The sequence below is a fragment of the Platalea leucorodia genome (genome assembly GCF_965183815.1).
Source record: "Platalea leucorodia genome assembly, chromosome: 6".
NCBI classification, from domain to species: domain Eukaryota; kingdom Metazoa; phylum Chordata; class Aves; order Pelecaniformes; family Threskiornithidae; genus Platalea; species Platalea leucorodia.
This window is the reverse complement of record NC_138828.1, coordinates 14,282,002-14,346,606: the sequence shown is the minus strand read 5'-3', so window position 1 is coordinate 14,346,606 and position 64,605 is coordinate 14,282,002. Positions and strand designations below refer to the sequence as shown.

The window sequence follows — 64,605 nt, the reverse complement described above, 5'->3', positions numbered from 1 at the left end:
AAAGACCACTTCAGTGACACCTGCCTGGCTCCTGACTTCCTCTGCTTGAGACTGGTACGCTCAAATCAAAGTGAGAAGTCCATCCCAAGCCGAGCTGGCACATCAGGCAAATGTGGTTAAACGTGATGGTTTCTGCTCCGACAGAAGGCAGAGCCCGTTTGCCTTTCCCTGGGTTCAGCGGCCTCTGGCTGCACCAAACCCAGCGGAGAGAAAGCCCTGTCCCAGCTGCGGCCACCCAGGGAAGATCTCCAGCGTGACCCTGCCTGGAGCTGTATTCCTGACCAGTGGACTTGGCAGCTTTGCTGGTGCGCTCCAAAGACAGCGTGTGCAGGTCCCAGAACAGATTGGTAGAGTCTCTTTTTAAAAATTGAAAGCTGTTTTTAGAAGTTCAAAAATATATATGTACTTCTAAGGCTGGATCTACAGCATATATAGCTTAGCTCTGAAAACTAACCTTTACCACCAACCTATTATATCCTTGTTAGATTAAGAAAATAAAAACCTGTATTGCATAAGTCTTCATTTACAACAGTGTAAAGTAGCAGTAATGAAAAAAATCTGCAAGATAATGTAACTGAATGTTTAAGTCTTACTGAGAACACTGTCACTTTATATAAAATGAATAGTATCCTGTATCAACTTACTGAATAATATGTTAAAATGAAAACTGGAGCACCTGCACTTTGAATCCTTGCTTCTTTTATACAGATATTCAGGATTTTTTTTTAGATTTTGTTAGCTGTTTTTTAATTCGTATTTGTTCAGTTCAGGATCATGCCTACATGCCTAATCTTTATTTGCTGTTTTGAGAATATTTTCTGTACAAATACTGTTGATTTTTTTATACTCCTGTATATTGCATCCATGTAACTTGCAGATTTTTTAGCAGAAGCTGTTTAATTCTTTCGTTTTAAAAGAATGCTTTTAAACTGTCAGATGAGGTGGTTTTTAACCACAAATAGGTAATGTGAACAAATAAAGTACACTCTGCACAGATTTGATTTTTAACTATTAAAGTCATGCCAGAGGGAAAAGTAGGTGATTCTGTTTTATTACACCAACAAATGACTTTGGATCTTCAATAGCAGGTTTCAGAACAAAACCACTTCTTGTTTCCCCACCTGGTTTTGCTTAACACTTGAGTGTGTTTAATTCCATCTGCAGGGAGCAAGCCATGCAAGCTTCACACCACCCACTTCCAGTAAACAGGTTTCCCTGCTATGCTCACATTTGGTGATGACAGTTGTTACTACTTTTTAAGACCCCCAGATATTTTAGGACCCAGCTACGCTTTGCTATAGCTCACTAGGCACGCTTTTAAGGCTTTGAATATTAGAATGTTTTTTACAGGGTACTGTCAGCCTCCGAGCCATGGCAGTGACAAAACAGGCATGGATGTGCTCTATTCAGTGAATTACATTTTTGAAACTTAACCATCTATTTGTGTGTGCATAAAGTTAATTTGCAAAACATGGCTGTTAATTTCTGAGCACTGCTCATATATCCCTTGTCTCAGTCAGTTTACTGTTGATTTTTTTCTTTTGTTGGGAATAGAGTTCTCTCCTTTATAATTTAGCCATGTATAGACTACATATAACAGTATGGAAAAGTAATAGAGCCTTTCTGCATATGAGACTATGCGGACTGATTTACGTGTGTATCAAATAATGATATTCATTTGAAGCCATAATCACCACTTTGAAGAACAAGTTATCACAGAACTCTTCAGCACTAAGGATTAGCATCCTTAAGCGGACTGTTGACCTTTTTAAGTTTGTAGATCCCTAAAATATTTCTCTTTTAGGTGTCTGTCATGGTAAAGTCAATTTAAGCCTATCGGCAATCTTCCACCCACCCCTAGAGATGCACAGACCACAGATAAAAACCATTTATTTCTCTTCCAAGGGCTTGCCAGCTTTGCTCCACACCCCCCCCACGGGCTGGGGATACATCATGAAAATTATTTTGCTGTTACACCTCCTGTAACAAGAAGAGGCATCCGCAAGTGGATCTCTGGTGTAACAGGAGCCGTTTTACAAGGCAACTTCTTTTTATTTTGCTCCAGTAGTCTTCCTTACCTTCCAGATCACGTCAACAAAGCTCCTAAGTGTAAGCTGGGTCATCTTTAAGAATGGCTTTGCTACAGGTAGCAGCCAGGTGAGCCGATTTTCTCCAGATTGTTTGGGGTGAGGCTGCTGACCTGATTGGGGCCACGCCAAATGGCCACCTGGCAGTCGCCTATTTGATGACAAGATCTGCTGTGACTTGTTCTTTAGTAGCTAGGTGGGAGCTGGTGAGAGGAAAGCTACGGAAGAGTTCAGCCGACCAGCGTGCAGTGATGTGAAACCTTCAAGAAAACGTGAGTGAGTATTTTTAAAGTCTTACCTGTATGTGTAGGCATGCTACATAAGCGAGTCTCGGTATGGCTTTAGAAGTGCTTATGTCTTGTGCTTTGTATGCTTTGAGATAGAGTCTCTTCAATCTGTGAAGTGTAGAGTTTAGTTAGGGCTGTTAGTCTCACAGCTGGGAGCGGGGAAAAGGAAGATCTTTTTCCTCTTCAGAACTGAAATCTGTGACTGGATGCTGCTATGTGCTGCTTTTCTGGCTCGGTAGGAGCCTGGTGGCACCAGGGTGCTGCCTGCCTGCCAGGAGACAGACAGCAGGTGATGGAGTAGTGGGAGGTTATTTTATAGAGCTTTCTCTATTAAAAAAAAAAAAAAAAAAGCCACAAAGAAACATTGTTCTCTTAAGTTTTCTTCCAATCTGTCTTCCAATGTATTCAAATGCTGATAGCGTATGAAAGTTCAATGGTGTTTATTTCCTTCATTGTAGCATCTCACAGCTCCTGAATTCTAGGCGTTGGAGCTGAGGGTTGTGTTTGAGACTTGTAAAAGTTTGTGTTACGTGAGTTTTGGGCAAGCAGACAGAAAGCTCATTATGCGTTGTATTAAACCTAGTGAAAATTTGGCATCAAAGCTTTTCTAAAAAGAAAAGCACCTTTGGGATTCTCACACAGTGATGCTGGAGCTTCTGATATTGTAGATGTCGTAGATCGGGTGTTGTGTCACATATTAGGATGACGGAGGCTGGTATGTAATGTATGGTGTGGTGTGTAAGGGGGCTGTAGGAGAGGATGGGAATAGCCTTAACGTCGTTGGTCAAGCAAAGAGACGGTGCTTTTGCTTGGAGGGCTGTGCAGCTGGCTCTGGTTCCTCAGCTGGGTGCTCTCCAAGCTTCTGGGTCCCTCCTGTCCCAGGGTCTTCATTATTAATCTTGCAGCAGCGTTTTGAAACTGCGGTAACTGGGTCTCTCGACAGTAGCTGCGATACAGAAACCAACAGGAAACTATTGTTTGAATTCCATCAGGATACTTACAGTAAGAAAAGGAAGCTGGTGCATAAGCACCATAAGCCTACAACCTGCCTAAATGGGAAAGAAATAGATCGGAGAAGGCACCTGTGGCTGTACGGTGTAGTACAGGTAGGGAGCACGGCTTGCCGAGTCCCCACCGATTCGGGTTGTATGCACGTTGATCAGGCCCAGTGCTGTTACTCTCCAAGCTGCGGGCATCCCTGCGAGTGACTTACCCATAATCTCTGTCTGCTCCGGTTCTTGGTAATTCAGTAATAACGAGGTACGCTGTAGCTAGAAGATGTCTTTTATCAGAAATGAAATGTTAACTGTAAAACACACTTGATGCTGTTGTATCCTTTTTTTTTTTTTTTGAGAAAAATGACCAGTTGGGCCTAGACTGAAACATGTGGAAAAAATTAGAAAATACTGAGGAATAGCATCCAGGTTGGTAGGTTAGCTCAGCCTATGGTGGAGTATCCTTAGTATCCTTAGTATCCTTAGTATCCTTAGTATCCTTAGTATCCTTAGTATCCTTAGTATCCTTAGTATCCTTGCCTTTTGCTTCGCTAGAGCCCGAGGTTGCATCATCCAGGGCCTTGCTTTGGGCCCTGGCATCGACACCTGATGCTGTGGGCGACGGCTGGCCCGTGACTAGAGCTCAGCAGTTTGGATACGGGCTGGGGCATAACGTTATAGCAAGAATGGAAGTGGAGCAGTCGCATCTGTTACTGAGCCTTATCCTCTGGTTGGAAGAAAACACTTCTTTTATGCAATTTCTATTTCTTTCCACTAGAAGATAGTCTTGAGTCAAATGTTACCTACTTCAAGCAGCAATGGTGACTTTTAATGCTTATTTAAAATGTTGATTTATTCAATAGTGAAAACAGAAATTAGCCCAACAGCAAATAATTAGAACAAAAGTGTGGCAGTGAACATTACATTGGAATATGGCTAATAATAGAAACGTGTGACACATGCTGGTATCGGCAGCGTCGTTGTACAGGAGTGTTTCGGTGCTGGGAGTACAAGGGATGAAATACCCTCAGTTAGTCTTAACCGCAGTGCGAGATGCTCTCAAGAAGCGGTGGCAGATAACGTCTCAAAGCATGTCACATCAGAAGGGAATTTAACTCTGGTTCTTCTCTTTTCCGTGGTACTGAACATCTCCATTTAAAATGTCCTGAATAGCTGCTTCCTCAGCCCGTTTTCTAAAATAACTGGTATTTGCGTAACTGGACCAACTTGACATTTGGGGCCTGGAGGCGTGGGATATTTCTGTAGTGCAGGGCCCGTTCTATGCTTCTGAAGAAATAAAATTGCTACAGGTGAGATCTCGTGGTTCTCAGGTAGTGGCACTTTGGTACATTAATAGGAGTGTTTGGTCTCCAGAATTCAGGAGCAGAAACAAAGGCTACCTGAGAAATACAAATGGAACTGAAAAACCCGAGTAAATTATTTACCATAGCTTGTATGGAGATGAAGGCATGGTGGAAGATACAGAGGTAAAAATATTTTCTTGGCTTAAAAAAAAAGACATGAAAACAAATCAGGGCTTCTCTCTCTTTCTCCAGAAAAGTTCTCTGGAGTTCTTCTCCAACTCGCAATTTTGTTCCTGGAGTTTTTCCCTCCTGGACAAAAATGCTTGCACTTCGAGCTAACTCCAAGAGTTAACTTCCAGGTCCTTCAAACAAAATCCTTGTGGTTTTTTGCGTTTTGGTTGGATTGGGTTCGATTTGGGTTTTGTTGGTTTTTAAAGCTTAAACAGAGCTTCTTTGAAAGCAGGGATTTCAAGAGCAACTGAAACAAAGCAGTAGTAAATCTCTACCACTTGCAGCAGAGTATGGCAGCCTACTTGTGTAATATTCTCTTGCATTCCGTAATCAAAATTCTCATCCATCGCTAAAGAAAGCAACGTAGTGCTCTAGCTAAAAAACTCAGCAAAACTGCTCTCTGCCTCCTTCCAACCCAACACGCTTTTTGTATAGCCTCTACATCAAGGAAGTGAGGTCTCCTTTCTATGGTACGGACCAAAAGAGTTTGAGAAAAGGGATGCTGGCACCTTTCAGGTCAGGTGTAGAACAACGCGAGACGATGGCGGGAGAAGCCCCTCGGCTGGCAAAGCAGGAGCCTTTCCTCTCGCCTCGTGCTGATGCCGTTGGTCTGCGCAACGCGCTGCAGCTGTGGCTTCGGTTAGGAGTAACAGGTTGAGGGAGGTCGGGGGCGTGAGGGAGTGCTAAAGGCCATGATACACACAAATTCATGACGTGTGTTGAACTCGGACTTTCCCACTGTACGATATCCTGCTCCAACAGATGGGTGACGACTTCAGGTGGACTTGCACGTAAGCGTGTTTGTCTATGGTATCAGACTAATCTTGAGAGTTAAAAGCAAACGCTTCTGTATGGCTCTCACACTCGATTTCAATCTTATTCCTTTCTTCTGGTGTTTGATTTAAGGTATGTATCTTGGATGGTGATTTAAAAACAAGAAAATGTGCGTGAGCCAGCTAGCCTTTGTTCCAGCTGGTGCCGTTTTCCAGTTCAGCTTCCGTACGCGCAGCCTACCATTTCAACAGTTTGTGCTATAGCATTATTTCCTAATACTGCCTTTCCTAGGCGCAGACGCAGGCCCGGTGCTGGAACCACAGACACCTCTGAACAAGCTCTTGGAGCTGGAGGAAAAAAACAAAACCACCACCACCAAAAAAAAAAAAAAATAAAAGATGATAGGATAAAGCTTTCTCTCGTACCACAGTGCACGTGCATGAACGGAGAGCCTGGCTAACTGGAAACCGTTATGTTTTCTAGCAGGCCATAACACACTGACGTTGATGCCATTTTGGAATAACTCGTTCTTTATTTGCTACCACTGTAAACATCTCTTTCCATTACACAGACAGCACAGTTTACATTATTGCTTTTAATTGTGGTAAACAGAAACTTCTATTAGTATGCAGCTATCTAAGCACAGTGTGGTAAGAAGAAACTGCCCACAAGCTGTCTTGGGCTGGTTTCTTTTGTTTTTCTTCCCTAGCGAAAGACAATATAGAGACTGGCACAAGGAACATCAGTCCAAAGATTGATCACCACTGTACTACAGCAACACAAAACAAGTATGACAGAAAGAAACAACAGGTTACATCTTTACCACGCGTCCACTAGCAGTATTTTCAAGAATACTGACTGCTGAACTCCCACCTAACTAAATACAAACTTTTTCATCACGATAATTCTTAAAACAAGGCTAACCAATTTTTTTTTTTTTGTAAAATGTTTGTTATTTAAATTAGGATGGAAAATCTGGAAAGTGAATGCTTGGGGCTTTGTGTGTGTGTGTGCACACGCATTTAATTTTTTGTTTGCATTTGTTTTGTTTTGTTTTTCAAAGAGTGAGAATCCAAAACTATTTATCTGAGGTGCTTAAATTGGCCCCTTTTCCTGTTGTCCTTTAGGACGAAATGCCCTGTTCTTGACACTGCTGTATCAGATGACAGAAGCGCAACCAGTTTAAAAACATCCTCAGTTTCTTTCTTCCTAAGCAGCGCTGCCTTCAAATCGCTTTCCAGTCAAGTTGGTTACTTACCAAGCAATGTGTTTACTTATTAAAAGACTAGATTTTTACTGTTGCTTGTCATAAACTTCTACTTATCTTCAGATTAATTTGTTCAAGGAGTGGCACCATGTTTCAAGCATACACTGAGCAACAAAAGTGGAGGTAGTTTGTTAAACAGTTGCTACAGGAACAACAACAAATTTAGAGAACCACCTTGTCTTCAGTTTTAGATTTTTTCCTAAAATTACTATTGCATATAAGCTTTCACACAGTGAATGCTTTAAAGAGGCAGCAAGTTAGAAAACTAACAGTACTTGCAAATTCTAGATAATACATACTTTAAAACATGACAGTTAATAAATAACAAGAGAGTTTACCAAGGTTTTAAGACTCCTAGAATAAACCATGAGCAACAAATTCTGATGTTAAACAAATTGATTATATCAACCTGCAGAAAGGTGGCCTACCTCCATTTTGAATCTTTCATAAGCTTAGGATTGTCGCCCTACAACAGAGTTACATAAAATACCACTGACTATACTACTTCCCTTCCCTAGACACAGTTTTACCTTTTCCCATATATTTTCTAGCTACCACCGTAATACGCTTAGCCTACCACTGCTGCAAAACAGGGACTCCCAGTACTAGTCTACGTATAGTGAGTGACTCCTAGACAGAAGGATTGGGCTACTTGATCGTACAAAACTACATGCAAATTCTAACTCTTTACTGGGAAGGTGTACTGGAGCCTAACACAAACATTCACCTTAATTACGACATGCAAACTAACGTGTTCCTGTATATCTCACTCATCTGATGATGGTTGGGTTTAATTTTTTTTCCTTGTGTACTGCCACTGTTTACTCCCAGCTCACACTTTGATTTAAAAAAAAAAAAAAAAGCTAATGAAAGATGCATCTCACATTGGGCTCGGTCTACATTCTACACTGAAACGTCTTAGGGGTGTGACAGGACATCTGAAACACGATGGTTGGGCTTTAAAAGCCTCGGCAGTAAATGTCAGTCTCCTAGTGAACAAGGAGCCCAGTGACAATTTTAAGGGTGTAGATTATTTTTGCAACTGTTGCAAAAAAAATAAAAATAATAAAAAAAAAAGGGTTACAGACAGCAGCACAGGGGGGAATGTTTTAGAGAGATGGCTCAAGCAATTTTGTTATTTGCTAGCAAGCAGCAGATGAACAGAATAGGATCTCCTTTCCTGCTGCTGCTAAACAGAAGGTCACTTCTGAAATTCAAAAAGTCAGTCTCACGTTGCTTGCAAAGGAGATCTATGAGCACCAGCAAAAATTATCAGTGAAGGAAGACAAACGTGACAGAAGCTGGGGCTAGAAAGTAACAGACACCTAACCTCTCAGCCACTGGGGAAGAGTCCACTTTCCCCTTCCTTCCTCAGATTTTAGGAATGTCCAGTATCTACAAGGGTCAGAGAAACGGAGCTCCACAGCAGGACCTGAATCCCAGAACACTCCCCACAGGATCTCAGCTTTTTCAGTGGTGAGAATTACAGGACCCAAGTACCTGGGAGTAGCAAAAGAACTAGGCTTCCTGCGGAGTCCGTTCTGTATCTAATGTAGTCAGTTCAGCCGTTCAGTTTACAAGCCATGGCATAACCAGAAATACTCTCCCTACAAGCATCTTCACATTACTTTTTTTTTAGTAGAATAGCATCAGCCCAGCAGAGATGAGATGACCCCTTCTCCACCCTGCACGTTAAACTTAACAATTGTTTAACTCTCAACTATACCTAAGTTATCATAAAAAGAAAACGGAACTGCGTTAACCTCCTATGTATATACTGTCTACCCCGAGCAGGAGCTTTCCCACAAATGAGAGATCACCAACACTTACGGGATCAAGAGCAACGGGGTGGATGCGGTGCAGGAAGTCACTAGTTACACAATAGAGACTCGCAGAGTTACTGCGGTGGGAAGGCAGCTCTGGAGATCACCTAGTCCAACCCCCTGCCCAAAGCAGGGCCACCTAAAGCAGGCGGCTTAGGGCCATGTCCAGTCGGGTTTTGGTTATCGCCAAGGAGATGTAGTATTACGTATTATAACAACACATTTAACACTTATGTAGTTTAACATCACTCGTTACAAAACGGGGTTCATCTTTTTTTCTTCTCGTGTTCGGTGTTGTATTCTTCGGGAATCTTTTCATGATTAGGCATTGACTAGAAGTTAACTAATTTACCTGAGATGATTTAAAAGAAAGAAAAAAAGGCATAAAAGCTTCTATTAGCATACAAATTTTGTGCCACTGTGTGCTATTTAGGTATACACCAAAAGAGTCTTTCCCAAATAACTCGAGCTTCTAAGGCTATGATCTGGTTACAGAATCAAAATAAAACACTGATTGAATAAAGCAGAAGGCACTTATTTAATAGTAGGTTTTAGAAAACGACGTGATGGTCATACCAAACCTGTTTGAAGTTGCTTTAAGCAATAATTAGCCGCAATATAGATATGAAGTCCTATTGACTAGATTGTCTGAGGACGCCAAGATTAAGGAACGTGGCACAGTTGCATCCCTTCCATGGAAAACACATCTTTGTTAGAGACTTGTACTCCAGTGTGAATTTACTTTCACAAAATAGAGACTGCAGCTGCAATAAAGGTTTTTAATGAGTGAACTTTATAAAAAGGCTAAACTAACTCTCTTGTACTTCCCACTGAGAATACCCCATTCGCTGCTAAAAGAAAGGGCTGACAACAGATACAAAGTCAAGCAGCCTGAGCGGCTAAAGTCAGATTAGAAAGAACTGAACATTTTTACAGTAGGAATATTTTTAGGAGTAGCTTTAGTCTGAGGATCTGATCCTCACACTGATGACTTGTGGTTCTTTTTGTTTGCTTGGAAAAAACTTAGTTTGCAAACATAGGAATTTGTTGGTACAAATCCATAGATTAAAAAAAAACTTCCTTAGCCAGAAGTTATTTCTAGTAAGTTCGTCAGCATGTTGATGGATTAAGCCTCTTCTCCAAACTCATAAGCGACTAATACATCCCCTTCGTGGACCTCTTCATTACATAGAAATTTAACATTGATGAGTGAACGATCGACAACATGTACAGAACAAGAACACAAAAAGTTTAAAACCAGAGTAATTTGAACTAAAAGAAGTTTTTAAAAGACAATTAACAGTCAAACCTATTCATGGAAAACATGATGCGGCATAAATACCCGCTTCATGTTCCTGCACCAAAAATTATAAAAGAAATTGTGAAAGCAAGTGATCCAGAGGCTCTTGAGAATTGGAGGTTGTTTTTTGTTTTGTTTTGTTTTTTTAAAAAGCTGTCCTTTGGAGAATAGCATATAAAGACCTGTAAACAGAGGCTGATTGTCCAAGCTTTCTTAACTGAATTTTGATTTTTTTTTTTAAATGTAAAAAAAAAAGTTCTACTGTTAAACAGTTTTTGGTGAAACATGCAAAACTTCCATCCAAATGCATAATTCCATTTCTGATGCAGAACCTCATAGACTGCAGAGGAGTTAAGGTTTCTTTGTATTTTGTAAGGTTAGTATCACATTACAATCCAGTAGAAGTCCCTTAATTTTTTCATGGAATTTCTCTCTGTACTGGTTGAAGTGCATAATGCTTTCTGGTTCTTCTTCAAACCAGAACTTGTCAAACTCATAAACCAGATAACCTGTGAAGAAAATAAAATACAGACCTGCAAAAATGATCTCCACATTTTCTGCCTTGATCTAGCTAGACCTAGAATGATCCTTTAGACTCTATTTGATCCCTTTAAATAGGGAGTGTCCCATCCTGGTCAACAGCTGGTCAACAACAAACCAAAGTTTTTGGACACTGTAATAATGAATAAAAAAAGAGAATACTGAGTTTTCAGACTACAGTCTCTAATATATAGAAAGACACGCAAATTTATGCCTTAAATGTAAATTCCTGTTGCACAATGTTTAAGCATCAGGTGCGTTTCCAATACCTGATCCAGAAGATAAAACAGCTTGCTCTGGCTAATGAGAGTGGAAATGCACTCCAAAAAACCTAATCTCTACGTTGTAGGCCCCCCCCCGCCCCCCAGTAGTCTGTACTGAAGAAGCTACAGATACTCACAGTAAAACTGATGGAAGTGCTCCATCTGCGGCAATCCAGAGACCGTGTTGTACAGATGAGTCTTTAAAGCACCATTCTTAAGCAAGCTGTATGCCATTTCTGTCAGATTGATTCCGACTATTGCATAAGAATATCTGCAACACCAATCATAGGTCACGTTTTACCTTACGGATCACAGGACTTAAAAGCTTCCCCGAAGCAGTCTGCATTAGCATAACTGTAAGAGTCAATTTTTCCTATGATACTTGTTAGCAAGCTGACTCCGGCCTACAGACCACTCTTTCCATTCCCTGGTGCATCCAACCATGTAAAAGTTATTTAAAAACGCTAGGTTCCTACACAATAGTATGGCAAATAATGAGATGCTAATAGATTAGGCAATAATGAGATGGTAAGGCTAACCAACATTGAGCTCAATTTGCTCATTTGAAATCATTAAATCTGCTGCAACGTTAAGAATTGGACATCAAAAACTTTGTTACAGTATAAATGGAACGGCCATCTCAACCTGTCCTTCAAACCGAAGAAAATTTGTTTTTCTGTTGCATGGTATAGAAAGCACCACAATGGAAATTCTTAAAGGACTGTTAAACCAAGTGTTTCTGGGGGAAGGAAAAAAAAGAAAAAGATTAATTTGTGTCAATGATATGGGTATTTAATTGATCTAAATGTCTCGGATATCCTATTCATGACCTGGTTGCACAAGGTAATATTATTTACAATGGAAGTCATAAAAGCCTCCCATTCTTGGTAGGTGATTGAGTTAACTGGGGACTAGATGGATGAGGTGATACACGCAGGTTTACTAGCCTTCCTCTATCTCACTGGTTCTCGAGTATATTTCCCTGTGAAATGAGCTAAATGTTTTAATATGCAAAGTTTTCAAAAATGAAGTTAAAGTTGAACAACAGTATATACTTATTACAGAACAGAAACCTAGCAAAAAAAGGGACCTTAAGAGATAATCTGTACCATCCCAACACAAGATGAGTAAGAAGGTGAAAAGTAAGTGTTCATTTTTAAATCTAATCTAAGCCTATTACAAATAAAGCTAACTAGGGTGTTAAAGGTGTTCACTGTGTTAACCAAAGCCAGTATTTTGCAACATTTTTGTCCCAACAAGTCTATTCTGAAAAAAGCAGCTGCACATATTTCCTAGCCTGAAACCGATTTCTGCAGTTGGTTTCTCACACTTTTCTACTTTGGTCCTTTTCTTCATCCTTTAATGGAAAAATCCACAAATATTTTCCTCTTTATTTTCAGGACATACTTGGCAATCTTCACATGAGCTCTTACACAGAACAAGACAGAAAAAGTCCTATAGTGACTTACCCCAGCTTTGGGTGATTCGAATGAGATAGGATCTGACGAGCTTCGTCAGTGTAATGCTTACTAAAATACCTGCCAGTGTAAAATAGGATCTTCCATTATTTTCTTCAAGTATCATATGAAAAAAACATTCATGTGTTCAACATCAAAATGTGTAGCTTGAAGCTAAAGCTAAATACTACTCTGTACTGAACAATGGAACGAAATGAAAACCAAGGAAAAGGTGGCAAATTAAATTATATTCAGCATAAATTTTTACTAACACAGTAAAAAAAAAAAAATCACTGTGATCTGAACATCAAATATGAAGTTCACCCAAGTCCACATATTAGCTTAGCAAAGTTGTGCAAACCTGTTATTTTTCATTACAGTAATTAATTCAGGAATTTTTAAAGCTTTTGACAAGCTACTTTCTAAGTTATAGCCTACCAAATCTATCATATGACAACAAAAAAAATAAGGTGTCTTGGGCAACTTTCTGTTCCTCCCTTCACTTGTTGGCCTCTACCCGCCCATACGTTTACAGATATGCAGCTGCTAGAAATGTTGACTTATTTAGAAAATACTGTTTTTCACTGTACAGAAGCCACCATTTCTATTTGCTTCTGTTCAGCCTTTATTAGAAATAGCACTAACTAGAGAAAATACATAGATACCGAAAATTAATTACAACAGAAATTAAATACTTCTTTTCACTTACACCAGATTCACTAACCCCAGCAGGCCCATTCCTCTGAAGTCTGTTTTGGGATCATCACCTTGGAAGCCAATGTCACACCACTGCTTGGTGATTCTGGCCTTCAGATTCTCATGAGGCATCAGCAAATTCCAAAGCTGCACAAATATGCTTCCATGTTACGCACAGCTGCTAAAGTATGCCAAGTCCCATCATTCAGAACACTTGCTGCTGCACATTAGAAACCGTTCACCAAGGAATAGGATACAATCTGCATGCTGTTCTTTTCTGTTAGTGGCAATCTCGAGTCATATTACAGTGGCTCATTTCAGCAATTATCAAAATTATTCCACTTAACATTAAATGTGATATTTTCCCTTCATGGAAGTTATCATTGTATCAATATTATTATATATTAATTATCATTTTATCAATACTAAAGAAACACAGACTTGTTTCACTTCAGAAATTAATTTATGCATCACTTTCTGATAGGACAGCTCTGAACTGAAATACAAATTCTCAACGAATGCTTACTTAACACGTCAACGTTGGGACTCACACAGCAAGTTGAGATAATTATGAAATGCTAAGAAAATGACATGCTAATATATTTGCACAGTAGAAGCTATTTTAAAAAGCCTCAAGCAATATTAGATTACTTGTTTGCTGTTATTTACCGTTACCTAAAATACATTACTGATAGTTGTTATCTTCGAGCATTAAACCATCCTCTTTGACTGGGATGCAGTAATAAGAAAACACTAGTGTCTTTTTTATTTATTAATTATTTGTTTACAAAGTTAGACAAGTGCATAAGGTTAAATACCTTTTTAGTTACAATCCTTCAGTGACCTGTTACAAAATTATTTTGCTACTTATGTGTTGTTGTTATGTCTGATTTCACACAAAATAATTCCAGTGCAAGTAACTCTAGTTTACTAATTTGTTTTGATGTTGGATTTTAATGTGTCACTTCTACAATGGCTTAGCAGTTCACAAGTAGAAAAGAGCTTTAAATAGGCCAGCTGGTAAGAATACTACCAATAAATTAAGTTCACTCAATCTGTTGGACTTGGAGGGGGAAAACAACAAACAAACAGCTTTTGTATTTAAAAGATCATCTTCACCTCGATTAACTGTTCCTCATGTTCTTCGTTATCCGAATCGTACGGGACCTTCCTCAGATTTTCCACATTCAAATAAAGTTTTTTATAACCTGATATCTGCAGTAAGGATATATGCAGATTTGTCTTAAACCTGAAATAATAACAAAACACCACACAGAAGCTATTAAGAGGCATAGTTAGCCATAAATTCTTGCTTCAACTACCAGATAAGACCTTTCTTATGTTAACGCAACATGAACACTAGAATTGGGAAGTGCTTTATGTTTATCTTTCAAACTACGGCATATTGGTTAAGTATACTGCTATATAGATCTTTTTTCTACTTAAAAGGAACTCTAGCCGATTCCAGTGCTGCACAGTCAGGCCCTATTCACTTAAATTATGGAAGAAAAAAAAATAACTTAGCTAAAATCTGTGATGACACAAGAAAACTCCATATTTCAAATCTGTGATGACACAAGAAAACTCCGTATTTCATCCTGACCCCTGTACCTTCACCTACCCCAAACTTTTTGTAAGTCTTAAAGTGAAACTTTGTCAGAAATACTTACAGCTTCAAAGAAGCATTTCACTAAACTTTAAATTTTTGACTATTCACAATTTTTTGTCTCAATCGCTCATAATTACTTATGCAGATGAATGCAAACATTAACCAGGCATCACTATACTCTCTCAAATATATCTAAGCAACTACATAGTTCATGTAATCAACCTATGCAATAATTGTATTACTTAGAAATAAGGAGTAACAGAAGGGACTTGCAAGATAGAGATGCAGTTATCCCAAATCCATGTCAATTAAAACTTTGCAATTTATTTTCTAGAACTGAAGAGGACATAACCATACCTTATTTTCTGATTTCATTCTAAAGATTTGTGCTGAATGGCCTAAATATTGTATCAGATTAAGCAACTGCAAGAACATGCCAAGAAGTCAGAATTATTTGCCATGAAGAAGTTATGTTCGGGTTCCAAACATACCCTGTATCCTTCTGTTCAATTTTCTTTTCTTTCATTACATCTCTGACACACTTCTCCACTTCAGCTTCCTCAACATGCACAGCATTTCTTAAAACCTAGAAAGTTAACACAGTAAAAAACTTCATGAGGAATGCAGAAATCTGTTATATACTTTATCCTTATTTCTCAGCTTCTGTATACCTGCCATGTATGTATTCTTTATCATAAAAGAACAGTCAATTTATTGCCAGTTTCCAATAAATGGGCTCAAATTGTGCATAAAAGACCTGCAATAATTACAGAAAGCATAATTTGTAACTTTGTCCGACTGTAAACAACGTTTACACAAGAGTCCCATAAAGACTAAATAAAAATCTCCAGAGTTCCTTAGTCTAGGTTCTTGTTTGTTTTCAAATACTGAATTGAAACATGTTCTTCCTAATCCAATTGAAACAGAGCCATAGAGGAGCAAAAGCGATAAAACTTCAATAAGGAAATAATACTTTGGAATTAGGAGACAGTGAACTAACAAAGCTGACGTTTCAATGCTGGGGTAAAACAAAAGAACTCAATGTAAGATATTGCTACTCTGCAGTCTTGTAGAGTAAAGGGCAAATACTAGTCATAATTACACACTGCCCACCTAAAATCAGAACAATTTAACTTCATCTTCTAAACTTCTTATGGTCACAATGCATACTTTAATACAATTCACGCTAACACCAAAGCAGCTTCATTTCAGTAAAGCAAAAGGTTAACTCTTTTAAAACTGAATGTTAATATATTTGATATAATCATTTAATTAAGAGATGCTAAAAGACCCACCCATACTGTGCTCTACCGCAACAAAGATGCTTGTGGCAGTTACTAATTCTCTCTCAACATCACACTGCAGTGATTAGCAAGAAAAAGGGAGAATGCAGTCACCTCACTGTCTAAAGAGGAAAAGTTTTGTTCAAGATATACAAACTTGAGGGTTTAAGGTGTTAGTTATGTCTAACTGCTACAGAAGAACTGGAATGAGCTCATCAGCTAAATGTCTACCTGCAAACTTGCATGACATTTTCTTCAACAATTCAAAACGCTAATGTATACACTGCATTTAGTTGCTTTATCTCTATTATTTATCTATATCACGCTTCTGGTTTCTAGAAAAACAGCAAAAGAGATTGTTGTGACAGGCAGAACTGACCCTCTCCAAGAAAAGCAGCTCTGTATAATGACTGGTCTGACCGGCTGCTAAAGAGCCGGTAATCTTTCAGAGAGGTGGACACAAACATGCGAGGGGACATGGGGTTATTTTTAAGAGACCCCAGCATAGAGAACCCAAAATGCTGTTCTGCCTTTTATTCCTCTACTTTCTTCCACCCTCAAAAAGTAAATGCACGTGTTCTTTTCTGGGATCTGTCTCTCAAAGAAGGTTTTATTACAGTTTAATCTCTAGTATCTTTTACCTTATTCTTTGATGATTCCAGTGAATGTTCTGCAATACAAAAAAAGTAAATGTCACAGTTAACTGAATTCTTTTAAATAATTGACAATAGGTGTTCTTGTGGCATGTAAGTATTAAAAAATTTTGCCTCCCTTTTATACAAGGAATTAATAAAAAAATTACTCGATCTTAAAATCAACAGGTATCAGGTAACTGAAAGCCTTCATTTACGTAGATTTTTTTTTTATAATCCTCGAGTACAATACTGAAAATAGACTCGGATTTTTTTAAAACAGCGATCAATTACATGTACAAAGACAAATTTGAAAAGGCGTCAAGACAAAAATGTGTCTCTTGATATTTTTCCATTCTTGGACACGTTTTTGTGTTTATTACTGAAGAATGAGGAAGCAAAGCCACTTTCTCAAGCTATTGTGAAAATGGCAAAAACTATAAGTAGCTTCTTAAATTACTATTCTGCATCAAGCAGAATTGTGCATTTAATCACTCCTCCTCCTTCCCCCCAAAAATGCATTTGTGTCTGCTCTGTGTGGCTTTTTTTAATAGCAGGAAGGTAAAAACCTACACAAAGCGACGGGAAGGCTCTGCGGAAAAATATAAGATTCCTGATTCACTTTTTGAAGCTCACTGGATTTACCTTAGCGAGCAGGTAAGGAAACTAGAGCTGGCACTCTGATTTACAACTCTCATAGAATAGGCAGGAAGAAGGGAAAGGTGCAAACATGGTCCAGGGGCTGCAGACTGCACTGGGGACAGGCACTGGTTTCCAACGACCGCTGTTCACGACGTTTCTAAAGATCTAAACGACTGGTTTAGGCGATGATGCTAAGCCCCCGGTTTAGCATCCTTCGTTACCTATGCTCAGCGTCCGCTGCGCCCCGGCCGCGTAGCCATCGAAGACACGCTGCAATTCGCACTTCCGAGTCAGCAGCCTCAAGATCCACTTCAGCCAAAACCGCAAGTAGTTGCTGTACAGGAACCCCCAGAAGCACACCAACATCTTCTGCCTGAGGAAAGACCCGCCTCAGCAGGGGGGCGCCGGCGGGCCCCTGCCTGACCCAGCCTCCCCGCCCCGATGCCGCCACCGCCGCCCGAAAAGGGCGGGGGGCAGCGCCCCGCCCCAGCACCCCCCGCCCCAGGCCGGGTCCCCTCAGCCTCGCGCCGCCCTCATGAGCCGTTAACGGTCAGCGCCCCCCCCCCCGCGCGGCCGGGCAGCCGTTGGGCGGCAGCCGTTGGGCTGCAGCCGGTAGGGTCCGTCCCCTCCCTGGGGCGAGGGGAGCGAGCACCTGCCCCGGCAGCGCCGAGCGCGGCCGCTCCGCGCCCACCGAGGCGGCGACCTAGCGGCGCCCGGCCGCCCCCCGCATCCTCCCGCCGGAAGCCGCCTCCCGCCTTCCCCGACCTGGAAGTGATCGGGACGGAAGTGCCGGCGGCCGTTACCGGCTCCGTTCCCTCAGCCGGGCGGCGCTCGCCCCGCCGCCTGCTGCCCCGCCTCGGCGGCTGAGGCTCCGGCCCCGCCGGCGCAGCCCGCTGCCCCTTCCCGGGGCTGTCGCGGCGCGGCTGCCTTGGGCTGGCTTGCCCCGTGTGGGAGCGGGCGGCCTAGCTCGGTAAAGCCGCCTCCTGCCCCAGGAGCCCCGGGCTTTGGCTGCTAGTCCGGGGTCGGAGGCGCAGGCCGAGGTGGCGGGCCTGCCTCCCTGGGTCGCGGCGCAGAGGCCCTCGCCCCACACGTTAGGCCCTCGGTTATGCCCTGCGCAGGCCTGGCAGCCGGGACGCTCCGCTCTCCCTGCAGGGCTGACCCCGCTGCTAACCGGGGAATTGGCACAGGCAGCCCAGCTCGTACCCGGGCCAAAAATCTGTGTACCTTCTCGCTAATTAATGCCTTCAGCTCGTTTGCGATGCCTTACAAAATACACTTGGGGATTGCTTGTGCTTGTTGCACTTGTTCAAGTGTTTACGAAACTGTGCTTGAAGACTTGTTCCTTGCCTCTGCTATAGCTGAAGGCAATGCTAATCAGGAAGACGTTATGAATTTAGTTGGGCTAGATGCTTTTAAGGAGGAGTTCTTTGCCGCTGCTGAACAGAGGTTCAGCCTGAGTGTTTCATTTAGTTCCGGTCAGTGCTTCCATTGTATTATAATTAACAATTATTTCAGTAAACATGGGTTGAGCAGTTCCTTTGAGGACAGCGGCAGGAATTCCTGTTCCTCTAAATTGTGTGAAAAATTTGGAGGGTTGAAAGGGAGCTGACAGACTTGCTTGACCACATTCTGATACGTTTTTTTAATGTGAGGAAATTGAAGTACCTTTTACACAGAATCAAAAGCCACACAGCAGGTCAGGTGGCCTGCGTCCCACAGAGGATTTCAGAGGGTGGACCAACACATTTGGCATCCTCCCTTTTGTTTTTTTACACTTGTAGAGGTGCAGAGTTTCATGTGGGGGAATCATTGATATGTCAACTTCAGTTGTTTGCAGATCTGATTCCTACTCTCAAAAACTGAGGAGAGATGATGCATGCTAAGAGGCAGCAGGTGGTAATTTTTTTCCGTGTAACTTCTTAGGTGAGTAATCTGACTTCTAAAGCATTGGAGTGCTACTGGACAAAAATAAACTAAAAAATATTTCTCTCTTAAAAAGTATTCTTACTTGGTGACGGGGTGGCACAATGGTTCTATCACATTACCTACATATAAGCCGGTCCAAGATAGCCAAAAACCAGAAAATACCTTCAAAAAATACCAAAGATCCAGTGCCTAAGAACTGATAAAAGAGATTGGAAGAAAGAAATTTGTCTGCGTTGCAGGACCTGCGTAAGCTACAGCTCCCACCTAGCTTGTATGGGAAACAACTCTGAGCAAATAATCCAGATAAGGAAAAAAAAGGTTGCGCTACACCTCCCATCTGATGATTTGGCAGAGCACTGCTGCTGCGGTATTTAAACACACCTAGGCTGAAAGGTTGTTGTCAGGAGAATCCTGGCTTCAGCAGCAGCGGGGCGTTACAGTTTGATGTTGGGAAGGCGGAGGAGTTGCAACAACATGAAGAAATGGAAGGGTGGTCAGGTCCCTACTGTCGGTCTTTATGCCCACGCATGGATTGCTCTGAGATCGCTCATTAGGAGCATCAGCTACCGGAATTAGAAGGTCCAGCAGGTGCATCCTTAAAGTGTGGGTCTATGCAAACAACACCGGGAAATTTCTAGCTGATGAGATTTTTGTTGATGTACACCAAAATAAAACCTTCCTACTGCTTCAAGAGTTTCACTTTCCGTTGTGTCTTTTAATTGATTAAATAGCTTCATATCAATATGATTAATTTCTTTCTGCTATTTATACTTAAATAGAAAAAACTTTTTGTGTGGGTTGTTTGTTAAAAACCAAAGTAACTACTTCTTCTACTACAGGTTTTGGAATTTGTTCCACTTCCTATCTTGTTTTATAACAGTCTTAAAGTTTACTGTAACAATGAATACACACGGTACACGATTGTTGTTTTCTCAGTCAGTTCTCTTTGCTTCCAGTCTCCAGGATTGATGTGTAGAGTACTTGGTGTTGACAATACATTGCAAAATACTTCTCTGGGTTATAATTAGACTTGTTGAGGTAAGCTTGACAATTTTTAAGGTCTCGTTCTAAAGCGCTTCTGAAATGTGAGAGTATAAAAGATGCAAGTTTTAGCTTATACTTTTTTTTGCTCATACAATGTTTTCTTTACTTAAATCTGTATTTTAAAGTAAAATCTGTAACCAATTACATTTATTTATTTAAAAATATTAAAGCATGCGGTTTTGACAGGTTTTTGCAGCTTTTTATAACGTTATTAAAAAGATATAGAGCTTATTTACTGTAAGGCAGGAGATAAAGGCGATTATACCAAACTTAGTAATTTCAGGTGTGTTAATTTCTCTTTAGGTTCCAAACTTGATCATCTTTTTTGGTGTATAACGAGCAAGTGTAAACACTTGGCTTAAAGCCTCTTTGGGTTCTTTACAGAACTGAGTGATCCAGCAGTGGGCATGTTTGATTTTACACAAATGTTAGTACTTGAATCATGCAAGATGCTTCTGTACCATCATGTTCAGTCAATTCATAAATTATATTAGGAGCATCAAAAAATATAAAGCAGTAGCTTAAGAGAAAACGTTCTAGCGTCCTCTTTTTGTGTTCGGTAATTGCCTTCCAGCATTGCCTTCACAGAGACTTCCGTTGAAGGAAAGATAATGACCTGCTGTTTACCTTTTAAAATTACATTTCTGAGGTGACACCAGGGCAAATAAAAGGGGACTTTAACCAGCAATATCAGCTGGATCTCTACGCAGTCAGAGCGCTTCCCATGGCAGTGACTATTACCTGTTGTTACTGGTCGTTATTCTTTGGTCGTGTACCCTCGTGGATGAAGGACAGCTGGAACGCACATGCGAAATAATCCATTACTTGTTTCACCCATGAGCCTGTATTTTGGTCAAATATTTATTTCAATCTTTCTTATCTCTACTCTTGCTTACACACAGATGTGTGAAAACAGCATCGAAAACGTGAGACAATCATCTTAGCAAGAAAAGACGTTCAGTTACAAAGCATGCGGACAAGCCTAGAAACCCCTGCAGGTAAGCTGCCTGGATGGAACTTGTCCATTGAATGACTTGCATAGTGTAAGTATTAGAGATTACTCAGCAACATGTTCTATACAGTATTTTTAAAGATGATCACTTTGTCAAAAATGCAGAAATTCTGCTGCTGGGAGGTAGAACTGGTCTGAAACATTTAACCCCCCAAAAAACCCTGCGCATCTTATCCCGGTTGTACATAGTTCTTCAGCACGTGGAATAACACATGAAGGGAGCACTGGGAGGGAGATACTAGGAAGCATGAAGCAAGTCACAGGGCCTATTTGCGAGTAGGTCCCAAGGCAATGGAAGTTCATGACGTTTTCAGTGATTAGGTATTTAAATTTTTTTTTGAGGAACAGTTAATGCACTACCCCATCGTAAGTCAATGCGCTAGTCTAAGAAGTCAGTGTTAAGTAAATGATCACCACAGCTCAGCATGGCTGAGTAACTGCATCTGCTTTAGAGTCAGCCTTAATAAATAACATCTAATGCATTCAGTGGCAGTCTCCACAGATGTTCCCTGTGCAGCGTGTAGGTTTGTTATCAGTTTCTGGAAATACGTGATTTTTTTTTTTTTTTTGGTTACTGGCTCTGAAAATAAGCTAAAATTAAGTGTGTGTGAGATTTCTGTTATTCTGATCTTCAGTAGCCCTCCTGCTTGACCACATCATTTACATGTTCACTTTGGCTTTGTAACAGATGAAACACTGGCCAGTCAATTAAAAGGCAATTTAGTCATTACATGTGACATATTTAATGTTTATTTGTTCCTCTTAGTTCTAAATCTCTATTTTACTGCAAATGTGCCAAAATGTACATTGATCCTCCATGAAAAGCAGTGCTTTGAGCTTTTAGTTTGTTCACTTGGAGAGGGAAATGGTGATGAGGAGGCAACAGCGTAAGAGGATTGAGTTGTAATCACATTGGTTCATAGGAACAATTACACATTCAAAGTGTAGCTTAAAGAAGATTCATCAGTAAAAATATCAAAAGATACAGTCAAAAACAGAAGACAGAGGGAATTTTAGAGTGAATAAGTACAGATCAGGAATAGCGAGGTCTAACTTGAGGTTTCACAGTGATTCATGGAGCCATACTCGGATTTTTAGTTCTCCATTTGTATCCTGATGCAGGCTACTAGCAGTCTCCTGCATTATTAATGAATAATAACATTTATAATTCAAAGTAATTAGTGAACAGAGAAGTAAACCCATCCATATCATCGTTCAAACACGGGAAGGTTACACTGACCTTGCAAGAGTAGCAGTGTACAACTCGGGGAGTCTAAGATTAACTTCCAAAAAGGACGTAGTTACGCTGTTGGTAGTGTGAAGAGTGGCGTATAAAGGCAGCATTCCCATCGGGACTCCGGCGTGCTGGTGTCTGGCACCAGTGTCGCAGGTTTTGGGTTGGCTTTACACAACACCGTGCCAAATGATTTAGGGTTTTGGTATGAGATGAGATGCAGTTGTTAAGTCAACAAATAGAGAAAAGGAGGGAAGAGATATTGAATCAATAATACAGGCATATTTTTATAAACCAAATTATATAAAATACTGTAAAGTTAGGGTAAATAGGGTGATAAATTATATATGCTGGTAATAAGGAAATAGGTGACATTAGATAGCAATCAGCTTACTGCTTTTATCAGCTGACCAAGTCCTGTGTGATTTCTGAAGTTGTCCTCTAGATCTTTGCGACACAGAACGGGAAACCATGTCTTCTTTATTGCGGGTGTGGAATGGGGGGGTGGATTTGTGAGCAGGTAGTGAGGCACGTCAAAGCCAAAGCCACCGACTACCCGCTGATCAGGTATGGAAAGGAGGGCCTTTTTTCTCATAAAACACAGGTGGTTCTGTTAAAACTATGTCCCTGTAACAGATCCTGGGAAGCCCCGTAAATAAGGTTTCCTTTCCTTTTATAAACGATGTTGTAGAAGATGTATTCTAAACAATGACTAATTTTTCGTTTGCTTATGGATTGCTGAGGACCTAAAAAGGACAAGAGGTGTGCCTGCCACGATGGGAAGGCACATGTGTGAAGCAGGGCACGATGGCAGAAGTGAAATACCAGTGCACATCAGAATTTCATCAGGTTAGATTTTGCAGCCGCTTTCCCTACTTTTTCTTTAAAGATGAACTGAAAAGCTTTGTTTATCTGACTCTGCTAAACGCACGCATTAATTGTACACTACAGCTTGGCTTCCTGATACAATCTTTTAAGCAAACAAATGCACTGTTGGCTTTAAATGAACAAAATATTCATAACCATGATGATGATGATGTGACTTGGGCTGAGCAGCGCCTGCCTAAGTGCTGAGCCCAGACGTTTTTTGCTGTGAAAATACAGCCTGTGCTTGCCGCAGTCAGGAGGTTTTTCAGCTGGGGTCGCGGGCTGCTGTCGGGGGAGGGCTCTGCCCAGGCTCTCGGCTTTGCAGCGGGGACTGGCGCGGGCGCTCCCTCCCCAGCCCGATGGCTCCGGCGGGGAGAGGGGCGGGTGCCCCCGCTGCAGCCCGCCGCTCCCTCCCGACGGGCGACGCCGCTGCCAGGCGGGAGGGGAGGGCGGGGCGGGGCGGGGCAGCGGGGCGCTGGGGGCCGGGGCAGCGGGGCAGGCCGTGCCCCGGCCCCGCCGGGCGCAGGGGGCGGGCGGGCGGGCAGGTTAGCGCGGCGCGGACACGCCCGGCCGGCAGAGCCGCGGCTGGGCCAGGCGGCGCGGGGCGTGCGGGTGGGCGCCCCGCCGGGAGATGCGGCTGCGGCACGGCCCGCTCCTGACGGCGCTCTGCCTCGGCGCCGCCTTCCCCCTCCTGTGGTACGCGGCCTGGCAGGGGAGCCAAGGTGAGGGGGGCGAGGCGAGGGCCGTCCCGTCCCGTCCAGCCGGGGCGCGAAGGGCGGGCGGGCGGGCGGCCCGGCGGCACCTGCTGCCTCCCGCTCGCCGGGCCGTCGCGGGCAGCGCGGCGCCGGGCTCCCTTCCCCCGGCTGCGCCCGACGGCCGGGGTCCGCCCGCCCGCACCGGCCGCCTGACGGCGCGGCCGTCCCGGGGCCGGCGTGCGGCACCGTCCCGGCGAGCGGCAGCGGGGAGGTCGGGGCGCAGGGCGGCGTCGGGTCGCCCCGTCCCCTCCCGGAGCTCCGTCCCCCCGCGGAGGGAGGATCCGGTAAGGGCTGCGCTGCCGGCGTGGGGCTCAGAGCCGCTGCCCGCGCTCCGCCGCTGGGCCTCCCGGGTCGGGCCGTTGGTGTGGGGCGGGGGCTGCCCCGCAGCCCGCTCCGCAGGGGCCCCGCAGCCCGCCGCTCTCAGGGCAGCGGGCGCGCTGGGGAAGCGGGGAGCCGGGGGCGGCGGGGAGGCTCGGCGCCGCAGTAAGGTTAAGGGTGCAGGTCTCGCCTCTTCCCCGGGGTCACGGCTTGGGCGCACCCAGGTGCAAGCTTGCCTAACAGCTTACAGGGTTGGATCCTTGGGTCAAACCTGCCCGATTAAAAAAAAAAACAAAAACAAACCAAATTTAAGAAACAATTTTTGTAAAAGTCACTAACAAGCATCCTGCCTTAGGGTGGAAAGAACGAGTCTAAAGGTGATTGCCGTGGCTGCCACTTTTTAAGTGGTTTTAGTTTTAATATTACTCGGGGAGGACAAAGTAGCATTATCCTTTCTGCAGTTGTATTTGTGCCTCGTGTACAGTCACTTTTCCGTGTGCGTGTTTCCAGCACCAGAATGCGATGTTCAATCCAGAGAAAAAATACCTGAGATTTTTATTTTTATTTATAAACTTTAAAATTACATAATATCTTTTTAATAGGTTATGTAGGTGGCACATGTTGGATAGATCTACAGAAAGCCACGTCCAAGATTCTCGGAGCCTACATAGGAAAGATAAAACTGATGCTGTTTTCCAGAAATAAATTAGATCTCTCCAAGTAGTACCTCTGAGGCCTGCAGACGTGGCTTGTGCTGTGGCAGTTTGTTAGAGGTGAGGGAGAGGGAGTGGATCTTTAAGTGCTCCCTAGATACACCTTTACAAAAGGTCTGGTTTTATAGATGCAGAAGAATTAGAATAAACTAATTAGTAATTTCTGGGATGAACACAAAACTCTGACTAGCTGTTAATTTATTTATATTAATTGTTTCTGTAACAGATAGAAGTGGCAGTAGAGATCTTGGCCCCACAACGGAATATTGAATAGAGTCGAGACAGTGCTGATCCTCCTGCCTTTATCATTTCTTGTCAGCTGTATGGTTGTCTTACAACACCTGACGCTTTTCTCAGTGGCAATCCTGCTAGGAGTGGGGAAGGAGGAACAGAAGTAAAACCAGGGTCTCTTAAGAAACTGAGATCCAAGAGACGATAGAATGAAGAAGGCGTTTGGCCCATCTGCAGTTACCACCCCTATCACCACGTTATCTTGTGGCTCGTATTTTGTGACGCCTCCTTACTGAAAGGCCATTTTCATTCCGCTTTCTTTTTGGCCTTTCTCTGCTGCCATCCCGTGCTGGGGCGTTTTGCTTTGGGGTTTTTTGTTGGGTTTTTTTTGGCAGGGGGAAGGGAAATATGTGTTATGGTATATATGTATATGTGTTGTTTTAACTTTTCTCTTTCCACAGTTGTCTCCTCCTCCACAGTAAACAGAGTAACTAATTCCTCTTGGATGGTATCATTTTCCTAATTATTACTATTAGCACCTGTTTTCTTAACAAACTCTTAACCATTACAAATGGAAATACGTAATGTTCAGAGACACATTCTCTCTTAAGCTTGGTAAATCTCACAAATATGTAAATAAAAGAGTTGATACTAGTAACTAAAGGAGGAGGTAACGTGACATGCCTAGAGCGCTACAGGAGTTGCCACTTTTCTCCCATCTCAAACTGGGATGTTCGTTTTCTTTTTTTAATGCCCTTTTCATTTATCCCACCCGTTACTGAGAGGTGAAGTACTGTCTCAGCTTGTCAGCTCCCATTTCTTTCACTCATTTGTCATATGGCTCATTTTCTTCCACAAATTTGTTAAATCTCCACTTCAGTTTCCTTCTCTGCTTTGCCCATTAAAGCGTTTAGGCTGCTCTTGATCTTTGACTACAGCATATCGCGCTGAGCAGCAGTAGTCTGTAGTATTCCCTCCGGTGTCTATCCAGTTATTGTTTCTTGGATTGTAGTGATGTTGGGATAGCAAATAATCTTTTTGGCTTGTTGTACAACTAGGACAGGGCATCCTAGCTCAAGACTAGTGGTCTTAAGTACTTCCATAATACAAGAAGTATCTAACAGCCCTGTCAAATATTGTTCAGTTTGTCTGCAGTCTCAGAGCCTTTCAGCCCTTGAGTATTAGCTTGAAGCGTAAATCAGGTATTAGCTCTGTCCCGATTTCTGTGCAAATAAAAATCAATACCTTAAGCCGGTGACCTTTAAACGCCTTATACTAAGGGGCTAGCTAGCTTGAGAGATTTGAGTTGAAATGTGTTTGCTGTCAATGACAGCAGTCAATAATTGGCTGTTTGGTACTGCTTCTAACTACGCAGTGCAGCCTGAGTGTTGCCTTGCAGTTGTGAGGCTTAACTTGAGTACAGGTAACTTGAACTGGCATGGCAGGGAAGATGCTCCTGCGTCACTCATGCACTTAAAAATGAAAGTTCAGAATCTACCAAGGTCACTAGACCTCAGCTATTGTGGATAATCCTATATACATTTCAACTATCCTTACAAAGATGTTTTCATAGTCACTTTTTCAATTGCTTTATAACTATTGCTTTATAACTATAACTGTATATAACTAAAAGAGGTTTCGTTTTAAATGGCTGATATTTTTGTGGCCAAAAGAAAAAAAAAGATGTAAAAATAATTACAGAGACAACTGGTGATGACCAGATCTTCAGCAAAGCCTGATACTGTCTGTCTAACTTGCATGGTGATTCCTTCAGCATCCTCTAGGGTGCTTGTGAACACGGGCTGCTGTTAGCAAGCAGTCGGATGGACTGCTGTAGCAATACCTGTTCCACATCCTGCATGGTTTTGCTGTGAGCTTTTTGGTCCCTCCCCAGGCCCCAAGCAAAACCTGTCTAAAGCAAACAGTGTGCATCTGGGGCTAGGAAAGGCTGTTGTCAGGACGATGCAGATGCTCTTACTGTTGTGCAACTGAGTTACAATCCAGTTGTTAATTCACCTGACCAAAAGTATTTGCTCTCATATAAATACTCTTCACATAGATTTGTAGTTATGGAAAGTAGCATACAACTTACAATATATGTAGCGATTTTTCTTGCACAGTTTTAGCTACTGTTTTGCTTGTAAATATTAATCAACAAGAAATATCACAGGTATACAAAAACACGAAAGTAAACGGAAGGAGGAAGCAAATCTTGATAAACAGTAAAGGAGAAGGCAAGAGTGCATTATAAACTCGTTATGAACTTACATAAAGTTTCTTCAGAGGAAAGACTATTCCTGAATAGAAAGAAACTTTGGTGTCTTGGCTGAATAACAATGAATTTTTTAGAAGCCACAGCAATGAGGTAAATCAGATCATCTCACATGGCAGCACTTCTTCATGTTGCTTGTAATGGTTACAGGATTAGATCTCTCTGAATGGATTTGTAACATGTTGCTGCCCTCTTCACCTAAATATGTGGGATACTTTATCCAAGTAAATTAAAACTAAGCTTTGTCTGGAAGTTAGGAGAAAGTGATGCTAAAATATGATGTCACAAGGACCTAAGTATGTTAATACATACGTGTTGAGTCAAACATTGTGACACCTGGATTTCTTTAGTTATTCCTTTGAGGTGGGGTGAAGAAGAGAGAAACTGTTCATTGCATTCACAAAAGTATACTTAAGGTTTATCAAATTGTTTTACATATTAAATTTTTCATTATTTCACAAAACTTTTCATCAGGAAAAGGGGTACAAAGGGTTAAAAAGGTATTTGTGGTGAAAGTAATTTTTTTGCAGTTGAAATATAGTAATGTACGTGCTAGCCCAAACAGCCGATTACACATTTCTTATATTTCCAATAATCTTCTGCCCACAGTGTGATGCTTTGCTTCGGCTGGCCAACCCCTGCTGCTGCTGTGCGCCCAAAGGCAGCTCCCCAGGAGGTTCTGTCATGGGTGACGGAGTTCTTTGCAGGTTTCCTGTCCAGACCCAACTGGCACGCTCTGGCTCAGAGCTTCAGTTAAATAGTGGCAAGTTGACAGATTTGATAAGGAGTCTTGAATTACATCATTCTCATTTCAGCCAGTACAGCTTATCCAGATTTATGAACATGCAGAAGCCAATTTTCCCGCCTTCTCTAGGCTTCTTGGGCTGTGTTTAGCCACCATTTTCCCCAGTTGTCCCAGTTGACTGGTAGGCTACGTCTTCCCTCCTTGCCTTCATGCATACGTCTCCTTCCAGTGGAACTGAGAGCATACAGAGGTTATTGCACATCTAGGTTTTGCCCCAACACGCGGTCAGGATGTGGCTGAAATGCACAGTGTGGTAAGGGAAGAGTTTCTCCAGTCCACTCATTGCTTACTCGGTTTCTTTGCGTAGTTTCGCATTTAAGTATTAAAAAAAACATACAACAACCTGAAATGGGACTTAAGACTTAGTATTTACTGATTCCAAATTTTATATCAAAATTCATATCCAAGACTTATAAAAGCTGCATAGTTTTACTGGCTTCTAAGTATGTAATTTACTGAACTAAGAGTCTGCTGCTTCTTGCAATTACTGCAAGTGGAATAGTGGCTGCCTTGTCCTCCAAAGTAGAGGAACTGAGTCATAAATCCTATAAAGATTCAAGTACAAAATGAGACTAGTTACTGTTGGCTTTCGTAGAGAAAGGGATGGGGAACATTTCAGACCTCTCTTTGTTTGCTGTGCAGTGTCTCATCACAACCTGTACTTAAACGAGTGTAAACATATGACCTTCACGCTTTCCTAATGTTGCACACTGAGTCTTGAGGAACACAGTTTTATCCAGAAATACTTTAGTTAGTGGCTAGGCATTTAATTAAATGTGTGTATAAATGAGTGATTGTTGCTACATCAGGCAGAACAGTAAAAATATTTAAAATACTTACCAGAACGAAGCAATAACCATTGCTCGAAGTGAATGAGTACTTTTTATTTATATGATAAAGGCCATATTCAAATCAGAATTTTCCACTGCTATTAAGAACCTATATCATATTACTAACATTACTATGTTAAATCCAAAGTAGACCAATTATGGGCAAACACCATGCAATAGCCGTTCAATTTATACATTTTTCCACTTATTTTAATGCTATTGCTTTCCTATATAGTGATGTTCTGACTGAATGTTTTAAGATCACTTTTCACTACATTCTAATATAGGAAAAGACTCAGATCTAAAATGAGGATTGTTTGCCAACGTTTAAGAAAATATTATTAGAACTTAAGTTGTATTTTCTTTGAAACAAGTTTGCTTATCTGTTTTCAGTTAGATACAGTATGTAAATGGTTCAGTAAAAAGTATTCTATGCCAAACCCAATAGCGAGTCCATGTCCATTATACAGTTGAATGTGTTTTTAAAATTCAGTTATTAACTTTGATCTGCCTTTAACTTTGTGAGGTGTTTGTTCATTTTAATACTGGAAAGCAATTGATTCTCGTCCTCTCTATGGGCACAGAGGAACCCTAACTCCCCCCGCAAATTGCTGGCACACTGCTTTTCTTTGATGTCGCTGGGTTAATGCAGTGTCCCTCCGCTGTCTGGAAGCTCCTGATGTGGATACTGTCAAAGACGAGTAGACGCACTGGCAGAACGTAGTGCTGCCTGGTTCCTCTGCTTGCTTAGATGCCTACATAGGGAGCTATAAAACCATGGTGAGAGAGTCCTCAGTGATTGTTAAGGCTTACCAAGCCTGCAGGTTTGATACTGCTGCGTCATAGCTGGGAAAAGGTTTCAGCCAGCCGGCTGAGCATTGTGGCTGCCTGAAATTAATCTTTCTCCTCCTACTTGTAGCCTCTGCCATCCACCATAGCAATAGCCCCTTGCAGCCCAGTTGCCGTCAGAGCATGGACAGGACAGATGAGTGGAAACAAATAGAAGCTGCTTAACCTGCTCACTTAACCTTCCCTTTTCGACTGTGTAAAATAAACCAACCACAGCACTGACTGACTTCAGAGGCTCCTGAAGATTTAAGACATGCTTAAAGCTCAACAATCAAAGCTACCCCATGTAGTAGTGTTCTGATGAACATTAAGCATAATGGGTGAATGTACCCTTTGCAGGTGAAGCGGCTTCTGACTTTATGGTAGTCTTTCTTGGCTGTCTCTAACCGGTTGGGAGACACAAATAATTCTGTGCTGTAATGCTATAAACAAAATATTTAAAGACCATGCACAAATTCAGGAAGATGTCCTTACCTGGAAAGGTACTTAAATACCCTTAGACTTTAGCACATTGTTGAATTTAAGCGTTTGCGTAAGAACTGGCTGTACCGAACTAAGACAGAGGCATTGTTTGGGGGATTTTTTTTTTTTTCCCCCTCCTTACTCGGAGAGAACAAACCCCAAGCTTGCAAAGCATGTAACAAGATTTAGAAAGGTCTCTCTATTTTAGATCAGTTACAGGAAGATAACAAACCACCACAGTTATTAGTGCAATGCATGCCTCAATGGTTTAATATGCTTCGTTAACCTGAACAGCGAGCAGGGGTTCCAAGTGCGGAGTATGACAAAATCTTTTGCAGTTAGTGTGCTTATATAGTTTTCTTCTAAAGAGGGCATTAACCAAAATTCAGTTTCTAAAAGAAAGTGTCTTTGGGTATGATAAGCAGTGTAGCTTGTAATCAAGAAATTGGAACAAGAGTCACTGCTGGACTATGGGGTGTTTTCTTCCCTCCTTTCTGCCACTCCCAATTTTCATTTTATTTTCTTTCTTCTTTGAATGCTAGGAGGAGATGATGGTGGGGAATTGTTCCACAGCTTTTAGAGATTGCCAGAAATTAGTTGTTAATAAAACTGGAAGCATTTAAGATAATAGGAAGTATGCGTGTGTGGAGCTAAAAGAAATAATTGGTTGACTTTCAGAATGAGTATTTGCTTTAGAGATTAGTATTGTTTCTAAACAGTTTCAGTTTCTGGTGCAGAAAATTATATATGTGTGTCTATTAGGAGATAACACAAGACTGCATTTCAAACCATTTTAAGTATTGCCATCTTAGAATTACAGTAGCCAGAAGCATATATGACAATGTGTAGTAAACAGTCGGAGGACATGCTGTTAATAGAGCTGAAAAGTTATTGCAAAAGCTTTGAGTGCTATCACTGACTCTGGCTTGTCGGTGTTTTTGTTTTCTCCCCTGGCTTGTAGCCAGCATAACCCCATTGAAATTTCCTAGTAGGCTTTCCTTGGCCCAGCAGAGTGGTTCATCTGCAGCTCACCCAGGGGAAAATAAGCCTTTACCTTCATTTACTTTTTGTAGTTTTGCCATAGGTCCTCATCTCGCTGTTTTCTGGTTTTATCCTGACGCTCCCCGTTGCTGATGGAACTGTTGGTAGACAAGGTGTTGCCAAGTCAGGCTATTGCTGGGGCAGACAGTGTTTCATGATACAGCCGAAGCTCCTTTCTCCTTGCCAGAGTAAGCTACGTTTGTGAAAAGGCCCTGTCTGCTTCTTTCCAAGCAAGCTATTGCAAGCAGCTGTGTTAGCTCTGCGTAGATCCTTAGATACTTAGAGAGCAACACTTTCCACGCGCACATTAAAAACCATTCAAACTTAATGACCATTTAAATATTTAGAGTATTTAGCTTCATAATGCTTCTAATTTTATCTTAGCTTGCTACAATTACATTGGTAATAAATACTGTTCATGACAGTACCTTATTGCACAGCAAAATACAAAAAGTTCAGTACTGCTTTCCAAACACGTGTTTTTTGCCAGAGGTTTACTACTAGTTAATATTGCTCATTTATATATGCTGTAATAACACTTAGAACATTTCATGTTCTATTTTGAACTAGATATGTTCATGATAACAAACTCATTCTTCACTAAGCATGAATACTACGTTTCTTTTGTCAAACCCTTGCTTCCCCAGCTGTCAAAATCGAATGAGATAAGCAACTACTAAGAGTCTTATTCTACTAATCGAACAGAGGCTTCAATTCTGAAAGACTCAAAAATGTGGTTTCGTTCTTACATTACAAATTACAAATGCCAGCTTCTTTGGGTGCTCAGTGATAGCTGAGTATTTGTAATATATATTACAACCTTTTATTTGCCAGAGGCATCAATGATACTTTGGTACGCTCACCTGTAAGTAAGTAAATAAAACTACAGTTGCTTGGTGCTTGCCAAAATGTCAGCCCAGTAGTGACACTGGTAGTTTTGAGTCACACTGACACTGGATAGCTGAAAGGATTGTAAAGAGAGGGCCTACAATGTTATTCATCTGCAATTTCTTTACTGATTCCTCCTACAATATAGTTGTACTGAGTGGAATTTTAGTTTGGTTTAGCAAAATCTTACGCTATTACAGCACTGGAGATGTCAATGGAACAATACTTTCCAGCATTTAATTACGAGACACCTCCATTACAAAATGATTTATTCCCTTTTCAGAAGCACTAAGTTGCATCCTGTGATAACATGTATTTATCCTAAGACTGTGGGCTTGCTCTGTGGTGTTTGCATCTTCCCAGGAGCACGTGGAACTTTACTGCAGGTTAAACCTCCACTTTTTCTTGGTGCTTGATGCTATTTAACTCCTAATAAAGGCAATTGGAATTTAAATAAAAATGCACATCCATTACTCTATCTTTAGTTTACACCTCTGAATTTGTCTTGGAATTGCAAGATAAATCTCCACTGTGTTTACATGCATTGATGCTCTATTTGGAATCACTTTCTTGCTATGAAAACAGCATGATTAATGTCTGTCAGTCACCGAAATCAGCTTAAACCTTCTGTTTCCGTTTTATTCATATATATTCTAAAGCAAAAAGCTAAAGGTTGGATTATGGCATTGGAAACACAGCTGCGAAAGAAAAGCATAAACCAAGAAAGTGTATTCCTACATAGTAGTTGATGAAAGGGATCTTCCTTAGGTGCTCCAGTACTTTAGCTCATTTGGGGTTCTAGCTCTGTAGCCTGATGCCTCACGACAGATTTGTATTGGAAATCTATTTTAACCTTTCCCTTGCAGTTGTTAAAAGATGGACTCTCCATCTGTTTCCTCATTTGACCTTCCATTTATTTATTTATTTATTTATTCTCCGATTATTGTTTAGGGATGCCTACTTCAGTAAAGTAGAACTTTCGTGTTGCACACAGCTGAAATAATCCAGTTTTCCCCTCCCCTCAACAATGCTAAGTTTACATTCATAGCTGCATAGCACAGAATAATCCTAGATATGAACACGTTTCTTGCAAGCCAAAACATTTTTAAGACTATCAGAAAATTTTAGGAAGCATTCATTTTATGAGCATTTTACTAAACATACTTTAAATTTTTAATGAGACCAATAATAATAATACTACAGATCACATGTTTACTTCTTTTTTTCTGACTACTTTCTTCCTAGATATTTTAAACTTTGGGATCTTCCAATCATACATTTGTTGATTAAATTAAGGACTTGTGTTTACTGCAAATAAAAAACCCTGTTTATCCAAAATGCAAATTAATTCCAGTTTAATTAATCCAATTAATTCCAGGCAGAAATGCCTCTGCAAATCCTCACAAATTCTTATTATCTGCGCATTTTGCTCTTGGTCTCCTTTACAGGCTAGAATCCCCGGGTATTCACTTTTGCTGAGAGACAATGCTGGGTCCTAGAAAATGAGTCCTGCCAAGGATGGGAATCAGCACAGTCCACAAAGAGAATGGGAGAAGCATCTAAATAACAGCATTTAACTAAAAAAAAAAAACCAAAACAAAACAAAAAGGGCAGCATTATAAAATGTTTTTAAGTGAAGTAGAAGTCTCCTTCTGCCCTCTACTTTCTTTACTTCCTATTGCAAAGTGAGTGACATTATTGAAGTGTTGCCTTATATTAATTTTAATAAATCTAACAATCTTTAGTCGCGTGGCAGTGAGGCAGTGGAGGCACTGAGAGGTATGAGTCGGGTCTATCATCTGTGATAGCTGAGAAGTTCTGACAGTACTTGCTTCTTAGGAAAGCGGATCTGTAAACATAACATTGACATTATCTGAGAATACTATGCAGAATAGCACAGGTCTCGGATAACCATGACCGAGAGTACAGTGTTTCTAATATCGGTATGATTCTAGGGTATTTTATCAAAGGTGGGCTATATATTATGAGGGTATCCTTCAATCCAGAGCGCTGTTTCAGTTGTTACCTAATTAAATACATACAGGAGTTCAAATAACCATCTTTACTAATAGTTCTTAATATAGTCCAGGCTCTTTTTAACTTGTAGATGAAGGCTGAATACCTTAATATCTGTGTTTTAATCTTAACAGTGTTTTGCAAAAAGGACAAGCCATTACATAATTACACTGTTCAATGTGACAGGGGTCATCAGGATTTGTCACTTAGTGAAAAATGTTGTTGCCTTTACTGGATAGCACCTTCCCCTGCAACTCACAGTCTTTCACTTACTTACTCTGCTTCTTAATACTCTTCCAGACTTCTTCATTCCATGAATAAACTTTGAGCGGCCTCTCTTATTATTGTTTATACACTTCTGGTCATGTCTTCTTCTGAACCGTCTCCTATTCTTAAACTTTCTCTTTATTCCATCATATAATTCACCTCTTTGAAAAGAAATTATGTTCTCATTGCAGGAAATGACTTAGACATGTACCAAAGCCAGTTTCTGGAACTTCGGCAAAGACTGTTGTATGCTGAAAAGGAAAGTGAAAAAAGATCACACGAACTGAGCAGTGCCCTAGATGAAATTAAACGTGTAGTTGCAAAAAGAATGAACTTGACAACAAATCATACAGGTTTGTGTGTATAAAAATGTACTGTGTTAACGGTTCAAAGTTTTGTGTGGTCATGTTTCTTTATCACTGGTGTGGGGAGAAAAATCACCGATGTGATTATATTAGCATTAGGTAGAAGTTTCTACTTTAAAAAAAGGGTGGGGAAGTAATCTGTAGCCTTCTTTAAATAGGATCGGTTAGTAACTAAACAAATAAGGAGAGAAAAAAGGGGATGCAATAGACTGCAGTGGTGTCATAGTGGCAAAGCTGTACATATCGCTAATCTGGTTTCTCACAGTGCTTATCCCTCTCTTGCTGCCAGCTACAGAGCAGTGAATAAGCTATTTTTAGCAGCTTTTACAATGCCACTACACCCTGATAAATATTAGGGCTATGTCTAACCCGGACGGCAGGTACACTTCCTCAGATGTTCCACAGTCCTGGTCCCCGTCGTGTCCAGGTGGAGTGACTTTTTGGGGGGACTTTTTGACCATGAGTGCTCTGCCATCCTGCCAGCAGACTCCAGGCACCGAGGCGTGTGTGGTGGGTGCGCAGTCTCATCTCAGCAGGCAGACCACATAGAGCTGGGTGCTTGCCTGAATCCGGGAGCTGAGAGGCCCCATGAGGTCTTGCTGGCTAGATACAGCCTAAGAATGTTCCCTCTAGAATTTATTTTTATCTTGCAATTAGTTTGTTAATAATCTGAAGGGAATGTGAATGCTTGTAAGCCATGCCAATTAAAAGAAAACCTTTGAGGGGAGTTCCTCTGCTTTTTTTTTTTTTCTTTTTTTTTGGAGGGACACCAACGTGCAATTAACTTTACTCTAGTGATCTGGCTTCTTCCCAGGGGGACTGTTCAGATGTGTATAAACAAATGCTTGAGTGTTGGCAGGGTCGTGGCCTTACAAGCTGTAGAATAGAGACCATGTTGTCAGCTACCAGTAGCCCCACATACTGTGGACAGAGTTATTGCCTAATGCACATAATAGCAGTGGAGGAGAGTGCAAGTTCCCTTTCCCTCTGCTCTTCATTCTTATTGGAGCCGGCTGAATATCAGAAAGTATTAAAGCTGTCAGTTCACAGGGTTCAAAGCAGAAATTTCTTAAAATCACTGAATAGTTTTCCTTTTATTTTCACTTACTCTTCTGCTTTGCATTCCAGCCAAGTTTTATTGTACAGCAAAAATGAAAAGGTTTATTGTATGGAATAGAACCAAAGTCCCTTGCCCAACCCTTGATAGGTACTACTTCCAAATAAAAACGGAAAGTCCTTGAAAAGTTATGAAGGTGGTTTAAAAAAAAAAAAAAGATTCTATGCAGCAAAACTCCAGTATATTTATGGCAAAGCAGAGCGGGAGGAGTTGTGGGTCTCTTTCACGCTAATGTCTGGACACATACGTATATATATGTGTGTGTGTGTGTGTTTTGTTTTGTTTTGTTTTTTAAACTGTTTTCTGTAGAGTGGGGAATCTCTGTTGAGTCTTAACTTTCAGTGGTGATATCTTTTGGAAGTTGAAAAACTTCAAACAAATATTGCCCATTCAGTAAGCCTCTTGTCTTCAGTGATTCAAGCTGAATGAATAAAGCTGATGATAGTCATTTGTAAGACTTGTTCTCCTAGAATCATAGAATGGTTTGGGTTGGAAGGGACCTTAAAGATCGCCTAGTTCCAACCCCCCACCATGGGCAGGGGCACCTTCCACTAGGCCAGGTTGCTCAAAGCCCCATCCAACCTGGCCTTGAACACTTCCAGGGATGGGGCATCCACAGCTCCGCTGGGCAACCTGTGCCAGGGCCTCACCACCCTCACAGTGAAGAGTTTCTTCCTTATATCTAGTCTCAATCTGCCCTCTTTCAGTTTCAAGCCATTCCCCCTTGTCCTATCACTACCTGCCCTTGTAAAAAGTCCCTCTCCAGCTTTCTTGCAGGGCCCCTTCAGGTACTGGAAGGCTGCTGTAAGGTCTCCCCGGAGCCTTCTCTTCTCCAGGCTGAGCAACCCCGGCTCTCCCAGCCTGTCCTCATAGCAGAGGTGCTCCAGCCCTCTGATCATCTTCGTGGCCCTCCTCTGGACTCGCTCCAACAGGTCCATGTCCTTCTTATGTTGGGGGCCCCAGAGCTGAACGCAGCGCTCCAGGTGGGACCTCACGAGAGCGGAGTAGAGAAGGAGAATCACCTCCCTGGACCTGCTGGCCACGCTTCCTTTGATGCAGCCCAGGACACGGTTGGCTTTCTGGGCTGCGAGCACACATTGCCAGGTCATGTTGAGCTGCTCATCAACCAGCACCCCCAAGTCCCTCTCCTCAGGGCTGCTCTCGATCCATTCCCCACTCAGCCTGTATCTGTGCTTGGGTTGCCCTGACCCATATGCAGGACTTTGCACTTGGGTTTTACGTAACTTTGAACGGGGATTTATCTTAGATGCATTTCTTAAGAAAAATAACCTTCCATGTAAGTCAGTAAACCTGTTGCTTTGCTAACTGTGAGTTTTCAAGTTTTCTGTAGCCTGGAAGGCTGTTAACATGATTTTGTTGGCTAAAACTAACTGAGGTGGTGGTCTGATATCACAAAGTGCCCTAGCACCAGCCTCTCTGCACAACTGATAAAGCGTCTGGCGTATGAATTACCTTAGATAAATTCATAGGAGCTTTATTTTTCTTTCAGGGCAAAAAGACATACACATTGTAGGTAGCTAGTAGGGTATAGAAAAAATCAGCAACAGAGAACGACAGGCAAAATTCTTGTATGAGCGCCATATGTTGCCTGTGTCAGGAAAGCGAGATTTAAGCCTTTAGACAACTGGTAAATAAACTCTGGAGTGATCTTCAGTTTTGTTTCCAAGCAGTTTTCTTTAATATTTGAAAGACTATTTGCTATTCTTCGTAAATATAGTCTTCATTTTAATGCATTCAAATCCCTTTTTTAAAATTGCATGGTGCATACCATCTCTGCCCCCATGGGTATCTTACATTAAGCACATTTTTTTTTTGCAAGCTTATAATTGATTTTATAATGATCTTAGAATTAAGTTGTTCAAGTTTTTATTAAATTTATTTTAAAGGGTTTTTTTTGACCACCACGGGAACATTCAGGAATGTTTATACCAAGGAAGATATATTAGTAAATTAATGGTATCTGGTTTTTATATGGCTTATTTTTAAAAAATAGGATTATTTTTATAAGGTCACACTTGAGTTATTTCAACATGAGTAAATATTCTAATTATTTTCATCTTTATTTTAAACTAGTAAAGAAAAAATAAATATTCCCTACTTTTCTCTTTACTACTACAATCTTTTGGTTCTTGAATAGTTTCTAAAGGCCTGGATCTGGTTGTCCTTTTTGCCATAGGGCTTTTTATACCCTGAGAATTTCTGTTTGAGCCCTGAAAACCACCATGTGTTACATTTTGGGGAAAGCATTTAAGTTTGTTAAGTAATTAAGAAAGTTATTAACAGAATCTGTGTTTCTTTTCATTTAAAAAGTTGCTTGCCAACTCTGCAAAAAACAAACCATTTTTTTTCCTGCTGCTTTTAAAATAACGGTTTATTGTGTTTTAAGATGGCTCAATCCTGCAACTGTTTAGGCACAGGGGAATGCAGGCGGAGTTCCCAGGACGTTCAGGCTTGGAGCTCTGCACCATCGCCTGGGTGGAGGGGGTTGTATTGGGCAATTCCCAGTTTATTACTGCAGGAGGGTAATATATATGACATATAATCACTTCTGAGGAATAGTTCTGATTGAATACCTTGTGCGTGGTAATCTGCTAGTATTCAGTTGAGGAAAACAGTTAAAATAATAGGCTCCACTGCTGGCTTGTTATTTTATGTGTATATGTGGGTTTGTTGTTTCTTTAAGAGGATATGAAGTGGACAATGTTAAACCTCACCAGAAAACTCCCCGTGCATCTTACAAGCATGTACTACTATCTACCTCACCTTCGAGAACATAAAGATGCCATTTTCCCAAATGTTATTTTTGGGCAACAGAGAACTGGAGGTAGGAAATAAATTTTGGCTTTTATTTTCTATATGTTCATATTTTATATTAAGTTCTAGCAATGAAGCATACTCAAAGTTTGGAGGGGCTTTTCTCCTAAACTTTATAATGTTGCCAAACTGAATAAATTTTAATGGGAACGGCAAAAGCACTTTTACTACTCCCATCCCAATTTCAAGTCTTCCCCAAAGTATTCTAGTAAACCTTTTCAAATATCAACAAAAAATAGTCATAACTGAAAAGCAATATTATTTTTGTTCTTAGTCGTGGATCCATGTGGCAAAGATGCATTAGCTGATACTTTTTTCCCACAAAATTAGTATGAGTAAGGAGGCCAGGGAGAATTTGCCATTCACACAGTTTGCTAAAGTTAGAAGCAAATGGAAAGGTGATATGATCATTTGAAGGATATTAATAAATCTTCAGTGTAACTTTTTCATCCACATGAGAAATCAGTTGACACCTGCACAAATCATAATAAATTCCAGTGAACTATAATACAAATTATTAAGTTACATCTTCTCCTAAGTGTTGTGTGATAGGTAAAAAGAACATTCAAAAGCGATAAGCAAACAAGGAACTAGTCAACTATTTTGCTGAGTTTTGTTATTTTGTTGGAATTTTGAGTTCTTTTCTAGGGTGATTTTATATAAAGAAACATTGTCAGCACTTTTGCTTTAACTAAAAAAATAACTTGGCTGTGCCCATGACATGAGCTAGTGGTTCTACTGGAGTAGTGCTGTGGTTCTCACTGGAGTGAGATCTGTGAGCGCATAGATCCTTGTGGGCATGCAAAAGACCACAGGTAGTCAGCAAAATGATTTGCAAAAAGACCTCAGAAAACCAGAACCATTCACAAGCAAGCAAGGGTAAGAAAAGGGGGGGGGAGAGAACAGAAATAAAACAATGCTGCATTTCCTGCATGTTTAATTTTCATTTATTTGTACATGAAAATCACAATAGCAAGACCACACTTTAACAAGCACAGGTTGACCTTCAGCGTGTGAAACCAAACAAAACCCCAGTGGTTTAGCAAGTTATGTGCTGGGAAGGAATGTTGCAACTTTGGCATTTTTGAGCTGATGCTGGCACAAATGATGAAGTCACTAACTGCACCTAATCCTTTCCTTCAAAATCTGCTGCTTCCTTACCAGCCTCACGAGGTTTTGGTGAATAGGAATCTTCTGCAAGGACTAAGAATTTTACAGGTTTACTGAGCTATATTAGGTCACTGACTCCAGTAATGCCCTCACCAATGAAAAAAGAGAGGTCCTGCTTACAATCTAATGATGTAATACAGCACAGGATTGCTACTAGTGGAGTCTTTGTCAGAGGCAATTTCAGTTCCTTTCTTCTTAATAATAATGTCTAAGTTCCTTTCTCATTATTATGTCAAAGCCATGGATTCATATCACACAAACTGCTCGGAAAGATTTTTGAGATTCTGATTTTTGGATTCCTTTCTGAGATACACAGCGCTCACCTGCTGTGAAAACTTGCTCAGTAAAGCAGTGTTGGTGTAACTAACTCTTACTACTCGGATCTCCAACTCCATACCAAGAGCTAGCACTTATTTTGCTATACCCACTTTTGAAACTCAATAGCAGATACCTATGTATTTGCCAGAGGTAGTAATACCTCCAAGTTCTCAAATGTTGACAGTCTACACAGTGTAGACCTGGTGCTTATAACACAGACACAGGTGTCGCTAACCTGAACTTAGCTGGAGGTATCTCTCCTTCCAGGTAGTGAAGCAAATGCTGTCACAGTGCTATAGGAATATTAACTGTCACTGTCTCATGGTCACATCAAATCAAAATTAAAATGTAATTTCAGTTTCCCTTTACCTGACTTAATATTACGTAGCTTGTGGACTTCTTTCTTTGCAGTCTCACTGGTGATGGGTATTCCTACTGTGAAAAGGGAAAAACAACATTATCTGATGAATACACTGCAGTCCCTACTGTACGAACTTTCTGAAGAGCAAAAGAACGACTGCGTAATAATCGTCTTTGTAGCAGAGGTAAGTTTGCATGGAAAGGTGCAGTATGCTGATAGACAATATGGAGATTTATGTCTCAGTGTAATAGTGTAGGAGAGGCTGCAAAATACTGTTAGCTAGGCCTTTGGGAGGGATTTCTTCAGGGCTGGAGGAGATAGGGAGCAGTTAGTGCCTCGGTGTTCATATGTGGAAAAAACCCTGTAGCTCAGATGATCAAAGGGTAAAATGTCATATTACATTTACAAACACAGTTGTTGCAGTCAGATTTTTCAAATAAAACCATATGAACTCATTATTTATCTCTGGAAGTATTTTACTTCAAGAATGAAATGTAAATCCTCCACAGAAAAGTTTTGTAGAACCTGAAAAAAGTAAACTTAGTCTAACAAAAGTTCAGATTATTTCTCTGCTGCCTTGATATCATAGATCTTGCAAAGTACCTTGACATGCTGAGCCTTGCCTTCTGCATGTGCCTTGAACAGTTCCATGTTTGGGAGAGTAAACAGTGCTCAAGGTAAAATATTAGGGGTAAATGAATTTTTTCTCATTCCAAAATGTCTTGAGCACATTGGAAAAAAGCTACAGAAGGGAATTAGCTAGTGATAGTTACTTGCAGGTAAAAAGACTGCAATTATTCAGACTTCATATTTATTCTTCATATTTCTTTGTCCTTCCATAAACAACATTAAATTTCATACATGTATTCATTAACAGTTAAAGTTTGCTTTTTTAGTTCAGTCATCACTTAGAGCAGCTTTTGCAGCTGTAATACTGTCAAACAGAATACAGTTCACTTTATTAAGTTAGGTCATGACTTCCACTTTTTTGTTTGGATCACAACGATAAGCAGACAGGCCCAATTTTACCGGCTGTAGTTCCTCTTCCGCATAGTTTTCAGGAGCTGAACTTATTTTACAGTTGCTGTTTCCCAGTGAAGAGCCCTGGCAATGATGAACTTTGCCTAGCTGCCATTCAGATAAACCACCTATTGCTGGGCTTCAGAGTGTTCTTTGAGTTTTTAAAGGTTAACTTCTGAATAGTAGTTTCCCATTGTGGACAGTCCTGAAGTGGCACTTTCAACAAACAGTAGCTTTGGTTGTAGTAATAGTCCATTTCAGTCAATTTAGGATTAAACTGCCGTTGTAAGAATCAGTCTCTCCCCTTTCTCCCATCTCCAAAGTCACGTTCTTGCAGCTTCCATTTTTCAGCCATGCAGTAAATTAGAGCAGGTTGATCGTGCTGGTAAGAGAGGTGATAAGAACATTTAATTATGAGAGGGGGCAGGTGTGTTCCCTGATCATGAATCCACACCTTCCTTTTCCCAGAAAGTTTCAGAAGATCAAGTTAAATGTTTACATCATGGGTTAAGTCAGAGTAACTTATTGACTAAAGTGAGTTTCAAAGTTGTTAGTATTTTTGTCTTATCACAGTTCTTAGCACACTGCATCTTTTTTACTTATTGCAAAGTTAATATATAGCTGGTAACAATTATTTGTATATTTAAAAAAAAAATCTGAGCTGCTAAGACAGGTATTGTATTGCTTTCAAAAATCCATAAAACTTAGCACTGTTTAATATAGTTAACAGATGTGTTTTCCACAGTAGAACTGTTATTTTTATGAAACAGCAGCAATGAGAAATTATGTCCTCAAAATTTCCAGACTAAAAGCCGTAAGTTTGTTATATTAGGAAGAAACTCTAAATAAAAATTTTAAGTATCACTAGCTTTAGAAAATCTTGCTTAGGTGACTTTTCTCAACAGCCTTAGGCCTCTTTCGTGATTTTTGGATGATTAACCTGAAATGGCACTTTTTACTCATGGTTATATGACTGTGCTTTTTTGGCATAAGTGAAAGCTGTAGAACAGAATTTTATGCAGAAATGGCTTGGCCTTCTGCAGAAGCAGCGAAAAAACAAAATGCAGAAACCATAGCTGGAGATAGTTCAGTTCTACTTTCAACGACATTGAAAGTTCAGTTGGCTTGAAAAACCCATACTGTCCTTTAGTAGAAATGCCGCTATAACATATTGCTTTTGTTTGGAATGAAAAGAATTGGAGAATAAAAATTAAGTTTTTGCGTGTAAATATTCCCTACAAAATTTTGCTTAATACAAAAATGGGTGACATGAAATGAACCCCCCCCTTTTTTTTCTTTAGGTGAATGCAGAATATGTTAACAGTGTTGCAGAAACTGTTAAAACCAGGTAAGTCCCGTCGAGTGTAACACTGAACAGCTAGTAAACACATTTTGAGCTTTTATGGAAAGAATTAGAGCATTTCAGCCATAAATTACAACTCTGCCATACTGAAATGGAACTGCTAAGAAATGAGGCAAAGGTGCACTCTTACTGTGTGTATCGTAACACTTCAGAACAGAAGAATTTAATCAGTTTATTTTCCTTATTTCATAAATATGCTTTAACTAATCAGGCAAGGTTTCAACTTAAGCCTCTGATAAATATTTACTTGAACCTCAGTCTTTTCCCCATGAAATTAATGATGCAGTTCAAGGCACCCGAGGCTATATGTATTAGGTCCCCACTGACTTTGTGGCCCTGCAATGTATTCTGATGTCTGTCAGGTTTTTTAGGTGGTTTTGTTTCCTCATTTGCCTCTTTTTCATGAAGGCAATGGATTTTGGACAGCAGTCTGATTCTATTTATAATGTTAAATACTATTATATGATGGGTAACATGAGGTGGATATTCTTTGCCATGCCAAACTAATATAAGAGTTACCAAATGAAGGCTTGAGTCCCCCTGCAGTTTTGCTTGCTCTTATCATTCTTTCCCATAGACATTTATGGCATCATGTGCATGTGAAAAACCTTGGAGCAGCTTGAGAAGAGCAACTACTAAATGAAAATGTCTGGGCAAAAAAATACATTCATTGGTAAATTTATTTTGTCTTACAAAAGCTGCTTTCTAAGAAATGGTGTAGTGTAGCTAACAGTCACAAAACAGGTAAGGCTAAAGGCCCTGAAGCACAGAGGACTGAAAGAAGCGAGAGATGAAATCTGCGTTGTGCTGCAGTACGGGTGTTGCTGGTTTCTTCGGTGCACAAGCTCATTCATGAATTAGTGACTCTGACAGAACCCCACTTTGGCCAGTATTTGAAGTGAAACAGGCTTTCCTCTCTCTCCTTCTTTAAAATGACTCCAAGAGAGCTCTCAATCTTTGTATCAACATTTTTTAGTATATTAACAAAAACAAAAAAAAAAGTTGAACCAGATCCCGAGGGAGGTTGCCCTTTTCCTTCACTTTTGAGGCTTTGCTGCACGTCCTGCTCTACTCAAGGGTTTCCCAGACTGTATTTAGGGTGCAGGTTTCCTCCAGAAGGCTCCCCAAGCTCAGCCTGCTAGCTACGTAATGGCAATAGCTTCCTGCCCCCAGAGGGTTTAGCTCAGCTGGGAGTACTGCGGCTAGGACAAGGTGAAGAGGCAGTCATCCTCACTACCAGGGAGCACCACAGGGCGCAATACATACAGCAACTTAAGCGCTTGGCTAATTTTTATGTTTTCGTTAAGGTTTTTGAAAATACTACTGCAGAGGAGATGCTTTTTCAGTGTTACAGAGTAAGACTGAGATTCTTTTTCATAAGCATGCTTGTACTGTGCTGTGCTTCATTTTTAATGTTAGCTTTTTTTTCATTAATCATAGGAAATGGGGAACTCAGTTCTGTAAACTTATTTCAGTGATCCTATACCTATTAAAAACTGCAGACTTTTTTTTTTTTTTTTTAACGTATTTTGGAGAGAGGGGGATATTTGACTTCCAGGTTTGGCTCCCAAAGTTGATTATACATTTTTTTCAATGACTTTTTAAAAGGAAAATGTAATCCTTGGAGCAGAGACTAGACCCAGACTCACATACCAAACCCCCACTCCAGGGCAGTATCATTTTGGCTGGAATGTAGAATTGAAGTTAGAGCAAGTGTAAGGAGGCTAGGAGCTCTCGTGCAAGGGGGAACAGTTGTGTGTAGTTCTAGACAGTGGATTTGCTTGTGAATTACTGCTGCGTTTTAGCAACCATCTCAGGATTACAAGTAAGCATCTGTAGTGCAGGAGGGGCAGGATTTCCGAGACACACTTCTCTTCAGTGTTTTCTGTGGCTTTGATGAGTTACAGTCCTGCCTATTCTGACGGTTGTCAAAGACCCCTTCTTGGTTCCTAATTTACAATCTGCATGCCTTAGTTTCTTTGCTAGAGTTGTGAATTCCACTTACAGAGGAGCAGATCTAACTCTGGGGAGCTGCTGTCCGTAGTTGCCCTCAAAAGTCTTTTTGAGGAATAGGGTCTCACTAAGCTTCTCTTCACAGCTTCCCCAGAGAAATCCAGTCCGGAGTCCTAGAGGTTATTTCTCCTCCTCCTTCTTATTATCCAGATCTTTCCAACCTGAAGAAAACATTTGGGGATTCGGAGGACAGAGTAAGGTAAGATAGCTAAGAACTTTTGCTAAAAGTATAATATGGAAAATTCTGCAAAAGTCAACATTGCTTGAGCTGATAATGTTTTTGTATTTCAGAGCTAATGGACCTCAAGTGTACTTTTAAAAAAATTATTACACAAGGGGATCTTGAGAAAAGCTATGCTGCACACCAGCTTCAGGGTGAGAGCCAAGGCTTCTCCTTTGGGTCTTGACTCTAGGCATCCCACAGGTTTTAAACCAGATGGATAATGCCAGGAGGCGACAGGCTAGATGATCTGGTCATAAAGGAAAAATTAGGAAAATATTTTATGTGACAGAGAAGGGAGAGGCTCTGTGAACACACCAAGGAAACCCCATGTGGCCCCGTAGCTAACTGGTAACAATTACTGTGGGTTTAATTAATGACCTAACTTTTGGTGATCATGGACTTTTTATACCACTGTTAATAATATATCCTAGCTGGTGATTTCATTTGCTCATGTGCCCCAAATTCACTGAGACAGAGATTATAACCTAACAAAACTGATTTATTGGAGGAAAGGAATTTCCTTTTGATCAACAATAACTGATTTATCAGAAGCTACCCCAGCAATGCAGCAAGAGAGCTGCAGTACTGAGAGTTTTGGTTGAAGGAAATCAGCCAGTGTATATTCGGTTTATAGATAAACCCTCTATCTTTCAGAGCATAAACATGCTTACATACTTAGACTTAAGTTTCAGATATGACTAGATGTGAATCAGATACACTTTTATGTTAATTAAATACTGATAAATTACTCTCTAGTCTTTTAGCATTGATTATCAAGCATCAGCTTCATCCTCTGGTAAAAATGCGAGACTGTACTTTGTAGAAAAAAGTCTGTGTTTACATTTAAACCTGAAAATGAAGTTTATCAGCCTGTTTTCTATGCTGTTCATCAGTAAAAGCACTTAATTTTACATCTTTAAATAACCATTGTGTGTTGATCTCTACTGTTCATAATATAATGAGTAGAATCTTTAAGTCATTTGACATGAATATACTTGTTAGACATTTTGTTTCAGGCTGCATTGCTACAGATCAAAATTTTTTGCTTAGTTAATGTTAACTTTTATAGGAAAGTCAAATTATTTACAAATGTTTACACTGATTACAGAGGAATTTTTATTCACTTAACAATGAGTTAGAATACTCAACCTTACAATTTTACTGTAGCGAGAAAACAGCAAAGCATTAGAAATGCTTTTATTATAGAAATAACTCTTTGCAACCCCCCAAAAAGCTTATCAGAATTTGCTGCTTATGTTTAGGTGGAGAACTAAACAGAATTTGGATTATAGCTTTTTAATGCTGTATGCCCAACCTAAGGGAACATTTTATTTACAGGTATGTTCATGTTATCATTAAATAGCTGCAATACATCTGTACTGATTATTAGCTTTGGCAATTTTAATTTGTTTCAAAGGCCTCAATAAAAACAGCAATCTATTGTCATTTTCTGTGTATTTTGCCTACGCTTTTTACAAGCACCCACATATTTCTGTGTTTATATACATCTTGCAGCCCAGTACTATTTGATTAAATCCATCTGTACCTTCCTGTCATTTGTGAGGTTGAATAACAAGGTAACTGAAGCATGAAAGCCTTATTTGATTAGGTTAAGAAAGTCAGAGTTTAATGTGTTTTCACTTGGTGCAGCAAGACGGAGTAGTGGTGGTAGCTCCAGGTTATAGCCCAGATCACAATGAACCGAGAACCCCTTACAGACAGGGAAGCATACCAGTATAGTGATACTGGAGACAAGGTTAAACTGCAAGTTGGTACAGATCCTAAATTCTCCAGAGGATTTAGAGTGCTAGACTTCAAGAAGATCCCCATGCACTCAGGCTTAGGTTTAGCCATCATTCTAGATTTGTGCTAATTTTCAGTCCATAAAGATGATAGTCACCACCAGAGATTCCAAAATCTATCAGGACTGTTCAGTAATGGAACAGATCCATAAAATTTCATGTAGCTCGTGAATGTCAACAGTTTTCAGAAAAGCTCAGAACAGCATTTTGCTTAGTTCTTAGTTTTCCTGGGTGTTCTCCTGCTCAAACAGGCCTCGACTCTCTATCATGTGAGTACATCACCAGATTCCCAGAAGCAGAAGACCGCAAGAGCAGGCATCTCATACAATTCTTGTCAGCATTTAACACAAACACTTTTGAGCTGGGCTACTCAAGAGTCTATGCTCCATTCTGAAATTTGGCATAGGCACTCAGAAGACAGGTGGACAAAGAAGAATGTTGTCTATTGAACAGTTAAGGTTTACTGGAAAATGAAGTATTTTCCCATGACTTCATATATTTTTTAAGAACACCGCCCAGGTTTACTAATTGCACTAGAACATTAAGGCATGGGAAACATGGTAAAGGGAAACGTTAAGCATGCTGCCAGACACTTAATGTCCCTTTCTATTATACAGTTCTCCAAGCATTCATGTTTGCATGGAAATGACTTACGTATTTGTATTTTTAAAGAAATTTGAGAATATGCGTTTTCTTTTCTGGGACATTATATACAGACTGAACTGCATTATTCAGAGCAAAGCCTGGATTGTGATCGTCTGGTGGCTGTTATGGCTGCATTCAGAATTTTCTTAGAAAGAAACTCTGCTTTCCTCATACCATTACCTAGTATATCCAGTTCTTCATTTGTGTGTCTGGTCTGCAGCTGCTTCTGTAGCACAGATGGTGTCTGCCCAGAAAATACTCTGTAGAGTACAGGTGAAAAGAAGGAACACATGCTGCCATAAAGTTAGTTATGATCTCCCTCCATTTGGAAGCCTTGTATTAATGGGAAGCAAGTAACTTAAAAATCCCTTTCCTCAGCCTTGTACAAAGATTTACTTCAGTAATCTTAGGGAAAACTTGAATTAGCTTAGATTTTTTTTTTACTGTTTTGTCAGGAGTAGTATCATTTGGGTGACTGATATTAACTTCTGAGTTTTGAAAGAAGATAAGCATATGTAATTGCTCTCAATGTCTACGTGATATCATGAGTCAGGCAAGATCGTAGCTAAACAAACACGTAAATACTCGTTCTAGGATACTGCTGAATCAGGATTTAAGCAAGTAGCTTTGTGAAGTCCATGGAAGCTAACGGGTTTACACTGTGGATGAACCCTACCCACTGATGAAACATAATCTTTGGAAAAAAGACAATAAATCCCATCAGTCATCTCATCTCATCTCTTCTACTTTGCCTGTCTTCCCCCTCCCCCCCCGCCGCCCCGAACCAGCTCCTTTTGGGCTTTTTGTGAAGTTTTCTTAATCAATAAAAAACTAAGAGAGCTTTCAAATACTTGTTTCCACTTTCACTGTACTTCCCGGAGTCCACCGGAGCCCCTTGAGACACTTGTCGTAATGTCAGAGACAAGATAATGGGATCTTAACGTAGCCATAAAAGCAGGCATTCCAATCCCAACCTAGTAGTGAGGAGATGCATTTGTTCTTTGTGTCCATATAGACTTAATTCATTCTGAAGTGATTAAACATTTCAAATCCGAAAGCATCTTTGAGAAACTCAGATACAGCAGGTTTTGGGAAGTGTTTTCTATTAGCGCTCAGGTGAACCAAAAATAAAACATTAATTAAATCTTTTAGTATCTTCAGTTAAAATCTGTTATAAACTTCAAACTTAGTTAGCTGAACTACTGCTATGCTTTTTTCACCTCATGAGTTTTTTCTTTGTGGAGGCTGGCAGAGCTTTCTGTGTTTATATATATGTTTATACTGGTAATATATATTAACAGCAGCACTTACCTGTACCCCATTATTATAATTTCTCTCGTGTGTTTCTCTAATGGTTTGAAGGCCTGAGCAATAGCTCAGTGAAGTCATTAGGAGTCTTTGTATTGATTTTTTTTTTTTTTCTTCCCTCCCACTAGACTCTAGGTCAAGCCTGTTACTTGGTAGAGTTCCTAAAAGGAATAACTTTCATGAAAGTGTTTTTTTAGCTGAAATTTTCTTTATGCTTCTTCTAAAAAAAAAAAAAAAAAAAATCTTTATGGAATGAACTATTGGAGGTTTGTTTTCTGTGGAAAATGAGAGAGTAAGATTTTTCAGCATAATAGTCTTCACATATTTGTTGAATGGTGATTCAAAATATAAAAACACCCTAATATAATTTAGAAAGGAAGATACTTTCCTGTCCAATGCCTACACTTCCATTGTATGCTACCACTTTTTTGTTGCTTCTTCATTTTTACTTCTCTTAGACAGATAACCCACATAAGAAAAATGAATAGAAACCTATTTATTGTCTATCATTTAGGAAATTTACATAGCCTTGCTATTGTGCACGTATCTTTTTTCATCCCAAAGTACGGATGAGTGAAGGGAAATTAGCTGCGATCATGTGTTCTGCTGGCCTTCTCATGGCAATGGGGCAAATGGACTAGACAGTTCGTATCTTAAACTTGCTGATACAGCTGTGTACAGCCACTGCATAATCTCCGTTGGTAGATAAGAGCATATGAAAAACAAGTGGCTGTAAGTTGAAGCCAGAAAAATTCAAATTAGAATTTGGGTCCCACGTACTAAACGTTCAGGATAATTACACAGAGTATAACTTACAGAAAAAGAACTGATACTGAAATCTCTAAACAATGGCAGATGCTCTTCAAGAAGATGTGAACACAAATTACAGGGCTCAGTACAAGGTTAAATAAACAACTTTTAATGGCCTGTGCTACATAGGGTATCTCCAAATTACATTCTCCAATATTCACTTTTAACTGTCAGCTTCAGAAAAGACTGTTTCAGACTTCTCACTATGCAAAACTACTTTCAGTTCATGACCACATTCACACCCACTTTGCATCACAGCCTCTCTATTTTTCATCTTTACTACTTTTGTACGCTTGCTTCTAGTGTTTCTCGATATGGTGGTCTCACTAGGTTTTTGAGATACTTCTCTGTCTGCCTTCCGTCCTTTTTTGGGTGCCCCTCAATTTCTCTGAAACTCTCTTCGATTCCTTGCTCTTCTCCCTTTACATGTAGCTACTGGATAATCCTCTTAGCTCATTTAATTTTATGCAAGATTTCTTGTAAGTTGATGTTTTGGGGTTTTTTTGTTGTTCTCTTCTGCATAACTGTCACCTCAACTCAATCCTCAGATCTCAGAATCTGTTAATAAGCATTCATCTTGATCAATTTGTCTCCATCTATCTATTTTTTGTTATCTTACCATCAGCAAAAGCTGACAGGGACAAAATAGATCACTTAATCTTGTCTTTCAGACTTCATTCTACTTCCTCCTGGGTTCACTGTTGACAACGCATTTCTTTCCCATCAGCCCTACACTTGTAGTAATGGCCAAAATCAGCTAAAAGCTGTGGGCCTGCTCTCTCATGCTCTTGCTGCTGACTCTGTGCTGAGTCAGTTGAGGACACACATCCAGCAGGAAACCATGCATTTTTTTTCTCATAGCATTCATTTTCTACCTATTTAGCTTTCTGAATCTGATTCCGGCACTACCAGACAAGCGTCGGGGATAATGAAGTAGAGCAGTTAGATCAAATTAACTGGATCATTACACTGCACCCCAACAACATTTTCCTGAAGGCTTAGCCTCCTCTTCCTGTGCTTTTCATAACCATACCAAATTCAAACCCTGAATTACTTGCTCCTTAATTATTTCTGGAATTCATTTCTTTCCTTTGTGTCAGTACCTCTAAACTCCTTGTTCGGACTCACTGTCCTCAGCTTTAGTAACTGGAACAGCTTCTGGCTTTTCAGATTGCCCGTTCTTCTCTGAAAGCCATACCCAAATGCAGCTAAGGCCTCTCCCGTTTCCCTGATGGATGTCAGTCTCCTTTTCCGAGTATCCTTTAGCTGGCTCTACTGCTGTGTTCCGTCTCAGCCTTTACAACACCTGTATTGTATTCCTGTCCTTCAGTGTGCTTCACAACTTGCTTTCTACTAGCATCTCAGTAATCATCAGTTCTTCTCAGTCACATTTTAGGTACGACAAAGTCTGCCCAGGCTTCTCTACAGAGCTTTTAAACGTCTGCTTTAGACGCCTCTCCTTTCAGACAATTTGCTCCTGCTGCTTATCAATGCTTATACAACTTCAGTACAAACTATCTACTGTCTCCTTCCTTAACCTCTATCTTTCTGCTTAATGTTCTTTTTTAAGAGAGATCTCTTTAAGATAGGGAGTCCTCCTTTATTGAAAGTGAGACACACTCATGGTGTTATAGTCACAGCTGTAAGTAAATATTTAATGAATGATACTGAAACAGAGATATATGTAGAAGCTAAATAGCAATCCACTGTAGTTTGGCACAACTTCAGTACACACTGTACAGCAGTCAAACACAACGCAGTTATCACTCACATGTGGCAACATCACCACCACTTGCCTTCTCTTCTTTTCTTGCTCTTTTTTTTTTTTTTTTCCCACAGCTGGAAGACGATATTATAGCCAAACCTGATTATATTCAAAGTATAAAAAACTTTGCTGCTAAACAGTCCCAAGAGTGGATGATTCTCGAGTTCTCCCATCTTGGATTTATTGGTAAGTATTAAGACCTCAGCAGGGTCAATTGGATTTGGAGCTGTGTAGGTCGAGTAGGTCTCACTCGGAATTACATTTCAAAGCATGGAGGGACTCGCATATCAAAACTTCCTTGGTTCTTCAGGAAAGCTCCCACTGAAAGTCTTTTACTTTCTGTGCTCTTTAAAATTGTCTTTTTAATGCAGAGTCTCCTCAGCATAGGATCTAGTAGTTGGGTTCCCAGAAGAAGCAAATTGTTCCACCTCAGGGCACTATGTGCCCCTGTAGCGTGTAGTCTTTTTAATAGTGGAATTTGAACAATCTAAAAAAATCTGCTTCCTTTCCTCTGTGGAGCAGAACATGCACCCCGTATCATAGGGAAGGGTTTTGATTACATTTAGTAGTAAGTTTCTTTTTATATTTTTTCTTCACTTCTAATACAATTTACTTGTGATAACACCTTATAAGTGTTAGGTCAAACAAAGGTAACAAAATCTGCTAATACAAATAGAAAGAGAACTAAATAAACAGTGATAGTATTTTAAAAGCAACATTTTTCATATCTAGGTCTTAATTTAAAGATATTCAATATAGTATTGCCAGTGAAATTGCATGTCTAGCATTTTGAGGAATTATTCAGGCTTCATTTCATCTAACACACTGATACAGGTAGCTGACAGATTTGTGTTTGGAACTAGGATATAACTGCATGCTTTATTAGTCAGCTGGTTGACTATGTGGGAATATCTCCAGGCATGGAATGGAAATCTCTTCAAAATCCCAACAAGCTGGAGGATAAACAAATCTCCAAAGCTGGAGTCTGTGTGAAATTTCCACTAAATATCAGAATTACATCCATGTGTTTAAGGCTGGCATAAACATAAAGCTGGTGATTTTTGCACAGCGATTTTTGCACAGCAATAAAAATATCTGAATATGCAACTTCTTGTCTTGCTTTCAGGAAAATTGTTTAAATCGGAAGATCTGCCACTCATAGTGGATTTTTTTCTCATGTTCTATAAAGATAAGCCCATAGACTGGCTTATAGACCACCTGCTCTGGGTTAAAGTGTGCCATCCAGAAAAGGATGCAGTAAGTATGTCTATGAATTTATGAACATAAGTAATATTCAAACAGTTTCAGTGACAATTTATTTTTAAAAAGCAGAACAGAAATCTCTCAAACCTGACTGACTTTGGAATTTGTGGAGAAAGCATAGAGGCACGGTGTTTGAGGCTATTAGGGCATATGGAGAGGCCTGGCTCACAGAAATTCAGATTTCCACACCAGAGCTGTTTTGCCTCCATCAGCTCAGAACACGGACAGCACAAGCTCACATCTGCCTGCAGCTGGTCACGCTACACGACCCTGCAGCACCAAAGAAGACTTTGAATGTGTAAATCTATGTGGACTACCACTTCTCATAACATTCTGCTGACCATCTAATATGAAAGTCAGTAAAGCATATCATTTTGCTATCACAGTTGTTCTGAATTTTGCATACCAATTCCTTTCTTCCAGGAAGCAGAACTTAAGTGTTTTGCTTTAAATCTTTTACTGCCTGGGAAAAAAATTGACTGTTTGCCTGAAAAAAAAAATGGAGGGAAACATGTAGATTGAACAAACTAAATGATGCTTTTCACTGAAAATGAAAGAAACAGTTGTGTTGAATGGTAAAAGGTGCCATTTCTAGCACTACAGGTGAGCCCAATGACATGTCAGGTATTTCTTTATGTCCTTTTGCATTCTTTTTGTCACTGGTCTGTGGTGCTGGTCACTACTCTCACTCTTCTTGTATAACAGACTGTGCCACGGAGCACTGACCAGAGTTTCTGCTCCTTCTTGGTTTTTAAGGTTGAAGAGTTTTATTTGATGAGCGTAGCCAGTCCCCGCTCCAGGTGTTTGCGTGTTACTTTTGTGTTGATAAAGAAGGAAGAGGGGACAGATAGGAGTTGTACAGAGCAGGAGATTGAGGGGAGTGGAACAAACAAGCTTCAAGTTTTACTGTGTAGCAGAGGTGACTCCTGGGATAGCGGAAGGTCCCTGGTTTTACACTTAGTAATGCCACTGAGGAGTCTCGATTCCCACTTCATACGGATAGGAGTAAGCTTTGAAATCCTACTCCACGGGTTAGGCTGGCTCATAGGAGTTAGAGTGAGCCTCAAGGACCTCTAATTTAGGTTCTTGCCTGCCTGTGATTACAGAATTCAAAAAAGATACTATTCTGTTAACATCACCCATTCCAGATTGAACACGTGCCAACTTCCATCCGATAGATGAAACATTTTACTTTTATTTTTTAAATGACTGTTCTAGCTTCTAAGACGCAATTCATACCTAAAATGAAGCTGTGTTCCTGGAAGGCAGGCAGGCAGCTCGTGAGAGCCTGCTCTGGCCAAGCCAAAGCAGAGCGGTATCAGCAAGTTTCTAGTTGAGTTTCACTTCTGCAATTGCAATTTCAATTGCTGTGGGTAGCAAAGCCTATTGAGACAAGTCAGTCTCGTGCTGCCCTTGGCAGGGAATGACCAGTGGTATGACCTACTGGGACTGCTCATGAGAATGCAGAAAATGGAGGCTGGAAGAAGGACAGAGATCCCAGCTGCTGCCCCTCCTCTGCCTGACAGATTAAAGCAGTGGACTTCCCTACAAGCGCCAGAGAAGGCAAGCTGACAGAAATCCTCACGCTTTCCCCTTTCCAAGCAACTCAGAGTGTCACTAAGTGATCACACACTATGCCTCACGGGAGGGTCGATGGGGCACCTGTTTGTGGCTTTTATGTGCCATCCTGTGGTGATGGGCGTTTGGCACGTTTTCAGCCTGGGCTGACTATTGACATACCAAGATTCAGCTACATCTGCTCACCGAGTTGGAGAAGACAGTTTGTGATGCTCAGAGCCAGCAGATCTCTATGTGGTTCACAAAATTCATTATGATTACCTCCTGTGAACCATCATCCAGCTCTGGGGTCCCCAGTACAAAAAAGACAGGGACCTGTTGGAGCGGGTCCAGAGGAGGCCACAAAAATGATCAGAGGGATGGAGCACCTCTGCTATGAAGAAAGGCTGAGAGAGTTGGGGCTGTTCACCCTGGGGAAGAGAAGGCTATGGGAAGACTATAATTGCAGCCTTTCAGTACTTGAAGGGGGCTTATAAGAAAGACAGAGAAAGACTTTTTACCAGGGCCTGTCGTGACAGGACAAGGGGCAACAGTCCCAAATTGAAAGAGGGTAGGTTTAGATTGGGCATAAGGAAGAAACTCTTCACTGTGAGGGTGGTGAGGCCCTGGCACAGGTTGCCCAGCGGAGCTGTGGATGCCCCATCCCTGGAAGCGTTCAGGGCCAGGTTGGACGGGGCTTTGAGCAGCCTGGCCTAGTGGAAGGTGTCCCTGCCCGTGGCGGGGGGTTGGAACCAGACGATCTTTCAAGGTCCCTTCCAACCCAAACCATTCTATGGTTCTGTGATCATATAGCGTGGCATGTATCTATCAAGTGTAGTGGGGACTAGCAGGCTGCAAAGATGGGAGCCCTGACTCAATGAGGAGCCTTATCTCCGTTTCTGCACAAATGACCACACCAGTCCCGTGCTACTGGTTATTCTCAGCTGCTGCCACAGCATAAAAGGAGACATGCTAGAGACTACATTATCATAGGGGATGTACTGCAAACCCTGTCAGTAGAAAGATCACAAATTTATTTTCTTACAATGATTTTTTTCCTAGCAAAAGCATAGCGTGCTTTTCAAAGAAACAGCTGCCAATAAATCAATTTGCATGTATTGTGTTTTTACATTGTTTTGCTGAACATCTGTTGTGGACAATCATAAAAATGCTTAGTTCTTTTATAGCCTTCCAGGTCGTTTTGAACTTTCAATCAGTACTTCTGTGGAAACCATAAATCCCCCATGAGTTTTGGTGTTTAAGCCATCTGAGTGAAGACTTTATCACTTCTAGCTTTGGAAGGCATTGATACAGTTTATGTAACATTTTTTTTTTATAGAACTGAAAGCACTTGATTGAAGAGGCAAACATGTTATCCTCTCAAATCTAAAGATGTAAGACCTGGGACACAGAGAAGCTAAATGACCTTCCAAACTCATACAACAATTCTGTGGCAGAACTGAGAGTAGTACCCGGGAGTCTCATTTTAGCTCTTTGTTCTGTTCTATGCCCTTATGCTTCATTATGTGTCATTAATTACTGTAGCATGTTTGCTTCGTTGTATCAAACTATGATGCTTTATAGATATAGAGCAAAAAATTACATTTAAAGAAGTAATTTGCTATCATTCCAAAATCAAGAAAGTCTGAAATTAGTACCAATTACAGTTAATTCCCTGGTATATGTCCTGTCACAAAGTGTACTAAACTGGAAAATCAGGATTGAGAGACAGCATCTAAGGGCTTTATGTAATTATCAGAGAAAAGATACGTAACTTATAGTATAGTATAGTACATTATAAGCCTCTCAAACATAGCACAAAGAGCCAAAATGATAAAGATTGAAATGCAACCAGAATCTATCTCAAGAAGGTCAGTTTTCGTCAAAATAGTTTAATTAGAATGATATGGCAAGGCCAAGAGTTGAAATGAAATTTGCCAGAAACAGTTAAGAAAAATCAATCAGTTTCAGATCTGAGGTCCATTTTTGTCACTCTGAGGTGTGACTGATGGCATACAGTGTAGAAATCCCTGAATTAGTGGTAGTTGAGCTTTCAAATCTACATAGCACCACGAGTGGAATTACAAGTTTAGGTCTAGAAGCAGTGTATTTGAAATAAGGTGACTGTTGATCTAAGGATTACTCATTTAAATATGGAAAAAAACCCTGGACCCATACCCTCAACAACATCATGAAATTGCCTTGTGGAACTTACTTTGTCTTTTCTTTATTTAAATAAAACTTCACTGCCTTTTACTTTCTTTCCAGATACACTGTGAAAAGGAAAAGGCAAAGTTACGTATCCGTGCTAAGCCATCTCTCTTTCAGCATGTGGGAATTTATTCATCATTGGCTGGGAAGATACAGAATTTGAAAGTAAGGATAAGAAACTAATGTCATATTTCTAAATTATGTGCTTGTGTTCAAGTATTGCATCTTTGGCATTAGATGGCATTTCCATATCCAAGAACGCTGGTTTGCAAATTTGGGGCAGAATATTGAGCTGGCATAAACGGCAGGCGGGGCACACTGCTTCTGCACAAACACCTTTGAATATCTAATCCAAACACTTGTACCAGTCACAGTAGCGTTTCATGGCACGTAGGAACCCTCTTCACAGCACAAGGTTTCATGTGCTCTGCACTGTACACACACAAATGGCTGTGAGGGTTTGTTTTGGCCGAATAGTCCACAATCCCAATACGAGGGACTATTAAGAAGAAGGTATACTGGTAGGACAAGGGTGTGGCTATCGTGGCGGCCATAGATTTTTAGGGAGAGTTTGGAGGGCAAACAGTGGATCTACCATCTATCTGATAAGGACAAGAGCAATGAAGAAGCACCAGACTTCAGGGATGTCCTGATGGGGCCATTTAGACTAGCCGTGAGATGATTCGAATTGCTGTACTGGATCAGACTAGAGGTTCATGTAGCCTTTAGCAGAGACCAACATCAGATGTTCTGGCAGAAGGCATAAAGAACTATGAAATAGCCTGCTGTGGAGAAGTTTATTTTTAAATCTAGGCAACTGAGAAATAATCAGTACAGCTCTGTCTACAAACTGTAACATTGAGTCTCAGTGATTACACTGAAATGAATATTCTATTTCTATTAGAAATAGATTGTATGGTTTTTGACACTAAGGTAATTAATTTTCTGGAATAGCTTCCTGTAGTAATTCAAGATACTGGAGCACTTTTTTTTCATTGTATGAGTGAAATTGCATTTCTTTATATCCAACAGGATAAAGATTTTGGCAAAAATGTGCTACATAAAGCACATAATAATCCACCTGCAAAAGTGCATACAAGCCTAAGAATATACCAGCAATATACCCTGGAAAAAATTTATAACGGAAAAAACTATTTTTGGGCTTCAGCTCCAGTGGCAGGGGACTACATCAGCTTCACCTTTTTAAATCCACTAAAAGTTGAAAAGTAAGTATTACATGATATGGAATATGGAAGCCTACATATATCCAGTTTGGAAATGATCGAGTCTGTTCAAAAATCACCAGTGCTCAACAGTTTGCATAAACCATAGCCTTGTTACTGACAAAAAATCTGTGATTTGCTCTTTATCTGCTCCTCTTCTTGAATTCCCCTCCTGAAATGCATTTCTTCCTTGGTAATTAGAAAGCTGCTTATTTTTTTTTTCCTTTTGTTTCTTCAGTTAAATATTTTACATTCTCTTAGGATAATTCTCAAAGGAACTTGTTTTTAGCTAACAAATTTCATCAGTGGAGTCAGTGAAAGCTTTATTTCTGTGGTTGTCAACAGAAAGGCTGTTTGCACGATGTCAAGTCAAAGGCCATGTCCCAGACTAGACACTTATCAGTGTAGGTGAAAGCAAAGAGAAAATACCACTATTGGGGGGAAATAATGAAGAGTGAATTAATAAAGGTGGGATTCAGTTGAAGATTCAGAGACTTGAATGTAGGCATTTACTGTAGAGATGTCTGCCTAAGGTAGGTGTGTAAGCTCCTGCTATACATGACAGATAGAGATCTACTTGATACAGTCAGTGGAAGCTAGACAGCTATTCATCTCATGCTCCATTTGGTCACCTGAGTCAGTTGCTAAGTTTCACTGACTGTATCGGGTCTATCTCCATTGCCTGTAATGACAGCTTGAACACTTGGGTCACAGCCAGACTTGTAACTTCACTTCATCTTTGGATCTACAGCCAAGTCCCACCTTGAACATTTTTCTCATTCTAAAAGATGAAACTATCTATCTTCTCTGCTTTCACATCGTTCAACTTGGGTGTCTTTGAAAGCAGGAGACATCTGTAGCTTAAGATAGAGAAGTGTTTTTCAGAAAGACTTACTCTATGAACAATACAGATTGAGGTTGGCATCAAAAGAATCAGTCCTGCCTGGTTCAGCAAAGTTTCTTCTCCCTGTGTCAGATTGGAGAACAGATCTGAGTTAAAACTAACCTAGCAAGTATGATTCCAGGAGAGTGTCTCTGACACAAATTACCATAATTATCATCTCTCTGTAATGATGTTCAGAGAGAAAACTCCTTCGCTGTTGTTACACCTCCCAAAACTGGTCACAAAACTAAGAGACTCCCATTTCTGCAAAGATTGTAGATTTCTCATTTATTTAAAAAAAAAATCTAAGCAAGCAAGTCTGTATCTCCATCTAGTGAGCTGCACTAAATCACAGTTGTTATAATAAACACTGGTGTTCTGTGATCAACACTGTTAATTAACTAGCTTATAGTTTGGGAAACTTGGGTAGCCTATATTTTTGCATTTTCCTGCTACTGGGAAGCTGTACTGGATGAAGCTAACTTACATACAGTATTGCCTGATGGCTGGTCCCAGCCCCATCCCATTGCTAACCTGTGAAAATGTATCGTTAACCCTATAATGTTTGGTGGTCTTCTTAGGTCTTGGTTGTTTGATACCAGAGGAAGGAGGTTGATGCTTTAAATTCCCTTAGCTCTTTTTGGATCTAAAAACCTAAGAACTCTAATGCCAGAAATTTAAAACGAAACAGGGATTTTTTTTTTTTTTTTTTAAATCTGAGCTGTTGCTCATTGGCTATAAAGGAGATTATTTAGAAGCACCTGAATTGATCAGTATTGATAAGAAGGGGGATTCTCTTGGCATGTAGCATATGGTCTAGTAGAAACAGCCATTTCTGCTGCCATGGCATTCCAGGAGCCCATCTCACCTTGGCCTTAGGATGACAGGAACAGATCAGAGCCATTTAAACCTGGAAAGTTAGTTTATTTGGAACTTGAGCACTGAAAAGGGGGAACACTTGCATTTGTGGTTCCAGAGAAAGATGGTTTTAATACTTGTTCTGTTTAAAATAAAAAGCCTTTGATATGGTTTGGTCACACACTGGAAAGTTTCAATGCCTATTTCTGTTCTCTATAGCCCACAAATACTTAAAGAGAAGGTATTGGAAACTTTCCTTCAAAACTGGAAAGAATTACTTCCCTAGAACTTTTCTAAAGTATAAAATACCTGGAAATAATACACCTTTATCATCAGGTACTTATTCAGAAGTGGAAACATGGAGCACCCTGGTGATAAACTGTTTAACACTACCGTGGAAGTGTTGCCGGCTGATGTAAGTCTCGCATTTCCAACTGTAATACACAGTGCTATTTCATTTTAAGAATGATGTTCAGCATAAAATGTCATGCCCTAGAAAATATTTCTGGAGATTTTATTGTTTTATTTTTTACAGGAAACGCTAAGAAAAGAACTAGTTGACAATGGAAGTAAATTTAACTACCCAGCAACCAAAGATGGATATTTAAAAATAGGTAAACTGGTCGTTGTCACTTCAAAACCAGAAATTTTGTTCTTGCGTATAAAATGTTTCTGCATTTGAGTATTTCATTAACTCTGTAATAAATACAATATTCCAAGGTGAACTAGTAAGGAAAAGAAACCCTTTGTGCTACTGCATATTATATGATGTTTCACCAATGACTATCCTATTTTGTTTTAAATAATGAAGAACCCTACCAGCAGTAGCAAAAGCCAAGGCATCTAATTAGAAGAAAAACTAATTGCAGTCTCTGCAAGGTCTTAATAGGGTAATTGATTCTGGTTTGGATTTTGCAGCCTTAGCCAAAGACAAGGATTTCTTGTGATTATGACAGCATTAACTTGTGCTCCAACCTGAAAGGAAGATGAAGCATAGCGCAGCGTACCTTCCCCCTTTTCGCCCCACCCCTGCTTCCCCTTCTGCCTTCCTCAGGGCGGTGTGTGACTGCTCTTAAATGAACTGCAGATTCTCCACATGCTTGCCAAGGCCTGGTTTCTACTATTGCCTAAACTAAAACGCCACTATGTGAACAAAAATGGACTACTGGGAGATCTGCTTTGCTTGCCACTTTCTTCTGTCTCTTCTACCCCATAATTGCTCTCTCCTCCCAGTGAGCCACTGTCACCTCACCACCGGTTCTTGTTTGCTTTGATTTGCACCTCTCCCCACCTCTTTGTGGTTGTTTTGCTCTAATTAGAGATCCAAACCGAAATGCTGTCAACTCACAGTTGCACGTGCAAGTTGACAGGAAATTAAGATCATCCATGGGATGAGCGTTTTTCATTTGTCTGCAGTGATTTTAGGCCAATTTAACAAGGTTGGTTAAAAAGCATTGAGCTAGTGAAGGAATGTATCAGAATTGGTCCGTGATGCCTCATACATCTTTTTAAAAATAATCCTACTTCTGAGAAAAGCTCTTCTAGATTATTTAACATGACCATGTGTGCCACATGTCACTACTAACATAAATTTATTTTTTAACATTTGTAGCTATAGGTTCTTTATTTTCTTGTATTCTTCTCCAGCTCCTAGTTGCTGTAACTGAAGGAATGAATCCTTCTTGTTTATAGCTTTATCTTTCAGTTGTTAGTGTTGGACCTTTTCCAAAAGATTTTTTTCCCTAATGTTGCATCCCTGGCGTTAATTTACAATTTGTAATTTAGAGCTTTTGCATAAGTTGACTTGGAAGCATATTTCATTCTAATGTATGTTTGTATGGGTCTTGTTTTATTTTTTTATTTAGGGGCTTTTGAAAATGGAATTGCAGAAGGCAGTATCAATCAGTCAATAGGAAAAATACAGGCTATTCGTTTATCAATCAATTCTGATTCTCCTGTATGGGCAATACTTAGTGAGGTAAGCATGTTAATAAAAGCATTTTAATTAAAGCTTTATTAAATGAGTTTCAGGTCTTCCTACCATATAGTATTGATAATCATTAATTTTTATTTAATTTTGAATGGGATTTTGTATGGAAAAACTCACACAAGTGGAGAATTATATTAATTATTCAGGGGAGAAGTTAAATGTACTTCATAGAAAAAGTGCTGGAAATGCTCAAATGGGATGATTCTGCAGTTTCGCAGTGCTGTAAGTATAGCCACTGAAATTCGGGTCATGATAAACAAACCAACCAAAGGAGCCAGGGAGGCTTTTCTAGCTTTTTTCAGTCACCATCTTGGATATTAATTATAATTTACAAACATTTTCAGATGAACATGTGATTTTTTTATTCTTCAAGCTTCTCCCAAGTGTCTGAATGTGTGTGAACCCCTAAGCAGAAAATACTCAGCAGAAGTCACTGAAGAGAATTACTACAGCCTTAAACTATAGCCAGAGTTGGGAGGAGGGAAAAGCTGACGTCTTAGGCAATGCTTCTGCAGATTTTAGAAAATAATGTATTTTGGTTTTTTTCAGGTACATATCAAGACATCGGAAAACTGAAAAAAGTACATTTTTGACGTGTCGCTTGTTACAGATTGTTTGAAAACTAGGCTAACAGCAACAAAAAACTGGCTGGGTAAAAAGAAAAAATCCAAACCCATTTTAATTCTTAATACTGTGTATTAGGAAAGAGTTGAGATAACTATTAAATCTTTATATAAAGAATATTAAAAGCTATAAAGAACTCGATTATGTTGGTAATTTCTATAAAATGTTCTTGAGTAAGGTGTCATATATAAAAATCTCACCTTAGCTTGGCAACATTCAATATATATTATTATAAACAATTGATAAGGTGTTACAGGCTGTCTCAGGGACTAAAGCGTAAAAGTATGGTAAGTTTCACCCGAACTAAAAATATGGACATTTTTTTAAAATATTAAGGCACAGTTTTCAACTCCACTAAGAACACTGGTCGATTTTGGAGGGAAAGTAGAACTGAAGGAAAAGTTGTGAATATTCACTGCAAGTATTTAGAGCAGTCAACAGAGACAGCAACAACTTAACAATATGAAAATGGATCTCAAACATAACAGAAGAAGTGTGTTTCAGCCTTAATGTAGCATAAGCTATGTTTAATATTTTTTTAAATGGGAAGTGCCTACAAGTTACCATTTGAATAACTTGAAACTTGAACAGGTGTTGTTTGGAGAATTGTAAAACTTTTCAGTGAATCGTGCATTGAATTAACTGCAGGAAATAATAAGAGCATTATGTATAACTATATTTTTGTAGAAAGAAAAACTATTTAAATAAAATTTTGGATCCTGTAATTTAATAATCAGTATGTACTGATACTTAAATCCTGGTCACAAGGGAAAACTCCATATAAATTTGAAAATAAAAGGTAAACCACAGTAGTCTCATTTGAAATGTTCTTGGGAAATGACAATCCACCTTGGACATCTGTCTGTTAATGTGCAGAATTCCTGTTATCACTTCCTTAGCACTTGAAGCACGACTGCGCCCTCATTCTCCTGCACATGCCTTGCAGCCTAACAGCAGACAGCGAGAAATAAGCTGCACTGTACACTTCTGCATGGATTTGTATTAAATGGGTTAAATTAATGTAGAATTGTATTCTTAATTCAAGAGTTTTTATTTAGAGTAAGATGAAATTAATTTTCTTACATTAAATCAGTTCAGAAGGGTGTTTTTTTAAAGACCACCTCTAATAATATTTTGATAATTTACAGTATTGTTTATATACTGTGGTGCTATATATATGTGCGTTTAGATATATATACATACGTATTTCTTGGACCAAATACTGCAGCCTTCATTAGGTTAAGAGTTTAATGCAGGTTAAGAATTAATGCAGTAATCCAGGGTGCTTGGAGATGCACAGAGGGACACCTTTATCCATCAGCACTGACAGTAAAAAGAAGGGCTGAGTGAAACTGGGACGAGTGGATCGTTAAAAAGCAGCGGCTAAAACTGCAACTAGGGAAAGAAGGGAAATAAAGTGGCTCTGCATCGAACTGCCTGGCACGAGAAGGGCAGAGCTGCCTCCCTCTGACCCTACTCAGAATCGCCCTTCAGATCATCTTTTTCTCTGCTGATACAAGAGTCCGAGACATTTAGTCACGAAAACTTGTACTAAGGAATAAAATACAACTTAGATTACGTTAAGGGAAGACAAAATCGAGTTCTCTGAAGTCATTCTCTCTCTTAACCTGAAGTGCCTTAGCATCTTTGGGGAAAAACAGATTGAAGTGAATAGGGCCCCCTACCCAAAAAGGCAAAGCAACAGACAACCTACAGAGCACTTGGGGTTTTCTCCTGCAGAAACTTGTACGGGTACGAAAATTATTAAAGTGTCAGTCTTCTCCTGACGCCTTAGTTCAGTTCTTAGCATACCATAGCTTTTAGTAGTCTCTCTGAAATCGCATCGTGTCACGGGGATTATCTTCATCTTCAGGATCTTGTCAAACGCTCCAGAATGGCAAGTTCTTGTAAATGTGCTGTAGCTCCGTAGTCTGAATTGCCCTCTTACAAGGCCTGTTTCACCTGCCATCAAAAGATAAAAGAAGTAGAAATCAAAGTAGAAAGAGCATTTCTTGTGGAACATGTTACTAATTAAGTGTGTGATCTAGTAAAAACTTACAATCTTCTTTTGCCATCACTTTCACTGCAACAGAGTGACAAGCTGGGAGCAGTGTCTGCATTCAGGCTGCCTTATACTCACTTCTCACAGGGAAATGTCACT

At 40.2% G+C, this 64,605-nt stretch overlaps 2 protein-coding genes across 2 annotated transcripts; one reads left to right on the top strand and one right to left on the bottom strand.

The window, feature by feature from the left end:
* Positions 1–9,287: 9,287 nt before the first annotated feature.
* Positions 9,288–17,928, bottom strand: ELMOD2 (ELMO domain containing 2). Its single transcript, XM_082315884.1, has 9 exons — positions 17,843–17,928; positions 17,412–17,563; positions 16,558–16,586; positions 15,125–15,219; positions 14,144–14,273; positions 13,038–13,171; positions 12,341–12,409; positions 11,009–11,142; positions 9,288–10,577 (listed from the first exon to the last, which is right to left on the bottom strand). The coding sequence occupies exons 2-9, from the start codon at positions 17,554–17,556 to the stop codon at positions 10,420–10,422; spliced, it is 894 nt and encodes a 297-aa protein (XP_082172010.1). The 5' UTR covers positions 17,557–17,563; positions 17,843–17,928; the 3' UTR covers positions 9,288–10,419.
* A 5,976-nt stretch (positions 17,929–23,904) lies between these two features.
* Positions 23,905–62,396, top strand: MGAT4D (MGAT4 family member D; the record flags this gene model as incomplete). The annotated part of the gene is made up of 15 exons (XM_082315646.1): positions 23,905–23,995; positions 34,912–35,073; positions 38,907–39,047; positions 40,937–41,070; positions 43,208–43,254; positions 45,368–45,481; positions 46,768–46,843; positions 51,910–52,021; positions 52,962–53,092; positions 56,924–57,031; positions 57,899–58,092; positions 60,167–60,245; positions 60,366–60,444; positions 61,696–61,808; positions 62,370–62,396. 15 exons carry the CDS (start codon positions 23,905–23,907, stop codon positions 62,394–62,396), a joined length of 1,608 nt encoding a protein of 535 aa, XP_082171772.1.
* Positions 62,397–64,605: the final 2,209 nt, after the last annotated feature.

What these genes read in the sequence shown, in the direction of transcription:
- ELMOD2 (XM_082315884.1), bottom strand. Translation starts at nt 17,556, where the DNA reads ATGTTGGTGTGCTTCTGGGGGTTCCTGTACAGCAACTACTTGCGGTTT. An exon ending in ATGAGGAACAGTTAATCGAG is followed by an intron (nt 13,172 to 14,143) that starts GTGAAGATGATC and finishes ATATTTGTGCAG; the next exon opens with CTTTGGAATTTGCTGATGCC. An exon ending in GCACTTCCATCAGTTTTACT is followed by an intron (nt 10,578 to 11,008) that starts GTGAGTATCTGT and finishes TTTTCTTCACAG; the next exon opens with GTTATCTGGTTTATGAGTTT.